At 45.6% G+C, this 63813-nt stretch overlaps 2 protein-coding genes and 2 non-coding genes across 4 annotated transcripts; 1 reads left to right on the forward strand and 3 right to left on the reverse strand.

Annotated features, from left to right (window-relative positions):
- The first annotated feature begins 3512 nt into the window (after nt 1–3512).
- Nucleotides 3513–21333, forward strand: LOC114590937 (L-amino-acid oxidase-like). Its single transcript, XM_028717558.2, has 6 exons — nt 3513–3929; nt 5483–5595; nt 14653–14854; nt 15700–15768; nt 17626–17762; nt 19472–21333. Exons 1-6 carry the CDS (start codon nt 3633–3635, stop codon nt 20277–20279), a joined length of 1626 nt encoding a protein of 541 aa, XP_028573391.2. The 5' UTR covers nt 3513–3632; the 3' UTR covers nt 20280–21333.
- Nucleotides 21334–21778: 445 nt separating this feature from the next.
- TRNAE-CUC (transfer RNA glutamic acid (anticodon CUC)) lies at nt 21779–21850 on the reverse strand. The gene has a single exon. It is a non-coding gene; the product is annotated as a tRNA-Glu (tRNA).
- An 8193-nt stretch (nt 21851–30043) lies between these two features.
- Nucleotides 30044–45531, reverse strand: LOC144325801 (L-amino-acid oxidase-like). Its single transcript, XM_077920254.1, has 7 exons — nt 45412–45531; nt 41014–41231; nt 39798–39910; nt 36823–37024; nt 35509–35577; nt 34277–34413; nt 30044–31168 (listed from the first exon to the last, which is right to left on the reverse strand). Exons 1-7 carry the CDS (start codon nt 45467–45469, stop codon nt 30277–30279), a joined length of 1689 nt encoding a protein of 562 aa, XP_077776380.1. The 5' UTR covers nt 45470–45531; the 3' UTR covers nt 30044–30276.
- A 7508-nt stretch (nt 45532–53039) lies between these two features.
- TRNAL-CAA (transfer RNA leucine (anticodon CAA)) lies at nt 53040–53149 on the reverse strand. Its single transcript has 2 exons — nt 53112–53149; nt 53040–53085 (listed from the first exon to the last, which is right to left on the reverse strand). It is a non-coding gene; the product is annotated as a tRNA-Leu (tRNA).
- Between the last annotated feature and the right edge of the window lie 10664 nt (nt 53150–63813).

Raw genomic sequence — 63813 nt, forward strand, 5'->3', positions numbered from 1 at the left:
CCTTTACGTGATTGGATATCAGGTAACAAATCAGAACACAGGAGCTCAGAATCCTTAGTCCAGACCTTAATCCAGTTTGCTCAGACAAACACAGACCACTGAATACATGGCACTGCCCACCCCTCCATGCAGCTCTGGGCTCTGGCAACCCACGGTACACCCCTGCTACTTCCTCCAGATTTTGCCCATGACAAAGTGACATTCTGAAATCCCTCAAGGCATCTCTTTTGCCACCTGCACCCCGTTTGTATATGCTTAGAGTTAAAAGAGCTCGAGGAAGTTTTTTCTCCCTCTCTCATAATAGCAGAACTTGGGACAATCCAATGAATCTGAAGATTGGAAGTTTCAGGAAAGAGAAATAAAAACACTTCTTTGCATAGAACGTAGTTAAACTGTGGAATTCACTTTTTTTAAAAAATCATTTTTATTAAGTTTCCCATTTTAACAATCCAATCAAACCGCACTGAATGTTCCAGATTATACAAATACATATCAAATAGTCCAAATATTCTGCCTAAATTATATATTTTTTTTGTTGGGACTTCCCATGCTCCAAGTTTGGGAGGGGTGTGTGTGCTCTGATCATCTCATATCTCTGCTGCCTTGAATAGTCTTTCCAATAGTTCCTTTAAATCTTCATGTTGTTAACCTTCCTTCTTTCATGGCCTCTGAGTTGTTTCCACAAGCGAGTTGAAATAAGCAGTGATGGGAATTCACTTCCACAGGACAGAATGGTGGCTTATTAGCCATGATAGAAATGTTGGAGGCAGTATGCTTCTGAATACCTGGTCCTGGGAATCACAAGTGCGGAGAGCACTGTTGCATTCATGTCCTGCTTCTTGGTTTCCCACAGGCCTCTGGTTGGTCGCTGTGAGAATAGGATGCTGGACTAGATGGGGCTTTCACCTGATTCAGCAGCACTCCTGCTGGGCTGGGGTGAAGGTAGCTAATGAGTTTCACACCAGGGTGGAAAGTCCAGACAGTTTATTCAGCTATAGTAGGAGGCACAGAATAGGTTAACACCCAAAACATTTGCACAACTCCTTGAAGGCCCCAAAACATCATTACATGTGACGAATGTGTGATCATGTTACTGTTGGCTACATGATCATAGAAATACTGAAATGATTGGCTGATTTGCATGTGTTGTTGTTGTTGTTTAGTCATTTAGTCGTCTCCGACTCTTCGTGACCCCATGGACCAGAGCACAGCAGGCACTCCTGTCTTCCACTGCCTCCCGCAGTTTGGTCAGACTCATGTTCATAGCTTCGAGAACACTGTCCAACCATCTCGTCCTATGTCGTCCCCTTCTCCTTGTGCCCTCCATCTTTCCCAACATCAGGGTCTTTTCCAGGGAGTCTTCTCTTCTCATGAGGTGGCCAAAGTATTGGAGCCTCAACTTCAGGATCTGTCCTTCCAGTGAGCACTCAGGGCTGATTTCCTTCAGAATGCAGAGGTTTGATCTTCTTGCAGTCCATGGGACTCTCAAGAGTCTCCTCCAGCACCATAATTCAAAACCATCAATTCTTCGGCGATCAGCCTTCTTTCTGGTCCAGCTCTCACTTCCATACATCACTACTGGGAAAACCATAGTTTTAACACCTTGTTGGCAAGGTGATGTCTCTGCTTTTTAAGATGCTGTCTAGGTTGGTCGATTTGCATCTAGTAGTAATTAATAATAATAATACCCCACCCATCTGGCTGGGTTGCCCCAGCCACCCTGGGCAGCTTCCAACACATATAAACACACTGACAGGGGTGGCATGAGATGGGGGTGAGGATGGCAGTGAGGATGCAACGGTGCAGGACCACTAGCAGAAGCAATCTGGTGCTTCCACTGTGCAACACCTTATTACTTAATAGCATCAAGCTCAGTCATGGGTAGCAAAAGGGATAGTTTTGCAATCACTCTTCAGTTAGAGCTTTAGTTCCTTAAAAAGCAGGTTCTAACAGGGTTTGTGGTCAAACTCATCTTCTGCCCCCCCCTCCAGAACAACGTCTTTAGACAATGACAGGAATCTCCCAACCACAAAGTCTGTTGAAAGCGGACAGTTGGAGGATGGATGGTTGTTAATGGATGGAGGTTGAATCCCGACAAAACAGAAGTACTGTTTGTGGATGGCAGGGGGGACAGTGTGGAGGACTCCCTGGTCCTGAATGGGGTAACTGTGCCCCTGAAGGACCAGGTGTGCAGCCTGGGGGCTATTTTGGACTCACAGCTGTCCATGGAGGCGCTGGTCAATTCTGTGTCCAGGGCGGTTGTCTACCAGCTCCATCTGGTACACCGGCTGAGAACCTACCTGCCTGTGCACTGTCTCATCAGAATGGTACATGCCCTGGTTATCTTCCACGTGGACTACTGCAATGCGCTCTACACGGGGCTACGTTTGAAGGTAACTCAGAAACTACAACTAATTCCAAATGTAGCAGCTACACAGGTGACTGGGAGCAGCTACCTAGACCATATAACACCGGTCTTAAAGGATCTACATTGGCTCCCAGTGTTGTCCAAGCACAATTCTGTGCGGACCTTTAAAGCCCTAAATGGCCTTGGCCCAGTATACCTGAAGGAATGTCTCCACCCGCATCACTCAGCCCAGATACTGAGGTCCAGCTCCGAGGGCCTTCTTGCAGTTCCCTCACTGTGAGAAGTTACAGAGAAACAGACAGAGGGCCTTCCTGGTAGTGGCGCCTGCCCTGTGGAACACTCTCCCATCAGATGTCAAGGTGATAAAGAACTAAACAACTTTGAGAAGACATTTGAAGGCAGCCGTGTATGGAGAATTTTTAAATGTTTGATGTTTTGTTATGTAGTTTTATCTGTTGGAAGCCACCCAGATATTATCAATCACCACCACCACAGTTTGGCTATTTTAGCAAACATCAGGTGTGAGCTAAATAGGTAGTGCTAAATATGTCATGTCATTTACAAGCAGAATCTTAACTGGGGAGAAACAACTAGTTGAGGAAAAGCAGTCAGGATTCAAGCACTGCCCCTGTCAGAATTTTGAGGCCACTCCAATTTTGTTTTGAAACCTCCTTCCATGCCATTGCTAAATCTTATCTGACAGCACCAATTCATTTTTCCTGCTTTAATATATAACTGGTAGGCAGTTGGCAGCTAACGCACCCAAGGTTCAACCACTTGACCATTGAATGTGTTTCTTCTGCTATATACACTTCACACTTGGCCAGTCTTGGGAGAGGCTTGTAAACAGCTAAGAACATCAGAAGAGCTTGCTGGATCAGGCCAATGCCCCATCTAGCCTAGCCAGTGTGGTGTAGTGGTTAAGAGCGGTAGACTCGTAATCTGGTGAACCGGGTTCGCGTCTCTGCTCCTCCACATGCAGCTGCTGGGTGACCTTGGGCCAATCAAACTTCTTTGAAGTCTCTCAGCCCCACTCACCTCACAGGGTGTTTGCTGTGGGGGAGGAGGGGAAAGGAGAATGTTAGCCGCTTTGAGACTCCTTAGGGTAGTGATAAAGCAGGATATCAAATCCAAACTCTTCTTCTTCTTCTTCCCCCCAGCAGCCGCCCAGGTGCAAGCATAAGAGCACTCTTCCCTCCTGCCATTTCTACAAACTGCTTTCCAAGAGCATTTGTGCCTCCAACCAAAGGGACATGGATTGAGCATGGATGGCAGAATGTGGACAAACAGGAACATGCAGACAAATATACTTATTCTATCCATTTGTGTCTTTTGCATTCCAGTTCTCTCAGCATTGCTATTCTTTTCTGCCCTGCGAAGTTGCTACACAGATGATCCTAGTCCGCTGGAAAAGTGCTTCCAGGATGCTGAGTATGAGAATTATCTAGAGATAGCCAAGAACGGGCTGGGCAATGCATCGCACCCAAGACATGTGCTGATCGTAGGAGCGGGCATTGCAGGCCTCAGCGCAGCCTACACTCTCACAGAAGCTGGACACCAGGTAAGGGGTCCTTTAGTCTTCACAGATGTTGCAACTGGTTCCCCTAGGGACCTGCGTATTGATTTGTTTGCACAAAGTCTGCAGGGAGGTTAAATCACTGTGGCTCTTTGCTGAGTATTCATTTTTTACTTTGTGGGGAGGTTGGCTGTTGCATCAAAGGAAGTGTTATTCCACCCCTCACCTTTTCTTCTCACACAGAGTCCTATCGGGGAGGTGGGGGTTAAGGTTTGGTATTCGAGGGCCCCAAATCAATTTTAATCATGCAACCTGACTTCGCAATCTGAGTTTGGTGGTATGTGATGGAGTCCCACCCAAAAATACCATGAATCTTTTTGGCCACAGCAGATCTCACAAGGGCAGCCATTTAGCATGGCACAGACCTCAACTGGTAGTTGGGGAAATTAGGCCGGAAAACGTGGGGGAGGCATAAGGAGCTGTCGTAGTTGTGTGCTGCCAACCACAGCAGAGCTCAGGAGAAGGAGAAGCCAGCCAACAAGTCGAATCTCAGGGGGGTACTTGCCTGGAGGCAGAGGCTGTATGCAGGCTTCAGTCCAGTCAGTTCACGTAGTCAAATGATCTGGGGGTCAAGAAACCAGAAGGTCCAAGGTCACGAGAAGCAAGAAGCAGCAAGGTCTGGCCAGGAAGGACAAATGTTGTTTCCAGCAACTGACTGAGGCTGGAAACCCTGCTTAAAAAAGCTGGAGCCAGCTGGTTCTCCTCAGGAGCAAGAAGGTTGATCAGCAGCAGGTGGAGTCACTCTGCCTTCTGCTACTTCACGCTGCTGCTAAGCAGGTGAAGCCGACTCCTGGCCCATGACAGGAGCAACAGGTGAAATCAGAATCATAGAATCATAGAGTTGGAAGGGACCCTGTGGGTCTTCAAGTCCAGCCCCCTGCAATGCAAGAATCTCAGCCAAAACATCCATGACAGAGGGCCATCCAATCTCTGCTTAAAAACCTCCAAGGAAGGTGAATCCACAACCACCGGATGGTTGAAACTGAACATCAATCCCTTGTAAATTAGCCCTGAGAAATGGAGAAACCCGTGTGGCCATGTTGATTTATCAGCTGGATGCTGGGTAAGTCTCTCAACTGCCCTCAAGAATTGTGATGTGGACCATGGAAATTGAGGCAGGCTATTGTAGCGTGGGTGGCGCTGTGGGTTAAACCACAGAGCCCAGGACTTGCCAATCAGAAGGTCTGCGGTTTGAATCCCTGTGACGGGTGAGCTCCCATTGCTCAGTCCCTGCTCCTGCCAACCTAGCAGTTCGAAAGCACATCAAAGTGCAAGTAGATAAATAGGTACCGCTCCGGCGGGAAGGTAAATGGCATTTCCATGCGCTGCTCTGGTTCGCCAGAAGCGGCTTAGTCATGCCGGCCACATGACCCAGAAGCTGTACGCCGGCTCCCTCGGCCTATAGAGCGAGATGAGTGTCGCAACCTCAGAGTCAGCCACGACTGGACCCAATGGTCAGGGGACCCTTTACCTTTACCTAGTGTAGCATGAAGCAGTAGCTGGATTGATACAGCAGTTGCTGTCCTGTTTGCCTTCAGGTGACAGTTCTTGAAGCCAGCGACCGCGTGGGGGGACGAGTGGAGACGTATCGAAATGAGCAAGAAGGCTGGTATGCAGATCTGGGGCCCATGCGTTTGCCTCAGGTACACAGGTGAGACGGGAGGTTACCACATGCCTTTCACTTCATCTGCTGAGCATGCATAAATCCCGCCTTGCTCATCCGTGACGGCTCTTTCCACGGACACGTGTCCCGGTGCGCTTGGCTGTGTGGGAGACAAAAGAGCTGTTGGCCTGTTGCCACAAGGAAGGAAGTGTATGCGGAGTTGAAGACAATGTATGACTTCTTGGATGTGGCCCACTAGCTGGAGAAAATCTTGGCTGCGAGGCCTACGGCAGTTTGTTTTATGTGAACGGGACAGAGCTGATGGGAGGAGGAGGAGGAGGAGGCAGGACCTCTTTTGGGAACACTCATTATTCCTCCCTTTCCCAGGGTGGCAAACATAGCTCACCTCCCTTTTGCCCCACGATGCACCTGTGAAGAAGATAAAGTTGAGAGATAGTGACTATTTGTAAGCGCTGGGCAATGGGAAGCTGCCCAGAGTGGCTGGGGCAACCCAGTCAGATGGGTGTGGTATAATAATAATAATAATAATAATAATAATAATAATAATAATATACTACTACTACTACTACTACAACAACTAGGTTGAGGATTCCCAACTGCACGTTATTAAGTACACGCAGCAACAAACGCTGCAGAGGATTTGATTTGAGACTTCTACTTGACGAACTACTTGCTCTGGTCGTTTGGACGGTCTAGATTGGCCACTGCACAGTGTGTATTTTGTATTGATTTGTGTTCTGTGTACTGATTATCCCCTCCTTTCCCCTCCTTTCCCCTCCTTCCCCCCCCCACAGACCAATTGAAGTGTGCTTTTTCTTTTTTATTGCTCTATAGTGACGCTCACTCCCCCCCCGCTGTCTTTCCTACTTAATCTGTATTGTCAAGCCCCCCGCTCCTGCCCCTCCTTCTTATTAATAGATCCTATCAATCTCCCGAATAAGTGTATGGGTAGATAGATAATTAGCTGAGATTGGGACACTCTGGATACTTGTTATTGATTATTTAATAGCTTATTAAGCCCCTAATTGGGGGGAAAAGAAAGGGAAAAAGACCGAAAAAAAAGACAGAGATCTCCCTGAAGGACTGAATGAGATCGAGAGAGATTGAAGACCCCCCTGAAGGATTGGGAGGAATTGGAAAACTTTGATGCAGCCGGAAAAAGACCCCCAACGCAGTCGGAATTTATAACTGGGACAATTACCTTAATTGGAGTTGAACTATTCACCCCACCTGGATAGGACTGTGATATATCACAACCACCCTGACCCCCTATCGTCGCTCTAACTAAAGGAACTTGTGGATTAAGGGATTACTTAATGTGGTTAGAGAAACCTCCCAGAAAGGATTAACGACCGTTAGAGTGAGAATAAACAGATTGTGAGCCCTTAAGGGGAGAGAATCACTTCAAAACCACAGTGGTTTACCAAGATAAAAATGCAGGGGAAGAACGGGAGGAGGGGAGGAGGGACCCCAGGTGAAAGGAAAGTATCTAGACAGGAAGAAATTAAAGATTTGGATTTTTTGTGGCTAAAAATCAAGGAGGAACTTAAACAGAATGAAAATCATATAGAAAATAAGCTAGAGGAACTACAAGAGAGGATAGATAGGAGAATAGAGGATGCAATAGGGGAACTCTCGAATAAAGTTCAAGAGTTAACAGCCAAAACCAAGACATTTGAGGAAACCAACAAAAAAATTCAAAAAGACATGAGAGAACAGAAAAGGGAGACGGAAAAGGTGAAGGAGGGAATGCAAGAACTGAATAAGACACAGGAACAGATATGGGACAGTATTGCAATGACGGAAATGCGACAAAGGCAAATGCATTTAAAATTTAGAGGTATAGAGGAGGAAATGAATGAGAACATCAGGGAGAGAATAATTAAGGAATTAGCTAAGTGGTTAGAGATGAAGGAGGAGGAGGTCGCATACACGATAGACAACGCCTATAGAATTAAAACAAGAACATACCAGAACAGGACTAAGAAACCCCTCGGGGACTGTTTAGTTGTGTTTAACTCAATAGGAATGAGGAATTTGATACTTAAAACGAGTTACCACAAAAAATTAATAATAGGCGTAAGACCAATAATTGTCCTTAAAGAGATCCCAGTTAGACTATTACGCAAGAGGGAGGGATATAGACACATAACAGGGGTTCTGAGAAGGAACAACATTCAATTCAGGTGGGAATTCCCCGAAGGAATTGCCTTCTTTTTTAAGGACAAGAAGTTCAAACTGACCAACCCATTAGAGGTAGAGAAGTTCCTAAGAAGATACGAGAGAGAGCTTGACAAAAAGGAGGATAGAGTAAAAAACAGAAGAGACATAGGAGGCGGGGGAGCTGAAGAGGGGGGAGGAGCGGGGCCGCGGGGGGGGGGAGGGGGAGGGAGGGGAAGGGGTGGAGGAGGAGGAAGGTGAGGTAGAGGAGGAGGAGAACACAGAAGAAGAGGAAGAAGCAAGGAATTGAAAGTTAGAAATAAACTTGATATTTAATTTCAGTAATGTCTTTAACTTTTCTAACGTGGAATGTTAATGGTCTAAACGAAAAATCAAAAAGGAATAAAATAGAGAAAGTTTTGAGAAATAAAAAATGTGACGTGGTTTGCTGCCAAGAGACGCATGTAGCGAAAAAACATAAACATATATTGGTTAATAAAAAATTAGGAACGGAATTTATAAATTCAGAGGTGAATAAAAAGAGAGGGTTGGTAATCTATGTGAAAGAGAAATTGGAACCCAAACTAATTTGCAAAGATGAGGAAGGGAGGATCCTGGGAGTCCAAATCACACACCAAGGGGAAAGATTTAACGTAGTAACAGTTTATGCCCCCAATACAAACAAAACCGAGTTTTTCAGGAAATTGGAAAAAGTGCTATTGGAATTGGAAAATCACAACCTAATTGTATTAGGTGACCTGAATGGAGTTCCGGAACCCGAGATAGATAGAAGTGAAAAAAGAAAGAAAGGGAAACAGGGGAAACTCCCCAAAACCTTTGATGACCTCCAAGAAAATTTAGATCTGATTGACATCTGGAGGTTTAAAAACCCCACAGAAAAACAGTTTACTTTTTTTTCAGGAGCTCATCAAAGCTGGGGGAGAATAGACCAGATTTGGGTCTCCAGAGAGCTTTCGACAAGGTCACTGAAATGTGAAATAGAGCCCAGAACACTCTCGGATCACAATCCAATATATCTGGAAATAAAGTGTAAGCTACCAGGACCTTATAGATGGAGAATGAATGATTACTTGTTGGAACAAGAGGAGACCACCTCTAAGGCAAAGAATATTTTGAAAGAGTATTTTGATCAAAACCTGAACAAAGAAACCAAAATTGATGTGGTCTGGGATGCAAGTAAAGCAGTACTCAGAGGTTTTCTGATACAACAGAATAAATACAGGAAAAACTTAAGAGAGGCAAAGAAAGATGAAATAGTTAAACAATTAAAAGAGATAGAGATAAAATTAACAAAAAACCCGGGAGATGAGAAGACCAAACAATTGGGTAAATTACTACAAACTCAATATTCATCACTGCTAAATCAGGAAATAGAATGGGGAATAAGAATGATGAAACAAAAATACTTTGAGTCTGCGAACAAAACAGGTAAGCTATTAGCATGGCAATTGAGAAAAAGGAAAAAGCAAAGAGTAATTAATAAAATTAAATTGGAAGAGCAAATAATAGAAGACCCTAATGAGATAAAAGATAAATTCCTCCAATACTACGAAACTCTGTATAAAAAGAGGGAAGAGGAAGATATAAACGAGATTGGAAGATATTTAGAAAGGAGTGGAGGAGAAGAAATAACAGAAGAAGAAAAGGCACTTCTAAATGAACCAATAACGGTGGAAGAAGTTAGGGATGCAATTAAGAAAATGAAACCGGGGAAGGCTCCAGGCCCAGATGGCCTGTCTCAAAAATACTACAAAACTTTAGAGGAACATCTGGCCCCGGTACTGTGCAATGTAATTAATAACATCTTACAAGGGGGAGAAATACCTGATTCTTGGAGGGAGGCCTACATCACGGTAATACCGAAAGCAGACTCAGATATACTTGAGATAAAAAATTATAGACCAATATCGCTGCTTAATAATGACTATAAAATTTTTGCGGGAATAATGGCATGTAGATTAAAGAAATATTTGAATAGAGCGATCCATAAAGACCAAGCCGGATTCCTGCCAGGTAGGCAGATAAAAGACAACGTAAGGCATATAATCAATATAATTGAATACCTGGAATTCAGGAACGATATCCCCGCCGCCCTAATCTTCATAGACGCCGAGAAGGCTTTTGATAACGTATCCTGGCACTTCCTTATAGGATGCATGGAGAATGTAGGAATAAGAGGACCATTTCTGGAAGGCATAAGATCGATCTACTCAACTCAAAGAGCGAAATTAATAGTCAACGGTAACCTGACAAACTCATTCATGATCTCCAAAGGCACAAGACAGGGGTGCCCTCTATCACCCCTGTTATTCATTATGGTCTTGGAAGTTATACTAAATAGAATAAGAGGAACGCCGGAAATTAGAGGGATTAAAATAGGTACAAAAGAATATAAAGTAAAAGCTTACGCCGACGACCTAGTAGTCTCAATAGAAGACCCCACAAAAGGGATAAACACAGTCATCGAGGTAATGGAGGCGTTCGGTAGGCTATCCGGGTTCAAATTAAACAAAATCAAAACAAAGATCCTGATAAAAAATTTAGATGAACAACTAAGAAACAAAATAGAACTGGATTCCGGGATAAAAGTATCGAAAAAGGTTAAATATTTGGGTATTTGGATTACCCCAAAAAGTATAAACCTGGTGGAGGATAACTACAATAAGATCTGGAGAGAATGTAAAAGGGATCTAGACAGTTGGAGTAGACTACAACTCTCATGGGAAGGGAGAATGGCCGCCATTAAAATGAATATCTTGCCAAAAATGATATTCCTATTCCAAAATATCCCAGTAATTAGGGGCACAACGATGTTCAAAGATTGGCAGAGGACCTTGTCCAGATTTATCTGGCAAGGCAAAAGGGCCAGAATTAAATATAAGTTACTCACCGACAGAAGAGAGAGAGGAGGCTTCGCAGTACCGAACCTGCAACTATACTATGAGGCTTCATGCCTCTGTTGGATTAAGGAATGGATAGTCTTAGATAACACCGACCTATTGGATTTAGAGGGGTTCGACGCCAGGTTCGGGTGGCATGCGTACTTATGGCAGGAGAAAGGGAGAGTCCATAAAGGTTTTTCCAACCATATCATAAGAGGAGCACTGCTGGAGGTGTGGAACAGATGTAAAAACTTAGTAGAAAAGGACACCCCATGGTGGCTGTCACCTATTGATATTCTAGTAATTAAAAAATTAAATATGGAAGGCAAAAGGTGGACGTATGCTGATCTCCTGAAAAGAACAGACAAAGGTTGGGAAGTCAGACCTTATGAGGAATTAAAGGATAAACTAACGGGGTGGATGCAATACCACCAAATTAACGCCGTTTGGAGGGAACACAAAAAAGTCGGAATGAGTAAGAATAAATCCAAGTTCCAGCTAGAAATAATAGAGGGGAAATCTAAACTGCTAACTAAAATGTATAACCAACTATTAGACTGGGATACAATGGATGAGGAAATCAAAGAAGTAATGGTTAAGTGGGCCATAGACCTAGGACACCCTATAGAATATGAAAGGTGGACAAAACTCTGGAATAAAGATATGAAATTTTCAGCTTGTGTCAGACTTCGGGAAAACATGGAAAAGATGATGTACCGATGGTACATCACACCAACGAAATTAGCTAAAATGTATAAAACCGGGGAGAAGACTTGCTGGAAATGCAAGAGGAAGGAGGGAGACTTCTTCCATATGTGGTGGTCCTGCGAAGAAGTTAAAAGATTTTGGGGGCTGGTCTACGATGAGTTGAAAAAGATCCTAAAGTATAACTTTCCCAAAAAGCCCGAGGCATTCCTCTTAGGAATGGTGGGGGAAGAAATCAAAAAAGACGACCAAACCCTCTTTCAATATGCAACAGTATCCGCAAGGATACTGTTAGCACAGAATTGGAGAACAGCCAACGTTCCAATGATTAGTGAATGGCAAACTAAACTAATTGAATATATGGATACAGCAATAATGACACAGAAGATCAGGCAACAGAAGAATACCAAATTTATTAACGATTGGAATAAATTTCTCTCATACATGGAACGGACCTTGGGAAATGACAAAATCACAGTAGGCATAATATAAAAATCGCGAGGTGAGAACAATAATTAGATAAAGACACTGCTGAACGTAATATTGAGTTACCGCTCGCTCGAGGTGGTGGGAAGTCAACAATGTTATAGATTTGTACAATGTATAGTCAGTAAGGAATCCAATTGTGTTTTTGTATATTCTGTTTTCCTTTAGGTTTTCATGTTTTTCTTTTTTTCTTTTATGGATGATGTATATATGTTTTTAACTGCTGGAATATAATAAAGGTATTTTTAAAATTAAAAAAAAAAAAAAAAAAAAGCTGGAGCCAGCTGGTTCTCCTCAGGAGCAAGAAGGTTGATCAGCAGCAGGTGGAGTCACTCTGCCTTCTGCTACTTCACGCTGCTGCTAAGCAGGTGAAGCCGACTCCTGGCCCATGACAGGAGCAACAGGTGAAATCAGAATCATAGAATCATAGAGTTGGAAGGGACCCTGTGGGTCTTCAAGTCCAGCCCCCTGCAATGCAAGAATCTCAGCCAAAACATCCATGACAGAGGGCCATCCAATCTCTGCTTAAAAACCTCCAAGGAAGGTGAATCCACAACCACCGGATGGTTGAAACTGAACATCAATCCCTTGTAAATTAGCCCTGAGAAATGGAGAAACCCGTGTGGCCATGTTGATTTATCAGCTGGATGCTGGGTAAGTCTCTCAACTGCCCTCAAGAATTGTGATGTGGACCATGGAAATTGAGGCAGGCTATTGTAGCGTGGGTGGCGCTGTGGGTTAAACCACAGAGCCCAGGACTTGCCAATCAGAAGGTCTGCGGTTTGAATCCCTGTGACGGGTGAGCTCCCATTGCTCAGTCCCTGCTCCTGCCAACCTAGCAGTTCGAAAGCACATCAAAGTGCAAGTAGATAAATAGGTACCGCTCCGGCGGGAAGGTAAATGGCATTTCCATGCGCTGCTCTGGTTCGCCAGAAGCGGCTTAGTCATGCCGGCCACATGACCCAGAAGCTGTACGCCGGCTCCCTCGGCCTATAGAGCGAGATGAGTGTCGCAACCTCAGAGTCAGCCACGACTGGACCCAATGGTCAGGGGACCCTTTACCTTTACCTAGTGTAGCATGAAGCAGTAGCTGGATTGATACAGCAGTTGCTGTCCTGTTTGCCTTCAGGTGACAGTTCTTGAAGCCAGCGACCGCGTGGGGGGACGAGTGGAGACGTATCGAAATGAGCAAGAAGGCTGGTATGCAGATCTGGGGCCCATGCGTTTGCCTCAGGTACACAGGTGAGACGGGAGGTTACCACATGCCTTTCACTTCATCTGCTGAGCATGCATAAATCCCGCCTTGCTCATCCGTGACGGCTCTTTCCACGGACACGTGTCCCGGTGCGCTTGGCTGTGTGGGAGACAAAAGAGCTGTTGGCCTGTTGCCACAAGGAAGGAAGTGTATGCGGAGTTGAAGACAATGTATGACTTCTTGGATGTGGCCCACTAGCTGGAGAAAATCTTGGCTGCGAGGCCTACGGCAGTTTGTTTTATGTGAACGGGACAGAGCTGATGGGAGGAGGAGGAGGAGGAGGCAGGACCTCTTTTGGGAACACTCATTATTCCTCCCTTTCCCAGGGTGGCAAACATAGCTCACCTCCCTTTTGCCCCACGATGCACCTGTGAAGAAGATAAAGTTGAGAGATAGTGACTATTTGTAAGCGCTGGGCAATGGGAAGCTGCCCAGAGTGGCTGGGGCAACCCAGTCAGATGGGTGTGGTATAATAATAATAATAATAATAATAATAATAATAATAATAATATACTACTACTACTACTACTACAACAACTAGGTGTTTAGGAAGTGCTCTGCACAGGGCTTACCAAACCTTTTTTTGCTATCTCTCCCCACCCCCAGTCTGTTTATATATTCATTATACAGTGGTACCTCGGGTTACATACGCTTCAGGTTTACATACGCTTCAGGTTACAGACTCCGCTAACCCAGAAATAGTGCTTCAGGTTAAGAACTTTGCTTCAGGATGAGAACAAAAATCATGCTCCGGTGGTGTGGCGGCAGCAGGAGGCCCCATTAGCTAAAGTGGTGCTTCAGGTTAAAAACAGTTTCAGGTTAAGAACAGACCTCTGGAATGAATTAAGTACTTAACCCGAGGTACCACTGTATCCAGTGCTTTAGCCCTAAACATTTTGTGAATCTAAGTTTGGCCTCATTGAGGGGCAGTATTTCAATACAAGTAGGAAAATGAGAGTACCCCTAAACACTTTTTTTAGGAAAAAAAAGCACTGATTATATATATATATGTATATATGGTGGCAGGTAGATGATTAATATTCTGCAGCCTCTGAAATGTGCTCGTGTGCTCCTGTTTTGACTAATTATATGTGCTTTTATCTTGTGAACCGCCCTGAGATGAAGAGTGGTACAGTCATTCCTTGGATTTCGAATGCCTTGGTTCCCAAATGATCGAAACCCAGAAGTGAGTGTTCTAGTTTTCGAACGATTTTCGGAAGCCTACCGTTTGGCATGGCTTCCGGTTGGCTGCAGGGCCTTCCTGCAGCCAATCAGAAGCCGCACTTTGGTTTCCGAACATTTTGGAAGTCAAACAGACATCCGGAATGGATTCCGTTCGACTTCCAAGGTACGGCTGTATATTAACCTAGTAAATAATGATAACATAATAATCATATCTGCGTCTGACCGTGGAAGCACAGCATATCCATCATGGCCAGTAGCAATTGCTAGCCTTGTCCTCCATGAGTTGATCTAACCCTCTTTTAAAGGCATCCAAGTGGGTGGGCAACGCTGCCTCTTGGAAGAGCAAATTCCACTCTTTTGACTCTGCACTGTCCCCTTCTCATGCCCCAGGATTGTCCGCGAATATGTCAGAAAGTTTGGCCTGAGTCTGACGGAATTCGTTCCGGAGGATGAGAATGCCTGGTATTTGATTGACAACATCAGGAGGCGAGTCGGGGAGGTCAAGAGGAACCCCAGCCTCTTGAATTACACTGTGGATCCCTCGGAAGAAGGCAAAACTGCTGGTCAGCTGTATGAGGAATCCTTTCATCGGGTTGGGATACTTTTGGTGCTTCTTTTAATTCAAAAAACCTTCTGTGTCTGTTCCAAATATTAAGACAGTAGAGGTGGAAAGAACCAAAAGCAAGTCTTGCCAACACACCCTCCTAAAATAAATTGTAGATCCTCTATGAGGGAAGGTTACTATATTGGGGGATTTATTTATTTTTACTAAGTGGAGGCATGAGAATATTTAAGATTATGTGATGCTAAATATTATGCATGGTATACAGAAAGTGGGTGGGGTTTTTTCTCCCTTTTTCATAACACTAGAAGTTGGGGACATCCAGTTAAGCTGAAGCTTAGAGGATTTGGGACGGACAAAAGAAAGCACCTCCTCAGGCAGCATATCACATTGTAGTAATCATCACCATCATCATCTATTACTTATACCCTGCCCATCTGGTCGGGCCTCCCCTGCCACTCTGGGCGGCTCCCAACAGAATATTAAAAACATGATAAAACATCAGCTATTAAAAACTTCCCTGAATGGGGCTGCCTTCAGATGTCTTCTAAAAGTCAGATAGTTGTTGATTTCCTTGACATCTGGTGGGAGGGCGTTCCACAGGGTGGGTGCCACTACTGAGAAGGCCCTCTGCCTGGTTCCCTGTAACTTGGCTTCTCGAAGTGAGGGAACCGCCAGAAGGCCCTCGGCGCTGGATCTCAGTGTCTGGGCTGAACAATGGGGGTGGAGATGCTCCTTCAGGTATACTGGGCCGAGGCCATTTGGGGGCTTTAAAGATCAGCACCAACACTTAGAATTGTGCTCGGAAACGTACTGGGAGCCAATGTAGGTAAACTATGAAATGCATTCTGACTTTTTCTTTATGGTCATCCCAGGTTGAAGAAGAGCTGAAGAGGACAAACTGTAGCTACGTGCTAGATAAATATGACACCTTCTCAACCAAGGTAAAAAAGAACGGTTCTCCCCCCACCCCCCACGCACGCCTTTTCTTTTCGTTCTTTGGATGTTACCATGGCCTTTGGCTAGCGCAATAAAACCCAATAAGTTAACAAACCTAGCTAAAGCAATGCCCCAAACTTGTGAAGTGCAAAGTTTCAGTAAAAACTTAATTGGCGCACTTCTGTTATATTATTAGAATATTACACAAGCCTATAGTAGTTACCCAGCTTCCTAGGTATCCCACCTAGATATCCTGGGGAGCGGGGGCACATGAAGAAGGGCCTCAGGTGTCCAGGTTGCAGGGTCCGGGTTGGTTCATATGGGGAGAGGCAGCCCTCGACCCTTTGCAGTCCTGAGCCATTTAAGGCTTTATAGGTCAGAACCAGCACTTTGAACTGGACCCAGAAACTAATGGGCAGTCAGTGCAGTCAGGCCAGGATAAAGTACACTATGCTCTAACCGTCTCGCCCAGGTAACAACCTGGCTGTCAAATTCTGCACCAGCAAAATTTTCCCAACTGTCTTCAGAGGCAGCCCCATGCATAACGTATTGCAGTAATCTAACCTCGAGGTTACCAGAGTATAGACAGCAGAACTTAGTCTATCCCTGTCCTGATTAGGGGAGCAGCGGGGCCACCAGCCAGAAATGATGGAAGGCACTGCATGCTGCTGAGGCCACCTGAGCCTCAAGCAGCGCTGGATTTAGGTTTGATGAGGCCCTAAGCTCTTGAAGGCAATGGGGCCCTTTATATGTCCAGCTGACCTTTGTCAACAACAAATTTGTGATGAATATATACTATGTGGTAATTTATGGACCTAGTAGGTATCTAAAGCCATTTGCACATAACAAAATATGTATTTTATCAAAGTAACTGTTGAACTGAAATACAATTGAGAAGTATATTAATAGTGAAATACAATTAAGAAAAAGTATATTAATAGTGAAATAATTATTAAGCTCTAACTTAAAGTGATTTTTTATTCATAACAAACTTAATAATGCAAGCACATTGGCATTTGGCAATAACAAAAGTTTTATTTTATTTGTTTTTTATCTTGTAGTACATCCAGGTTTCTTCCCCCCTTTAATTTTTTTGGGGCTCCCAAGAGAGTGGGGCCATACGCTATAGCTTGTTTAGCTTATATGTAAATCCAGCACTGGCCTCAAGCAACAGCAAAGGATCCAGAAGAACTCCCAAGCTACATACCCGCTCCTTCCAAAGAAGTATAATCCCATCAAGAGCAGGCCACCTCCCTCCCATCCACCCAGTCCAGGGAATCACCCACTGCTAGTGCCTTAGTCCTATCTGGACTGAGCTTCAGTCTGTTGGCTCTCATCCAGTTCCATGACCGAGGCAAGACAACAGTCCAGCATATCCACTGCCTCACCTACAGATGTAAAGGAGAAGCAGAAGGGTGGATGAGCCCAAACAGAAGGGTGGATGAGCCCTAAGGTAGGCATAGGCAAACTCGCCCCTCCAGATGTTTTGAGACTACAATTCCCATCATCCCTGATCACTGGTCCTGTTAGCTAGGGGTGATGGGAGTTGTAGTCCCAAAACATCTGGAGGGGCGAGTTTGCCTATGCCTGCCCTAAGACTATACAGATATGTTTACTCACCTGGGACTGAGAGCAAGCCTCACCGAACTCAGTGAGATAGACATATAGAGGACTGCACTGTAACTTTTTGCAGGATCCAATTCCTTGTTTTCCAGAATAAGCAAATCCCAAAGCCTGAGAACCTCAGGATGTCTCGTGTACTAGATTCCAAATTCAGTTGTTGCTTGGTGGTGTGTTTGCTTAAGCGTCTTTGTTGAGTGCCGTCCTTAAAGGTGGTTATTCCCCCCCCCCTCCCATAACAGCAATATTTAATCAAAGTAGCAAAGCTGAGTCATGGAGCTGTCGAAATGATTGGGGACTTGCTCAATGAAGATGCTGGCTATTACCAGTCGTTCATTGAAAGTATGAGAGGTGAAATGATCTTCTCTTCTAGAAAGAGGTAAGCGGAAATATGCATTGCAAGGAAATAGGGAGGGTTTATTCTTGCTGAAGTGAATAATCTGCTCTTCTTCAGATGAGATTGCATTTTGGTTCATTTCCAAAACTAGGACTGTAGGAACATCTTGGGACCGCAATACCTTAGGAATGCCTCTCCCCATACGAACTGACCCCGGACCCTGAGCTTGTAATCCGACACCTTTCTCTATGTCCCCCGTCCCCCCAAGAGGTTTGGAGGATGGCAACACAAGAACAGGCCTTTTCTGTGGTGGCTCCCCGTCTGTGGAATGCTCTCCCCAGAGAGGCTTGCCTGGTGCCATTATCATGGGTGTAGCTAAGGGGGGGGCAGCACCCCACCAATAAATAAAAATCTATAAAAATGGATAGCAAGCTGGGGTTCTGCCTCCCCACGTCAACAAAAGCCCTGCCCCACCCCCAACAAAAATCCTGGCTATGCCTGTGGCCATTATTACATATCTTTAGGCACCAAACAAAAACATTCCTCTTTATTCAGGCCTTTAGCCATTAAATAATCGATGATTTGTTAAAGGGGTGGGTGGGTGGACTGTTATTATGATTATTTTATTATGCAGTCCAGTATTATGCTCTGCATTTTATTATTTTGTTCTTAATGTTGTAAATGTTGTTCTTAATGTTGTACACCGCCCCGGGGTCTTTGAATAATGGTTGGTATATACAGTGGTACCTCGGGTTAAGTACTTAATTCGTTCCAGAGGTCCGTTCTTAACCTGAAACTGTTCTTAACCTGAAGCACCACTTTAGCTAGTGGGGCCTCCTGCTGCCGTTGTGCTGCCAGAGCACGATTTCTGTTCTCATCCTGAAGCAAAGTTCTGAACCCGAGGTACTATTTCTGGGTTAACGGAGTCTGTAACCTGAAGCGTATGTATCCCGAGGTACCACTGTAAATTAAATTGATGATAGATAAATAAACAAATAACATATGCTCCCTCTCCCTACAACGAAGTCAACATAAAGATGTAAGAGTCCAGCTGGCTCTTGCGAAAGTTCCATCTAGACCAGAGGCCTAGGGGAAGCCTGCAAGCAGTGGCGTAGCGTGGGGGGTGCAGGGGGGGCCGGCCGCACCGGGCGCAACATCTGGGGTTAGGGCAAATCCACAGGTTAGGGGGCGCAAATCCACGGGTTAGGGGGCGCAAATCCACGGGTTAGGGGGCGCAAATTACTTGCCTTGCCCCGGGTGCTGACAACCCACGCTACGCCACTGCCTGCAAGCCAGACCTAAGCTCAATAGCCCCTCTCCCCACTTGTGATACCCAGCATGCATAGACTCATAGATTGCAGAGTTGGAAGGGACCCTGAGGAACATCTAGTCCAACCCCCTGCAAAGCAGGAACATGCCGCTGTCCCATGCGGGGATCAAACCTGTAACCTTGGCGTTTTCAGCACCACATTCTAACCAAGTGAGCTATCCCCTTGGATAATATATCCACAATAACTAAAAGCCGTTGATTATCTTCCGTGAACTTGTCTAATCCTCTTTCAAAGTCATCTGAGTTGGTGGCCATCTCCACACCTTCTCGGCGCGAATTCCAGAGTGTTAACTATGTTCTGGGTTCAGAAATGCTTCCTTTTGTGTGTGCTGAACTGAGAAGCAACTGAGCAACACACGACAGCAGGCTCTTCCATCTTCTATCCATTCATCTGCATTTGTTTGTGTGGTTTGTTTTGCAGGTTTGATCAAATCACAGGAGGCTTTGATCAGCTGCCAATAGCCATTTACAGAAGCATTTCAGAAAGGGTGCATTTTGGTACTAGGGTGGTCAGGATGGACCAGGCAGGCGAGAGCGTCACCGCGGTTTATCAAACCGCCAACAAAGCACTGTTCAGCGTGACGGCCGATTACGCTGTGGTCACCTCTACCGCCAAGGCCACGAGGCGCATCCATTTTGAGCCGTCCCTGTCGCGTGACAAAAGCCACGCCTTGCGGTCCATCCACTACAGGAGCGTCACCAAAGTCTTCCTCGCTTGCGCCGAGAAGTTCTGGGAAGCTGACGGGATCCGCGGCGGGAAGTCCACAACTGATCGCCCAGCCCGATTCGTCTACTACATCACTCAAAACTTTTCCGGTGGCGTTGGAGTTGTCTTGGCTAGCTACGTCCACAGTGACGACTCCCGTTTCTTTCAGGCCCTCAGCCATGATGACATCATTAGCATCACCCTGGAGGACCTGTCTGCCATCCACCAGCTGCCCAAGGGGTACATCCAGTCTGTGTGCCAGTCATCTGTAATAAAGAGATGGAGCTTGGATAAATATTCCATGGCTGGCTTTGCTGCCTTCACCCCCTACCAGTTTGTCGATTACAGCGAACCTCTCGAGGAGCCAGAAGGCAGGATCCATTTTGCTGGGGAACACACTACCAAACTCCACGGCTGGCTGGACTCCGCAATCATGTCAGGGCTGAGGGCAGCAAGAGAAATCAACTTGGCATCTGGGAAGCGGTTGCCCAGGAACCAGCCAAATAACAAAGAGGAACTTTAAACAGGCACTCTGCAAAAGGATAAAAGATCATTTGAAGGAATACAGTGGTCCCTCGGGTTACATACGCTTCAGGTTACATACGCTTCAGGTTACACACTCTGCTAACCCAGAAATAGTGCTTCAGGTTAAGAACTTTGCTTCCGGATAAGAACAGAAATCGGGCTCCGGCGGCAGCCGGAGGCCCCATTAGCTAAAGTGGTGCATCAGGTTAAGAACAGTTTCAGGTTAAGAATGGACCTCCAGAACGAACTAAGTACTTAACCCGAGGTACCACTGTATCTTGACATACAGGAGTTTTGAATCGGGACAAGTCAAAATATTGCTATGAGTTTGGGGAGAAGGAAGTAGGCTGGATGCGAGATCCTTCTAACCGCTGGATCCAGGAAGTGTTAAAATATAAACCAGGGTAATGGGTCATTAGGAGAACAAGGGGGGCTCTGAGCAAGACAGAAAATGTGTAGAACAACAACAACAACAACAACAACAACAACAACCAAAGCCAGAGTTTTTCAAGTGATGTGACCTAGAAGTAAGCTGGAGAGTCGGAGCAAGGCTTGAAAGCAAGGTTTGATTTCTGTTTGAACCCAAGGCTACGGCTATGAAAGAAACAAGACCCTCTTTGGGTGTTAATGTTGTGAGCCCCTCCGTAGTATAGATCTGCAAATAAACCATAGATTATGAAGACACCACCGTCTCTGCTGTGCCTCATTCCAAAAGGAAACACAAAGCCTCAAACTCCTGTAATCTCTGTGTTCTTGGGGTGGTGTGCAACAAAATCTAACAGCATTTCTGGATGGCAGACAAAAATGCCAAAGAAAATTAAAAATCATGACCCAATGCCAGTAGTACCATGTTGTTGTTATTCCATTCTGTACCCTATATCTTTTCCTTCCTTTCCCGTTTATACTGTGAAGGGGAAACCTGATGGACAGCAAGGTTGGAATTTATAATACGAGCAGAGTGGGGAAATTAACATTTCTCCACATAGAAGCAACTGAAATGGGAGGAATATGGAATTTTGAAAAGATTTGTTCGTTTATTTTGCCAGCACCATTTTCACTCATTTCGTCTTGTGTAGTTACAGTACAATTTTGGAAGTAATTAATCTTTCAATACATTAAAAAATAAAAAAGGCTTTTTTGCAGACCATAAGCAATTAATGTTATTTCTGGGATATCCCCCCCCCCCATTCCATTTTTAAGTTATTTCCTTATTTTTGAAGGAAGATATTTTTGATGTCTTAAAAAAAAAATCTGGAAAAAAGTGAGACAGATTTCCAGCACTGAACTAATATCAAAATCATGTCAAATCACACAGGAAGTTTCTGCATATATTCCCCCCCACCACATTTAATATGGATTATTTCATTAAACGACTTACAATGGAGCATTCCAACGCAAAGCTTTTGAAAGCAAAAGTAATCTGTTTTCAAGCATATTGCACACCTTGCGAAAGGTTTATCCAGTTGAGTTTGAAGGCAAATCCTTTCAAAAGAAGTGTTCCCTGACCGGGAATCGAACCCGGGCCGCGGCGGTGAGAGCGCCGAATCCTAACCACTAGACCACCAGGGAAGTTGTGGCAGGTTTGCCAGAAAGCTAGCTATTATCAGTACTATTTCCTTCTGCAGTTCGTAATACAAGGAATCCTTCAGTTCTGTGCATAGCGTGCCTCCTTCTCAAGCAAATTAATCTGCATGTCAAAAACCGCAAGCATTGCGCGCGCGCACAGCTCTGCCGACGGTTCTCCATTGAAGTTTCCCTTCTACCTAGAGAAATTGCCTTCTGCAGAAAACCTGAGCACTTTTAAAAAAACTCTTCCGAATAAAGATAACGAAGCGTCGGCGCTTCTCGTGCATGTTCTGCAAACATCTAATTTTACGTCTGCACTGCGGGATGCCTCCTTTGTGGACGGATGCGAAGAACCCGGAACTTTATTTCTTTTACATAGGGTCGGGTGGGGAGAGAAAGTTTTTTCCCACCCTCCTTGGGGAAAATGGTGCTCACCAGCCAATTTTCCTAATTTTGATTCCCCGACAGAGCTAAGGCTGCAATTCTTGCACACTTAGGCGGGAGTCAAGTCCTACTGCACCCCGAGGGGCTTAGCAGGTCTTCTAAGCAGACACGTGGGCACGATGATACTGCTAAAACTCAGCGCGATCCCACGATCAGAGGATCTCCAGAGTCTTCAGGTCTTGCCCAGCGCTGCCTGCAGATGCATCTTGCAAGTGGTCCCTTGCTTCTCGCCATCAGCCCCACGAGGAGGAAATGCGCAGGCGCCGTAGGACTTGCCCCAGCGAAGGAGCGAACCCAGGTGGCGCCTCTGGAATGTAAAGGAAACTTCCGATTGGTCCCGCATTCAGCCAATCGCGGAAGAAGCCTCATGGAGAGCATCCCGCGGTCAGGGTGGCGTTCGAAAATCTTGGTGTGTAAGGAGACTGCAGCCCTACTGAGAGGAGTCTGTAACCTGAGGCGTTTGTAACTCGAGGTCCCACTGTGGTTGTCATTTCTGTGACTGAGGCAGTGAGAGATTTTACTTTCTTGGGCTCCATGATCACTGCAGATGGTGACGGCTGCTTCTTGGGAGAAAAGCAATGACAAACCTAGACAGCATCTTAAAAAGCAGAGCCATCACCTTGCCAACAAAGGTCCGTATAGTTCAAGCTATGGTTTTCCCAGTAGTGATGCATGGAAGTGAGAGCTGGACCATCAAGAAGGCTGATCGCCAAAGAATTGATGCTTTTGAATTACCGCGCTGGAGGAGACACTTGAGAGTCCCATGGACTGCAAGAAGGTCAAACCGATCCACCCTTAAGGAAATCAGCCCTGAGTGCTCACTGGAAGGACAGATCCTGAAGCTGAGACTCCAATATTTTGGCCACCTCATGAGAAGAGAAGACTCCCTGGAAAAGGCCCTGATGTTGGGAAAGATGGAGGGCACAAGGAGAAGGGGATGACAGAGGATGAGATGGTTGGACAGTGTTCTCGAAGCTACAAACATGAGCCTGACCAAACTGCGGGAGGCAGTGGAAGACAGGAGTGCCTGGCATGCTCTGGTCCATGGGGTCACGAAGAGTCGGACACGACTAAACGACTAAACAACAACAACAAATGTAAAGTACCCCAGGCTCCCACGGGAGGTAGGCATAGCTGTCAACTTTTCCCTTTTCTTGCGAGGAATCCTATTTGGAATAAGGGAATTTCCCTTAAAAAAAGGGAAAAGTTGACAGCTATGGAGGGAGGGCGGTCTAGAAACAAGTATTTTATTTTATTATTTCATAAAAGTTATGCACCCCTTGACAGTTTAAAAAACAGCAACCCAAAAACACCTCAAAGTCTTTTACAAAAAAGGATAAAAATAATAATATTATCCTTAGGAAAACTTAGCAAAAATGTAAGACATTTGCAAACAATAGGCTGAAAACAGATTAAGACTCGCTATTTTATTTCATACATATATGAAAAATAAATAAAAATCCAAACCCTGCCCCCCATTTCCACAAAAAATAGAATTTGCCAACCCAACCCTGGAGATTGTAAAATACATTTCAATAACTGTCTCCCAAAATATTGTTCTAGAATTATATTTTATTAGACAACAGCTAGGTTTTATATAGCACTTTCTATGGCTCAGAACAATTAATATACAGTGGTGCCTCGCAAGACGAAATTAATTCGTTCCGCAAGTCTCTTCGTCTTGCGAGTTTTTCGTCTTGCGATGCACGGTTTCCCATAGGAATGCATTGAAAATCAATTAATGCGTTCCTAGGGAAACCGCCTTCAGACCAGGTCCGGGGACAGTCTGAAGGCTGGGGGGGGGGGGACAAGGGCTTTTCTTCCCACCCCCAGCATTTTAAAAAACCCCGGGACAGCGGAGGACTTCTCCGCTGTCCGGGGCGATTTAAAAGCCCCTGGGAAGGCAGGCAGGGGGGACAAAGACTTTTGCCCCCCGCCAGCCTTCAGAAGAGGTCCAGGACCTCCTCTCTCGGGAAGGCAGGCAGGGGGGAGCAAAGGCTTTCGCCCCCCGCCCGCCTTCAGAAGGTGTTCCCTCCCCGCCGCCCGCTTCGGAGCATCGTTCAGAAGCCAGGCGGCGGGGGCAGGTGTTCCCGCCCCGCCGCCCGGCTTCGGAGCATCGTTCCGAAGCCCGGCGGCGGGGGCAGGTGTTCCCTGCCCGCCGCCCGGCTTCGGAGCATCGTTCCGAAGCCCGGCGGCGGGGGCAGGTGTTCCCGCCCCACCGCCCGGCTTCGGAGCATCGTTCCGAAGCCCGGCGGCGGGGGCAGGTGTTCCCGCCCCGCCGCCCGCTTTGGAGCATCGTTCCGAAGCCCGGCGGCGGGGGCAGGTGTTCCCTCCCCGCCGCCCGCTTCGGAGCATCGTTCCGAAGCCGGGCGGCGGCGGGAGGACGTGTTCCCTCCCCGCCGCCAGGCTTCGGAGGAGGTCCGAGGACAGTGGGGAAGACGCGCTGCGCTTCCCCGCTGTCCCGGATATTTCCCTATGGGCTGTCGTCTTGCGAAGCAAGCCCATAGGGAAATTCGTCTTGCGAAGCGCCTCCAAAACGGAAAACCCTTTCGTCTAGCGGGTTTTCCGTCTTGCGAGGCGTTCGTCTTGCGAGGTACCACTGTAGATGATCTCAATAACAAATACAGCTGCCTAAGAAGGTTAGTATGATCTTTCCTGTATTGAAAATGGGGTCCATGATGGAGAAAGTATTTTCTGGATTTTGATACATTAGCTATCTGTATGTTATCATTGCTCTTGAAAGAACATGCTAACCCAGTGCATTTCAGGAAACCAGGAATATACCCCAGGAAATTGTTTCATTCCTATTGTCTCTTCAGACCTAAACATCAGCTGATGTGTCCATCCAGTGCTTTTTTTGGGGGGGGGGTTATGTGTCAGCATTGCCCTTGAGCCGACTGGATTCATCCACTTCAGCCCCGACTGGGCCAGGCGAGCTGGGTAGCACTTCCAGAGACCACCTTCTGCACAGGAACAGGTCAAAGTGCTGTGGACTCACAGCTTAGAGTTGTGAGCACCGGATTCACTCCCACAAGAAGACAGTCGTCGCACAGCAGAGTATAGCAGAGTCCAGCAGAGTATATAAACGACTCGGAGAGCAGCTCTGTAGAATATCTTCTTTTATTCTATCTACAACTATAATACACAACTATGTACAGAGCTAAATGAGGTCTAAACGAAAATGCTGAACTGCACTGAGTGTCTGCAGCTGCTCTTAGCAGCAACCTTATCTATACACATGATCTCTCTCTAACACTCAGTCTCTCTCTCTCTCTCTCTCTCTCTCTGATGTGAGGCTGGAATGGAATAAGTAGAGAGCAGAAACCGCCCCTCCTCTCTGGAGAATCAGCAGAGAACATCAGCAGATTATTGGATATGGGAGGGGTGAAATCTCTTCAAGGACAACCAAAGTAGGTATCTCAAGGAGAACATCTGCCATGACCTGAAGCAGCTCGGGCAGGGAATCCTTGGTGCAGTGGGGAGGTCAGTACACCAAAAGGAATCCTGTACTGCCCCTATTGCCCAACTTCCAGAACATGCACTCAGAGAACTGGGTCTTCCCAGTAGGACACCTGATGCAAGTTAGTGACTTTCTAAAAATCACTGCACCCCCCCCCCCCACATGACCTGGGTTGCTGTGTGTAAGAGAAACCTGGTGGACAAGCAGCAGCTAGGACAGGACTATCTGCTTCATCCAACCAAGTCTCTATTACACATGCCAGGTCAAATCCTCCATCCACGATCAAGTCATGGATGGCAGTGGTCTTATGAATCATTGACCTAGCATTGCACAGCAACACCTTCAGGTCATGTGGGTTTCCCTTGTTGAGCACAAATATAACATTGAATCACAATGGTACAAAATAACTCAGCAAGCTGACATTTATCAAGAGCTAAACAAAGGTTAGGGTACTAAATATTATTTCCAATTCTAGGTAGTTTGCTACTGGAGAAATACCATATATGTTTATAAAAATCTAAAGCAAGAATTATTTTAAAATATGATTTCATTTCTAGATCAGACAGACAAGATTTCTTCTACTATATATTTTTTCTTTATCATATACACACAAAGCTTCTATTTTTAAACAGGAAATATTTGTGTAACTAAGGTCTATTATACAAATCCATGCAGATGTTCATTTTGTTACAGTTCTATTAAGTTGTATACAAATTATAAAGAAGAGTCAATTATTTACTAAATTGGCGAGTTTTGCCATTACTGCATATTCTGATAGTTTCTCTTTCCATGCATCTATTTCAGGACATATGTCAGATTTCCATATGTTGGCCAACACCACTCTGACTGCTGTGGTCATATAACTAAATAGTTCCACTCATGATTTCACAATACAGTAGCTGAAGGAGTCATTCCCAATAGCATAGTTTTGGGGTCCAATGCAAATTTAGGGTGGTTTTTTAACATTTTTTTCACTTCGAAATGAACTTTCCTCCCAAACTTTTTGATCTTTTCACAGGTCCACCATAAATGGAAGAAGATTCCTTAAGGTCTATCACATTTCCAGCAATGTCCATTCATTGCATTATTCATCTTCTGTATATTTTTCAAAGTTATATACCATTGAAAGAACATTTTTGTACATTCTTACCTCATGTTACGGCTGCTTCAGGTTACGTGTTTTTGGGTTGCGGACCGCGGGAAACCTGGAAGTACCGGAACGCCAAATTGCACTGGTGCCTGTGCAGACATGGCGCTTAAGGATGCGAACGCTGTGGGTTGCGGACGTGCCTCAGTCACAGGTTATGTCTGCAACCCGAGGTTACACTGTACCAATTTTCTTTTAGGGCTTAACTTGCAGTGGATTTTATTCTTTTATTCATAATTGTTCTCATTGTTCCACTGTGAACTGCTCTTAAAATTTTTGCATCCATTTTGTCATACAAGGTTTTGCTTGTTCGGGCTCGGTGTCATATTTGAGTAATAGTTTATAAATTTTACCCAGAAGGTAGAACTCTGTTATGATGGACTCAAATTCTGTCTTTTCACCAATTTAAATGTTTGCCATACAGTGTTTCTTGAATCTGGATATTAGTTGACAGTATGTAAGCAGTTTCATATTTTTTCTCCTCTTTAATACTTTGACATGTATTTGATCTCTTCTTGAAGATGAACCATATCTTGGTACAATATATAGTCATATATTCTGCTATCGGCTCTAATAATAATGTTCCAGTGGTGACATTAGCAGTGCAGGTAAGGGCATTTTTGTGATTTTTGTAGTGCAACTCATGATTTTTGTGGTGCAGGCTGTGCCCCTGGCTATGACGTGTGATTTGACAGCGATTTAGGGGTGGCCCAGTGCAAAAGCCGTGAGGATCCATGAGGATCCGAGCTTCGAAACCACATTTTTGGGCCATGGAGTGGCCAGGAAGCCGTGGATCCTAGTTTTTTGTGTTGCAGGCTGTGCCCCTGGCTATGATGTATGATTTGATGGTGATCTAGGGGTGGCCCAATGCAAAAAGCATGAGGATCCGTGCTTCGAAACCACGTTTTTGGGCCACGGTATGGCCAGGAAGCCGTGGCTCCTAATTTTTTTGTGTTGCAAGCTGTGCCCCTGGGCATGATGTGTGATTTGACGGTGACTTTGGGCTGATCTAGTGCAAAAAGCATGAGGATCCATGAGGATCCATGCTTCAAAACCACGTTTTTGGGCCACGGTATGACCAGGAAGCCGTGGATCCGAGCTTTTTGTGGTGCAGGCTGTGCCACTGGACATGATGTGTGATTTGACAGTGAGTTTGGGGTGGCCCAATGCAAAAAGCGTGAGGATCCATGAGGATCCGTGCTTCAAAACCACGTTTTTTGGCCACGGTATGGCCAGGCAGGCGTGGATCCGAGTTTTTTGTGGTGGAAGCTGTGCCCCTGGCTATGATGTGTGATTTGACGGTGATTTAGGGGTGGCCCAATGCAAAAAGTGTGCGGATCCATGAGGATCCGTTCTTCAAAACCACGTTTTTGGGCCACGGTGTCACCAGGAAGCCATGAATCCGTGATTTTTGTGGTGCATGCTATGCCCATGGCCATGATGTTTGATCTGATGTTGACTTTTGGGCTGATCTAGTGCAAAAATCATGAGGATCCATGAGGATCCGTGCTTCAAAAACACGTTTTTGGGCCATGGTGTTGCCAGGAAGCCGTGGATCCATGATTTTTGTGTTGCATGCTGTGCTCCTGGCCATGATATTTGATCTGATTGTGACTTTGGGCTGATCTAGAGTAAAAATCATGAGGATCCATGAGGATCCGTGCTTAGGAACCACGTTTTTGGGCCATGGTATGGCCAGGCAGGAGTGGATCCGTGATTTTTGTGGTGGATGCTGTGCCCCTGGACATGATGTGTAGTTTGACCATGAGTTTGGGCTGATCTAGTGCAAAAATCATGAGGATCCATGTTTTTTAACCATGTTTTTATGCCATTGCAGCACCACGAAACAGTGGATGCGTGATTTTTTTGGTTCTGCCTACAGACTAAGATGTGGTCTACAGTATCATGGTGTTTTTATTTTGCTTCAATATAAAAATCATATGAATTCATGAGGATCCGTGCCTCGGATCCATGTTTTAGTGGTGCTGCAGTGCAGCAAAGTGTTGGATCCACATTTTTTTATAGTCCTGTTTGTAGGTGTGCCTTCCAGGTGTGATTTGACACTGCATTTATTGGAGTTATTTATAAAAAAGTGGAGGATCCATGAGGATCCGTGTAGATCCACCTTTTACCCAGACCCCTGGAAATCTCTCACTTTTTTTCAGATTTTTTTTAAGACATCAAAATATCTTCCTTCAAAAATAAGGAAATAACATAAAAATGAAATGGGGGGAAATATCCCAGAAATAACATTAATTGCTTATGGTCCGGAAAAAAAAAGCTTTTTATTTTTTATTTTATTGAAAGATTAATTACTTCCAATTGTACTGTAACTACACAAGAAAAATGAGTGAAGATGGTGCTGGCAAAATAAATGAAGAAATCTTTTCAAAATTCTATATTCTTCCTATTTCAGTTCCTTCTATGTGGAGAAATGTAAATTTCCCCACTCTGCATCCCTATATTATAAATTCCAGCCTTGCTGTCCATCGGGTTTCCCCTCCACAGTATAACCGGGAAAAGAAGGAAAAGATATAGGGTACAGAATGGAAAAACAACAACATGGTACTACTGGCACTGGGTCATGATTTTTAATTTTCTTTTGCATTTTGTCTGCCATCTAGAAATGCTGTTAGATTTTGTTGCACACCACCCCAAGAACACAGAGATTCCAGGAGTTTGAGGCTTTGTGTTTCCTTTTGGAATGAGGCACAGCAGAGACGGTGGCGTCTTCATAATCTATGGTTTATTTGCAGATCTATACTACGGAGGGGCTCACAACATTAACACCCAAAGAGGGTCTTGTTTCTTTCATAGCCGTAGCCTTGGATTCAAACAGAAATCAAACCTTGCTTTCAAGCCTTGCTCCGACTCTCCAGCTTACTTCTAGGTCACATCACTTGAAAAACTCTGGCTTTGGTGGTGGTGGTGGTTGTTCTACACATTTTCTGTCTTGCTCAGAGCCTCCTTTTCCTTCATTCTCTTAATGGCCCATTACCCTGGCGCATGTATAAATATGTATATATCTTTTTATTCAAAATTAAAACAAAAAATATTATCCAGAAACATATCATCCTTATTCCCCCCCATTTTTCCTTCTCCCCTTCCTCCCCCCCACAGAACCCACCCACCCCCACCCCTCGACTTCCCTCAGTTCCAGTCTTTGATTTCTCTAGAAATGCTGTTTTCTGCATGTTACACAGTTGTATAGATCCTCAAACTATTTAGCTGATTATTATCAATAAAAAGTTTGTGAATGTTTATTCAAAACCAGCCAAGGAGCCCAGTTTGCTTTGTTGTGTCTTCAAATACTTTGTAAAGGGTTCCCATTCATCTTTAAGGTCACAGTTATCCTTGTCCTGTAGCTTGTTTGTCAGATTAGTCGGTTCTGCATAATCCATCAACTTCCTGGATCCAGCGGTTAGAAGGATCTTGCATACAGCCTACTTCCTTCTCCCCAAACTCATAGCAATATTTTGATTTGTCCCGATTCAAGAAATGCTGCTTCTCAAATGCGAGGTTGATTTTTCTTGCTGCCCTCAACCCTGACATGATTGCGGAGTCCAGCCAGCCGTGGACTTGGGTAGTGTGTTCCCCAGCAAAATGGATCCTGCCTTCTGGCTCCTTGAGAGGTTCGCTGTAATCGACAAACTGGTAAGGGGTGAAGGCAGCAAAGCCAGCCATGGAATATTTATCCAAGCTCCATCTCTTTATTACAGATGACTGGCACGCAGCCTGGATGTAATCCTTGGGCAGCCGGTGGATAGCGGACAGGTCCTCCAGGATGATGCTAATGATGTCAGCCTCGCTGAGGGCATGAAAGAAACTGGAGTCGTCACTGTAGACATAGCTAGCCAAGACAACCCCAACATCGCCGGAAAAGTTTTGACTGATGTAGTAGATGAATCGGGCCGGGCGATCAGTTGTGGACTTCCCACCGCGGATCCCGTCAGCTTCCCAGAACTTCTCAGTGCAAGCGAGGAAGACTTTGGTGGTGCTCCTGTAGTGGATGGACCGCAAGGCGTGGCTTTTGTCACGCGACAGGGGCGGCTCAAAATGGATGCGCCTCGTGGCCTTGGCGGTGGAGGTGACCACGGCGTAATCGGCTGTCACGCTGCGCAGTGCTTTGTTGGCGGTTTGATAAAAAGCGGTGACGCTCTCGCCTGCCTGCTCCATCCTGACCACTTTGCTACATAATTGCACCCTTTTTGAAATGTTTCTGTAAATGGCTGTTGGCAGCTGATCAAAGCCTCCTATGATTTGATCAAACCTGCAAAACAAACAAACAAACAAACAAAAAACCGAATGCAGATGAATGGATAGGACAAGCTTCCTCAAACTCGGCCCTCCAGGTGTTTTAGGCCTACAACTCCCATGATCCCTAGCTAGCAGGACCCAGTGGTCAGGGATGATGGGAATTATAGTCTCAAAACTTCTGGAGGGCCGAGTTTGAGGAAGCCTGGGATAGGAGATGGAAGAGCCCTCTTCAGCTGCACTGGGAACTGCTGTCGTGCATTGCTCAGTTGTTGCTCAGTTCAACACAGACAAAAGAAAGCATTTCTGAACACAGCACAGAGTTAATGTGGAGATGGCCACCAAGTCAGATGACTTTGAAAGAGGATTAGATAAGTTTATGGAAGGTATTCAATGGCTTTTATTAATTGTGGAAACAATGGTACCTTAGTTCTCAGACTTAATCCATTCTGGAAGTAAGTCCGTTCCAAAACCAAAACGTTCCAAAACCAGGGCACACTTTGCCAGAGAAAGTAATGAAAAATGGATTAATCCATTCCAGACTTTTAAAAACAACCCCTAAAAGAGCAATTTGACATGAATTTTACTATCTAACGAGACCACTGATCCATAAAATGAAACAATAATCAATGTACTGCCGTTACACAATCAATTAATGAATCAGCATTGAACTGGGTTCCACACAGTCACAAAAACAAAAGAAGAACCACAAAAACGCAAAATAAATAGTAAAAACAGACAGACCTCAGCATGGCACTCAAAACGGAAGCATAACACTCAAAACGGAAGCGTAACACTCAAAACGGAAGCGTAACACTCAAAACGGAGCACATTTGGTTTCTGAAAAAAGTTCGCAAACGGGAACACTTACTTCCAGGTTTGCAGTGTTTTGGTTCCAAGTTGTTTGAGTACTAAGGCGTTTGAGAACCAAGGTACCACTGCATATTATCCAAGGGGATAGCTCAGCTGGTTAGTGTGTGGTGCTGATAATTCTAAGGTTGCAGGTTCAATCCCCTTAAGGGACGGCTGCGCATTCCTGCATTGCAGGGGGTTGGACTAGATGATCCTCAGGGTCCCTTCCAACTCTGCAATCTATGATTCAATGCATGCTGAGTATCTCAAATGGGGAGAGTGGCTATTGAGCTTAGGTCCAGCTTGCAGGCTTCCCATAGGCATCTGGTCTAGATGGAACTTTCGCAAGAGCCAGCTGGACTCTTACATCTTTATGTTGACTTTGTTGTAGGGAGAGGGAACACATGTTATCTATCAGCCATCTATCTATCTATCTATCTATCTATCTATCTATCTATCATCTATATCTATCTATCTATCATCTATCTATCTATCATCTATCTATCTATCTATCTATCTATCTATCTATCTATCATCTATCTATCTATCTATCTATCTATCTATCTATATCTATCTATCTATCATCTATCTATATCTATCTATCTATCTATCTATCTATCTATCTATCTATCTATCTATCTATCTATCTATCTATCTAATCTATCTATCTATCTATCTATCTTTCTATCTATCATCTATCTATCATCTATCTATCTATATCTATCTATCTATCATCTATCTATCTATCTATCTATCTATCTATCTATCTATCTATCTATCATCTATCTATCTCTATCTATCTATCTGTCATCTATATCATCTATCTAATCTATCTATATCTATCTATCATCTATCTGTCATCTATCTATCTATCTATCTATCTATCTATCTATCTATCTATCTATCATCATCTATCTATCATCTATCTATCTATCTATCTATCTATCTATCTATCTATCTATCTATCTATCTATCTATCATCAATTTGATTTATATACCAACCATTATTCAAAGATCCCAGGGTGGTGTACAACATTAAGAACAAAATAATAAAATGCAGAGCATAATACGGGACTGCATGATAAAATAATCATAATAACAGTCCGCCCACCCCTTTAACAGGTCATCGATTTAATGGCTGAAGGCCTGAATAAAGAGGAATGTTTTTGCTTGGTGCCTAAAGATATGTAATAATGGCCACGGGCGTAGCCAGGATTTTTGTTGGGGGTGGGGCAGGCCTTTTGTTGAGGAGGTAGCCCTTTTGTTGGCGAGGCCTATTGTTGGGGAGGCAGAACCTCGGCTTGCTATCCATTTTTATAGATTTTTATTTATGGGGAGGGTGCTGGCCCCCTGCCCCCCTTAGCTACACCCATGATAATGGCACCAGGAGAGCATTCCACAGACGGGGAGCCAACACAGAAAAGGCCTGTTCTTGTGTTGCCATCCTCCGAACCTCTTGGGGGGACGGGGGACATAGAGAAAGGTCTCGGATTACAAGCTCAGGGTCCGGGTCAGTTCGTATGGGGAGAGGCATTCCTAAGGTATTGAGGTCCCGAGACGTTCCTACAGTCCTAGTTTTAGAAATGAACCAAAAGGCTACCTAGTCTGAAGAAGAGCAGATTACAGTGGTACCTCGGGTTACATACGCTTCAGGTTACAGACTCCGCTAACCCAGAAATAGTGCTTCAGGTTAAGAATTTTGCTTCAGGATGAGAACAGAAATCATGCTCCGGCGGCGTGGTGGCAGCAGGAGGCCCCATTAGCTAAAGTGGTCTTCAGGTTAAGAACAGTTTCAGGTTAGGAACAGACCTCCAGAACGAATAAGTACTTAACCCGAGGTACCACTGTATTTACTTCAGCAAGAATAGGTAAAGGGTAAAGGGACCCCTGACCATTAGGTCCAGTCGTGACCGACTCTGGGGTTGCAGCGCTCATCTCGCTTTATTGGCTGAGGGAGCCGATGTACAGCTTCCGGGTCATGTGGCTAACATGATTAAGCCGCTTCTGGCGAACCAGAGCAGCGCACGAAAACGCCGTTTACCTTCCCACCAGAGTGGTACCTATTTATCTACTTGCACTGCATGCTTTCGAACTGCTAGGTTGGCAGGAGCAGGGACCGAGCAACGGGAGCTCACCCCGTCGCGGGGATTCGAACCGCCGACCTTCTGATCGGCAAGTCCTAGGCTCTGTGGTTTAACCCACAGCACCACCCATGTCCCTTTCAGCAAGAATAAATCCTCCCTATTTCCTTGCAATGTGTATTTCCGCTTACCTCCTTCCAGAAGAGAAGATCATTTCACCTCTCATACTTTCAATGAATGACTCGAAATAGCCAGCATCTTCACTGAGCAAGTCCCCAATCATTTCGACAGCTCCATGACTCAGATTTGCTATTTCAGTTAAATATTGCTGTTATGGGAAGGGGAGGGGGGAATAACCACCTTTAAGGACGGCACTCAACAAAGACACTTAAGCAAACACACCACCAAGCAACAACTGGATTTGGAATCTAGTACACGAGACATCCTGAGGTTCTCAGGCTTTGGGATTTGACTCTTCTGGAAAGCAAGGAATTGGATCCTGCAAAAAGTAGCAGTGCAGTCCTCTATATATCTATCTCACTGAGTTCAATGAGGCTTACTTTCAGTCCCAGGTAAGTAAACATAGCCTTAGGGCAGCCATAGGCAAACTCGCCCCTCCAGATGTTTTGGGACTACAACTCACATCATCCCTAGCTAACAGGACCAGTGTTCAGGAATGATGGGAATTGTAGTCTCAAAACATCTGGAGGGGCGAGTTTGCCTATGCCTGCCTTAGGGCTCATCCACCCTTCTGTTTGTCCTGAAATTCCTAGGCACAGTTCTGAGAGGTCTGCTTCTTTCCCCGGGGGAAACCTATTCTTTAGCACAGTGGTTTTCAGCCAGTGTGCCACGGGCAACACTGGCCTCCATCCAGGACAGGGATAGACTAACTTCTGCTGTCTATACTCTGGTAACCTCGAGGTTAGATTACTGCAACACGTTGTGCATGGGGCTGCCTCTGAAGACAGTTGGGAAAATTTTGCTGGTGCAGAATTTGACAGCCAGGTTGTTACCTGGGCGAGACGGTTAGAGCAAAGTGCTGGTTCTGACCTATAAAACCTTAAATGGCTCAGGACTGCAAAGGGTCGAGGGCTGCCTCTCCCTCTAGGAACCAACCTGGACCCTGCAATGATCACCTGAGGCCCTTCTTCATGTGCCCCCGCTCCCCAGGATATCTAGGTGGGATACCTAGGAAGCTGGGTAACTACTATAGGCTTGTGTAATATTCTAATAATATAACAGAAGTGCGCCAATTAAGTTTTTACTGAAACTTTGCACTTCGCAAGTTTGGGGCATTGCTTTAGCTAGTTTTGTTAACTTATTGGGTTTTATTGCGCTAGCCAAAGGCCATGGTAACATCCAAAGAATGAAAAGAAAAGAAAAGGCGCGCGTGGGGGGTGGGGGGAGAACCGTTCTTTTTTACCTTGGTTGAGAAGGTGTCATATTTATCTAGCACGTAGCTACAGTTTGTCCTCTTCAGCTCTTCTTCAACCTGGGATGACCATAAAGAAAAAGTCAGAATGCATTTCATAGTTTACCTACATTGGTTCCCAGTACGTTTCTGCGCACAATTCGAAGTGTTGGTGCTGACCTTTAAAGCCCCTAAATGGCCTCGGCCCAGTATACCTGGAGGAGCATCTCCACCCCCATCGTTCTGCCCGGACACTGAGGTTCAGTGCAAAGGGCCTTCTGGCGATTCCCTCACTGCGAGAAGTGAAGTTACAGGTAACCAGGCAGAGGGCCTTCTCAGTAGTGGCGCCCGCCCTGTCGAACGCCCTCCAACCAGATGTCAAGGAAATACACTCACTATCTGACTTTTAGAAGACATCTGAAAGCAGCCCCGTTCAGGGAAGTTTTTAATATCTGATGTTTTATCATGTTTTTAATATTCTGTTGGGAGCCGCCCAGAGTGTCTGGGGAGGCCTGGCCAGATGGGCAGGATATAAGTAACAGATGATGACGACGATTACTACAATGTGATATGCTGCCTGAAGAGGTGCTTTCTTTTATCCGTCCCAAATTCTCTAACCTTCAGCTTAAATGGATGCCCCCAAGTTCTAGTGTTATGAAAAAGGGAGAAAAAACCCCATCCACTTTCTGTATACCATGCATAATATTTAGCATCACATAATCTTAAATGGGACGCGGGTGGCGCTGTGGGTTAAACCACAGATCCTAGGACTTGCCGATCAGAAGGTCAGCGGTTCGAATCCCCACGACGGGGTGAGCTCCCATTGCTCGGTCCTGCTCCTGCCAACCTATCAGTTCGAAAGCACGTCCAAGTGCAAGTAGATAAATAGTAGATAAATACCTTCCAGCAAGAAGGTAAACGGCGTTTCCGTGCGCTGCTCTGGTTGGCCAGAAGCAGCTTAGTCATGCTGGCCACATGACCCGGAAGCTGTACGCCGGCTTCCTCGGCCAATAAAGCGAGATGAGCGCCGCAACCCCAGAGTCGGCCACGACTGGACCTAATGGTCAGGGGTCCCTTTACCTTTTAATCTTAAATATCCTTATGCCTCCACTTTGTAAAAATATGTATCCCCCAATATAGTAACCTTCCCTCATAGAGGAGTTGCTCCAGTCGCTTGGTCGTTTTACCTTTCCCAACTCTACAATATATTTTAGGAGGGTGTGTCGGCTAGACTGGCTTTTGGTTCTTTCCACTTTACGGTCTTAATGTTTGGAACAGGACACAGAAGGTTTTCCCAATTAAAAGAAGCAGAAAAAGCATCCCAACCTGACGGAGGGACTCCGCATACAGCTGACCAGCGGTTTTGCCTTCTTCCGAGGGATCCACAGTGTAATTCAAGAGGCTGGGGTTCCTCTTGACCTCCCCGACTCGCCTCCTGATGTTGTCAATCAAATACCAGGCATTCTCATCCTCCGGAAAGAATTCCGCCAGACTCAGGCCAAACTTTCTGACATATTCGTGGACGATCCTGGGGCATGAGAAGGGGACAGTGCATAGTCAAAAGAGTGGAATTTGCTCTTCCGAGAGGCAGTTTTGCCCACCCACTTGGAGGCCTTTAAAACAGTGTTTCCCAACCTATTTTGGGCAAAGGCACACTTGTTTCATGAAAAAAATCTTGAGGCACACCACCATTAGAAAATGTTTAAAAAATTAACTCTGTGCCTATATTGACTATATATAAAGTAACTCTCTTTAATAGGAATCAAATAAACACAAAGAAAGTATTTTATAATTACTTTATTATGAAATAGTAAGTAAACAGAAATATGAAAAATTATAAAATACTTTATTCAGTGCGCAACCTGGGCCTGTTTGGCTGAACACAAAGCTGATATTCTGGCTGGAATCGAAGAAAGACACACACGTAGCTCTTCGTCAACAGCTCTCAGTCTCTCTCTGTATTTAGTTTTTATAGCAAATGAAGGAAGAGTAAGCAGGCTGGGGTGGGTTAAGTAAGGGCTGAAAGTGCCTAGATGAAGTGGGGGAAGCTAGAGAGGAGGTACATTCTGACGTTTGAGGATAGACTAGGTTCTTTATGTGAATGATAGGTGAGTTATTTGACAGATCGAACTGAGAGCAAGGTGTGGCTTGTGTAGCTGGGGTGGACATGAATGTTTGGGGTGCAAATCCCAGGCCGGCCAGGTCCGAGGGGGGGCAGGGAGAGACGGGCCTGCCTGCCTCTGCCTGCGCTGTGGTGTGTTTTGCCCCGACCGACGGACGGACCGACCTGCCAGCTGTCTCCGCAGTAGCAGCGCGGACTGGAGCTCCGTCATTCTCCCCGCCGGTGCCCGGGGAGGGGAGTGTGGGGCGGCCGCTGTGGAAGTGACGCCGTGCTCCTCCTCCTCCTCCTCCTCTTGCCGGGCTAGAGCCAGCCGGCTAGCGCTCGCCCCTCCTTGCTCGAGCCGACCCCGCCGCCGGGGGCCTTCCCGTCCTCTCAGCGGCGCCGCCTCGCGTCCCTCGTCCGGGGGTTGGGAGGGGGCTGGGGGGGAGGAAGGGGGCGAGGGGGAGCAGCCGCCGCCGCTCCTGAGGAGATTCTGAGGCGGTGGCGGGCGACGCGTGGCGGAAGAGGAGGGGTCCCGCCAGCCCCGCGTTTCTCTCTCTCTCCCCCTCACGGAAACCTTCCCCTCAGCTTCTGCCGCTTTTTCTCTTCTTTCCCTGTTCCTTTTTTTTTTTTAAAAAAAAATGAAAAATCTTTCCTTTCTCTCTTTTCCAGCCCCCCCCTCCCCTCTTCACGGAATTTCACTGCACTTGGGCGCCGCGGCGCGCAGGCGCACTGCTCGCTCCTCTTTCCGCGCAGGCGCCTTCTCTCGCTCTTTCGCCTCCTTTTCTTTCTCTCTCGATGGTCCGCCTACAAAGGAGCGAGGGAGGCGCCCGCCATGTTTGGATTTGCATCCAGCAGGAGATGCCGCCGCCGCCCCGCCTCTCGCCGCCCGACTCGCCCGCCTCCCTCCCACGGCACACCAGGCAACGTCTCGCGGCACACAAGTGTGCCGCGGAACACCGGTTGGGAAACACTGCTTTAAAAGAGGGTTAGATCAACACATGGAGAACAAGGCTAGCAATTGCTACTGGCCATGATGGATATGCTGTGCTTCCACGGTCAGACGCAGATATGATTATTATGTTATCATTATTTACTAGGTTAATATACAGCCGTACCTTGGAAGTCGAACGGAATCCATTCCGGATGTCTGTTTGACTTCCAAAATGTTCGGAAACCAAAGTGCGGCTTCTGATTGGCTGCAGGAAGGCCCTGCAGCCAACCGGAAGCCGTGCCAAACGGTAGGCTTCCGAAAATCGTTCGAAAACTAGAACACTCACTTCCGGGTTTCGATCGTTTGGGAGCCAAGGCGTTCGAAATCCAAGGAATGACTGTACCGCTCTTCATCTCAGGGCGGTTCACAAGATAAAAGCACATATAATTAGTCAAAACAGGAGCACACAAGCACATTTCAATATTAATCACCTACCCGCCACCATATATATATATATATATATGATCACATATAAAAAAATGTTTAGGGTTACTCTCATTTTCCTACTCGTATTGAAATACTGCCTCTCAGTGAGGCCAAACTTTGATTCACAAAATGTTTAGGGCTAAAGCACTGTATATAATGAATATATAAACAGACTGGGGGTGGGGAGAGATAGCAAAAAAGGTTTGGTAAGCCCTGTGCAGAGCACTTCCTAAACACCTAGTTGTAGTAGTAGTAGTAGTAGTAATTATTATTATTAATTATTATTATTATTATTATTATTATTATTATTATTATTATTATACCACACCCATCTGACTGGGTTGCCCCAGCAGCTTCCCATTGCCCAGCGCTTACAAATAGTCACTATCTCTCGACTTTATCTTTTTCACAGGTGCATCGTGAGGCAAAAGGGAGGTGAGCTATGTTTGCCACCCTGGGGAAGGGAGGAATAATGAGTGTTGCCAGAAGAGGTCCTGCTGCCTCCTCCTCCCATCAGCTCTGTCCCATTCACAGAAAACAAACTGCCATAGGCCTCGCAACCAAGATTTTCTCCAACTAGTGGGCCACATCCAAGAAGTCATACATTGTCTTCAACTCCGCATACACTTCCTTCCTCGTGGCAACAGGCCAACAGCTCTTTTGTCTCCCACACAGCCAAGCGCACCGGGACACGTGTCCGTGGAAAGAGCCGTAATGGATGCACAATTTATGTGTGCTCAGCAGATGAAGTGAAAGGCATGTGGTAACCTCCCGTCTCACCTGTGTAGCTCAGGCAAACGCATGGGCCCCAGATCTGCATACCAGCCTTCTTGCTCTTTTCGATACGTCTCCACTCGTCCCCCCACACGGTCGCTGGCTTCAAGAACTGTCACCTGAAGGCAAACAGGACAGCTACTGCTGTATCACTCCAGCTACTGCTTCATGCTACAATAGCCTGCCTCAATTTCCAATTCTTGAGGGCAGTTGAGAGACTTACCCAGCATCCAGCTGATAAATCAGCATGACCACATGGGTTTCTCCATTTCTCCATTTCTCAGGGCTAATTTACAAGGGACTGATGTTCAATTTCAACCCTCTGGTGGTTGTGGATTCACCTTCCTTGAAGGTTTTTAAGCAGAGATGGGATGGCCCTCTGTCATGGATGTTTTGGCTGAGATTCTTGCATTGCAGGGGGCTGGACTTGAAGACCCACAGTGTCCCTTCCAACTCTATGATTCTGATTTCACCTGTTGCTCCTGTCATGGGCCAGGAGTCGGCTTCACCTGCTGAGCAGCAGCCTGAAGGAGCAGAAGGCAGAGTGACTCCACCTGCTGCTGATCAACCTTCTTGCTCCTGAGGAGAACCAGATGGCTCCAGCTTTTTTAAGCAGGGTTTTCAGCCTCAGTCAGTTGCTGGAAACAACATTTGTCCTTCCTGGCCAGACCTTGCTGCTTCTTGCTTCTCGTGACCTTGGACCTTCTGCTTTCTTGACCCCCAGATCATTTGACTACGTGAACCGAGATACTCCTGACTGGACTGAACCTTGAATACAGCCTCTGCCTCCAGGCAAGTACCCCCCTGAGACTCGACTGGTTGGCTGGCTTCTCCTTCTACTGAGCTCTGCTGTGGTTGGCAGCACACAACTACGACAGCTCCTTACGCCTCCCCACCTATTTTGGCCTAGTTTCCCCAACTACCAGTTGAGGTCTGCGCCATGCTAAATGGCTGCCCTTGTGAGATCTGCTGCGGCCAAAATACCAAACCTTAACCCCCACCTCCCCGATTGTGAGAAGAAAAGGGGAATGCTGTGTGAAGTGTGGAATAACACTTCCTTTGATGCAACACCTAACCTCCCTGCAAAGTAAAAAATGAATGCTCAGCAAAGAGCCACAGTGGTTTAACCTTTGCACAGAATTTGTGCAAACAAATCAATACACAGGTCCCTAGGGGGCAACCTCGGAAGCAGAGAACCAGTGAGGACTAAAGGACCCCTTACCTGGTGTCCAGCTTCTGTGAGAGCGTAGGCTGAGCTGAGGCCTGCCATGCCTGCTCCCACGATCAGCACATGTCTTGGGTGCAATGCTTTGCCCAGCCCGTTCTTGGCTATCTCTAGATAATTCTCATACTCGGCATCCTGGAAGCACCTTTTCAGCAGACTAGAATCATCTGTGTAGCAGCTTCGCAGGGTGGAAAAGAATAGCAATGCCGAAAGAACTGGAATGCAAAATACACAAATGGATAGAATAAATATATTTGTCTGCATGTTCCTGTTTGACACATTCTGCCACCCACGCTCAATCCATGTCCCTTTGGTTAGAGGCACAAGTGCTCTTGGAAAGCAGTTTGTAGAAATGGCAGGAGGGAAGAGTGCTCTTATGCTTTCACCTAGGTGGCTGCTGGGGGGAACAGGATGCTGGGCTAGATGGGCCATTGGCCTGATCCAGCAAGCTCCCCTGATGTTCTTAGCTGCTTACAAGCCTCTCCCAAGACTGGCCAAGTGTGAAGTGTACATAGCAGAAGAAACACATTCAACGGTCAAGTGGTTGAACCTTGGGTGCGTTAGCTGCAAACTGCCTACCAGTTATATATTACAGCAGGAAAAATGAATTGGTGCTGTCAGCTAAGATTTAGCAATGGCATGGAAGCAGGTTTCAAAACAAAATTGGAGTGGCCTCAAAATTCTGACAGGGGCAGTGCTTGAATCCTGACTGCTTTTCCCCAACTAGTTGTTTCTCCCCAGTTAGGATTCTGCTTGTAAATGACATGACATATTTAGCACTACCTATTTAGCTCACACCTGATGTTTGTTAAAACAAAAGCCAAACTGTGGTGGTGGTGGTGGTGGTGGTGGTGGTGGTGGTGGTGATGATGATAATAATAATAATAATAATAATAATAATAATAATAATAATAATAATATAATATCTGGGTGGCTTCCAACAGATAAAACAACATAACAAAACACAAAAGTTTAAAAATTCTCCATACAGGGCTGCCTTCAAATGTCTTCTCAAAGTTGTTTAGTTCTTTATCACCTTGACATCTGATGGTGGAGTGTTCCACAGGGCAGGTGCCACTACCAGGAAGGCCCTCTGTCTGGCTCCCTGCAGTGAGGGAACCGCCAGAAGGCCCTTGAAGCTGGACCTCAGTATCTGGGCTGAGTGATGGGGGTGGAGACACTCCTTCAGGTATACTGGGGCGAGGCCATTTAGGGCTTAAAGGTCCGCACAGAATTGTGCTTGGACAACACTGGGAGCCAATGTAGATCCTTTAGGACCAGTGTTATATGGTCCAGGTGGCTGCTCCCAGTCACCTGTGTAGCTGCTACATTTGGGATTAGTTGTAGTTTCTGAGTCGCCTTCAAACGTAGCCCCATGTAGAGCACATTGCAGTAGTCCACGTGGAAGATAACCAGGGCATGTACCATTCTGATGAGACAGTGCACAGGCAGGTAGGGTCTCAGTCTGCGTACCAGATGGAGCTGGTAGTTAACCGCCCTGGACACAGAATTGACCTGTGCCTCCATGGACTGCAGTGAGTCCAAAATGGCCCCCAGGCTGCGCACCTGGTCCTTCAGGGGCACAGTTACCCCATTCAGGACCAGGGAGTCCTCCACACTGCCCCCCCCCTGCCATCCAGAAACAGTACTTCTGTTTTGTCGGGATTCAACCTCAATTCATTAACAACCATCCATCCTCCAACTGTCCCATTTCAATAGACTTTGTGGTTGGGAGATTCCTGTCATTGTCTAAAGAAATTGTTCTGGAGGGAGTGGGGGGGAGGCAGAAGATGAGTTTGACCACAAACCCTGTTAGAACCTGCTTTTTAAGGAACTAAAGCTCTAACTGATGAGTGATTGCAAAACTTTCCCCTTTGCTACCCATGACTGAGCTTGATGCTATTAAGCAACAAGGTACAGTACTGCACAGTGGAAACACCAGATTGCTTCTGCTAGTGGTTCTGCACCGTTGCGTCCTCACTGCCATCCTCACCCCCATCCCATGCCACCCCTGTCAGTGAGTTTATATGTGTTGGAAGCTGCCCAGAGTGGCTGGGGTATTATTATTATTAATTACTACTGCATTCAAATCAGCCAATCATTTCAGTATTTCTATGATCATGTGCGTATGTAGCCAACAGTTAACATGATCAAGCGTTTGTCACATGTAATGATGTATAAGGCCTTATAAGTGTTGACCCCATCCGAGGAGTTGTGCAAATGTTTTGGGTGTTGACCTATTCTGTGCCTCCTGCTATAGCTGAATAAACTGTCTGGACTTTCCACCCTGGTGTGAAACTCATTAGCTACCTTTACCCCAGCCCAGCCGGAGTGCTGCTGAATCAGGTGAAAGCCACATCTAGTCCAGCATCCTATTCTCACAGCGACCAGCCAGAGGTCCGTGGGAAACTGGCAAGCCGGACCTGAATGCAACAGTGCTCTCCGCACTTGTGATTCCCAGGACCTGGTATTCAGAAGCATACTGCTGTTAAATAGTGGGTAGACATAGCAGACGACGCAGCGATTTCTCCAAAGCAGCTCTTTATTTGTAAGCTGGAACAGAACTGAACAGCAAACAGCTCAGCTGGCCTGCTTTTACAGGCAGCCGGCTGTCAACATTGTAGCAACAACAACCCAGGGTTTCCCGCCTAAAGTAACTGACGTGGACCTGAGTGAAAACTATATACACGATACTCCTGGTGGCCAGGGTGAGAACTTCAATACATAACACCTGCCTCCGACATTTCTATAATAGAGACAGAACATTCCCCTTTGAAAAATGGGAATATGTGGGCCTGTTTTGGCTTAAAGACTTTTACAAAGAAAACACCCCTTTGTCTGGATTAATACTACAAGAAATGGTTCAAAACTTTCCCCACAATTGGATGGTAATCCATCAAGTCATCCATTTTATAAGTAGCACAGAAATCTGCAAACAAGGGACGAAGTCACTAACTGCATTTGAAAATATTTTATACACCACAGACCCTAAAGGTAAAGGTCTAATTGCTTTAATTTATAAAGCGATTGTAAATTTCTTAACCTCAAAGCCCTGCATGTTGAAGACTAGATGGGAAAGAGGCTTGGGAGAAGGGATTGATGATGGTTTGTGGGAAGGAATGTGGCAAAAAGCCCCCTTTCGAGCTTTTTTCTGCCCGAATAAAAGAAAACACCTTAAAGCTAACCCACAGAAGGTACTTGCATCCCACATTGCTAAGCAAAATAGACAAAAATATTTTTCCACAATGTTGGAGAAATTGTGGGAATGAAGGAACATTTATACACATGTGGTGGAAATGCCCATTGATTAAAAACTTCTGGTTAAAAATATTTCAGGCAATGGAACAAATTACATCTCAATCAATCAATTTAGATCCCAAAATAGCATTGCTTTCTATATTTGCAGATGAAGCACAAAATATCAGAGACAAAGACTTAATTGTGCATCTTATAACTGCAGCACGTCTTGCTGTTGCTAGACACTGGAGGACATTAAACGTGAACCTATATGAAGTTTGGTATGCTTATGTCTTGGAATTAATTTTGATGGAAAAGTTAACAGAAAGGATATGTTAAAGAAAACAACATGAGAAACTACATAACTTTTACATAACGTGGTCCTCCTTTATTACATATGCATCAAAGAAAGAACATGCATTTAAACCACCTGAGACACATGGGAGCATGTGGAATGATATGTTTTAAACAGCAACTGAGAAATAATATGTTGTTTGATTATATTACTAATGTAATTACCTGGACGTAGTTGGGGCTGGTTTTTTTGAGGGGTGTGTGTGTAGGGGAAAATTGTATTTGATTGCTTGTATTTGATTATGTTGTTTTCATATTTGATTATATGTTGTTTTTATATTCAACTAATAAAATATTTTTTAAAAAATGCAGAGAGGTTTTGTTTTTTTTAGACTGTTTGCTTATGGGCTGGGCTTTTGTACAGTACCCAGTCTCCTTTATGTACTTTTACAAATTAGAACAATAATAATAAATTTAAAGCATTTTTGTTTAAAGCATTTTTACATCTCCCCTTCTCTAAATCCAGTACCATCAACAACGAGGTATGCTGGTGAACAAATACTGAATTAGTCAAATCCACCAAATAGTTGATCAGTCATCTGTTAGATTAAAAGACATTTTTATCTAACATATGTTTCTCTTGTTGGAAATGTATAATATCAAACAGTATTTTCTCTCTGTCGCTTGTTATTCTGTGCTCTCTGCTCCTCTAGTAATAATACTAAGAAAACTTCCCACATATTTTCTAAATAGCATCAAATTCTGAAAGTTGAGTGTAGTGAAATTGACATCAGAAATGTCATTAATAAGATTAAAATCAGACATTTACCTCAGCGATGTAATCTTACCCAGGATTATACTTACAGAAGATGCTCATACCTTTTGCCTTGGGAACTTGGAGGGCAAAACTTGTTGGGGCCATTTCTTTTGCTAAGTGAGGCGCTCCAAATACTTTTTCAAATAAACACTCATACGCGAACAGAACAGGAGAGTGAGTGAAGAATGATTTAAGCATTTGGCAGGCTCCTCCCCTACTTTCTCTTCCTCCTCCCACTCTAATTATGCATCAAGCCATTATCAAAGAACTGGAATTTTCTCGATATCTGGTTCTTTGGTTTGCATTTATGTCTCTAGGAAGCCCCACAAGCAAAGCATGAAGGTAACAGCCCCTGTCTCCCCAGTGATGACGGATGCCATAGGGGTTGGTAGGGAGAAAACTGGGAGGCCAACAGTAGGGGGAGCCAGAAGCAATGACACACAAAATCAACTCATTCTCCTTTTGTCGTCGTCCTCTGCCCTGGTGGGTCCAACATGGGCGACATGGAGACTAAGGGCTTATCCATACCTACTTTTCAGATGAAATGGGTTTTCTGCAGATTGCTGTTTGCTCCAACTGAGCTTTAAAGAGTGGGTTTTTGTGGAGAAAGCTCCGGAGCAAGACAAAGAACACTTGGACAGGGAGCTTTGAAGTGCAAACCAAATACAACCACAAAACCTAACAATCTTCTTCTTCGGCGTTCACTCGTAGCCGAGTAAGATTGTCTTCCATAAACACCTTCTTAACTGTGAGTCCGTAAGTGACTCTGGAGGTCAGTTCTGGATCCACATGTCCTTCCACAGTGGGGACATAGGTTTCCAGGTGGGAGTTGATCATGGTGAGGGTTTGCCAAGCGTGCCTTCCTTTTAGCATGTTTCTCCCTTGTGTCCTGAGTTCGAGTGGCTTCAAAGCCCATGACACCTTTGGTAAAGGCTGTTCTCCAACTGGAGCTCTCAAAAGCCAGTGTTTCCCAGTTGTCAGTGTTTATACTACTCCCCCCCCCCTGAGAAAGTCTTTAAATCTCTTTTGTTGACTACCAGCATTATGCCTTCCAATTTTAAGTTTGGAATAGAGTAGTTGCTTTGGAAGATGATAATCAGGCATCTGCACAACATGACCGGTCCAGTGAAGTTGATGTTGAAGAATCATTGCTTTGACACTGGTGATCTTTGCTTCTTCCAGTACACTGCCATTAGTTCCCATCTTCCCAAGTGATGTGTAAAAATTTTGGGAGACACCATTGATGGAATCTTTCGAGGAGTTGGAGATGGCATTTATAAGAGGTCTGTGTTTCAGAAGTATACAGTAAAGTTGGTAGTACAATAGCTTTGTTAACAAGCATTTTGGTTTCCCTGCGAATGTCCCGGTCCTCAAACACTCTGTACTTCAACTGGGAGAAAGCTGCACTCGCAGAGCTCAGGCGATGCTGGATTTTGGCATCAAATGTTGGCCCTTGTGGAAAGATAACTGCCCGGGTAGGAGAAGTGATCAACACTTTAACCCATTTTAAGCACACAAGGCCAAAATTATTCTGTTTTTACTTGAATCCCTCTCATAAAACACTGACAGTCTGGAGGTGTCCAGGGTGACCAGAGCCCCCCGGAATAATTTCTGAAGGGTGGAGTTGCTTTTGAGCAGAGCTACAGCCATCACTCTCACATATGCAGCATACACTGAGATTCCACACATTCACCTCCTCTCTTAATGCCTTTAAAAAAAATATGAAATAGGCATATTCAGGAGCTGGACTTGAGTCACAGCTGCGTCTGCTAGATGGGATGGGCAAAAGGTAAATCAGGATCTCATGACAGATCTCTGGGTAATTTTAGTAGATTGGCAAGGATTATAACAACAACAACGTGGTTCTCCCGGAGTCCTGGCTCCCACTATACTGCTGACATAAAGAAAGGACGGTGTGTGTGTGGATTTTGCATAGAAGGATTGGGAGCTTGCTTCAATTCTGGCACTCAGAACAAATACCTGGGCTCAAAAATATTCAACTATAAGCTTGCGCACCTGGCTCCAGCTGGTGGATCACTGATAAGTAATAAAAAGAGCAACAGATCCCGCAAGCTTGGAGAATCTTAGAACTGCTGCCATCCCCTGTTGGTGAATGGCGGTGAGGAAAGAAAATTGTGAAGGGAGGTATCTTTTACATGTGGTGGACTTTTAAAGAGGTAAAGGCTTTCTGGGAAATGGTATATAATGAGTTAAAGAAAATGTTTAAAAATACTTTTGTTAAAAAACCAGAAGCCTTTCTATTGGGGATAGTTGCTGAAGAGACGCCAACGGGAGATAAAGTACTGTTTATGTATGCAACAACTGCGGCAAGAATTCTTTTAGCCCAAAAATGGAAACAAAAGTACCAACGAAGAGTGGCAGATGAAGATGATGGACTTTGCAGAACTGACGAAGCTGACTGGAAAAATCTGAAATCAGCATGATCAAGTATTCCAAAAGGACTGGAGTAAATTTATATGATCTCTGAAAGTTTATTGTAAGCAATTAACCTCACTAGCAAGGTTGTGTGAAGACTTGTAATGAGAAATATCCTACCTTTCTATATTTATTTAAATTTTGAGCCATTTTGTTGAAATATACTCGGAGTTGAGTGTGGATTTCATGCTCTTTATTCAGCTCATAGTGCGAGGAATGGAAACTCAGTACATAACTGAGGTACATAACTGCCCAGGAGGACCCTCCTGTGTGAGTGTCTGAGGGCCCTGCTCCTTCCTGCCACTCACCATCTGGCCCGGGGCGGGGCCTGAAGCCTCTCCATAAGGACTGCTGCGCTCTGCTCTGCGCTCTGCTGCCCAGGAGGACCCTCCTGTGTGAGTGTCTGAGGGCCCTGCTCCTTCCTGCCACTCACCATCTGGCCCGGGGCGGGGCCTGAAGCCTCTCCATAAGGACTGCTGCGCTCTGCTCTGCGCTCTGCTGCCCAGGAGGACCCTCCTGCGTGAGTGTCTGAGGGCCCTGCTCCTTCCTGCCACTCACCATCTGGCCCGGGGCGGGGCCTGAAGCCTCTCCATAAGGACTGCTGTGCTCTGCTGCCCAGGAGGACTCTCCTGAGAGTGTCTGAGGGCCCTGCTCCTTCCTGCCACTCACCATCTGGCCCGGGGCGGGGCCTGAAGCCTCTCCATAAGGACTGCTGTGCTCTGCTGCCCAGGAGGACTCTCCTGTGAGTGTCTGAGGGCCCTGCTCCTTCCTGCCACTCACCATCTGGCCCGGGGCGGGGCCTGAAGCCTCTCCATAAGGACTGCTGCGCTCTGCTCTGCGCTCTGCTGCCCAGGAGGACTCTCCTGAGAGTGTCTGAGGGCCCTGCTCCTTCCTGCCACTCACCATCTGGCCCGGGGCGGGGCCTGAAGCCTCTCCATAAGGACTGCTGCGCTCTGCTCTGCGCTCTGCTGCCCAGGAGGACCCTCCTGTGTGAGTGTCTGAGGGCCCTGCTCCTTCCTGCCACTCACCATCTGGCCCGGGGCGGGGCCTGAAGCCTCTCCATAAGGACTGCTGCGCTCTGCTCTGCGCTCTGCTGCCCAGGAGGACCCTCCTGCGTGAGTGTCTGAGGGCCCTGCTCCTTCCTGCCTCTCACCATCTGGCCCGGGGCGGGGCCTGAAGCCTCCTCATAAGGACTGCTGCGCTCTGCTGCAGAGGGCCTGACGGGCATCACTAGAACAGTTGCTGTTACTGCTGGAGGGGTGCAGAGTGCTTTTAAAATGTTTTGTTTTGGTTTTGTTTTGTTGTTGTTTTTAAATTCCTTTGAATTTTTTGTAAGTGGGGGGGTGGGGGTGGGATGGATGTTTACTGGGCCTGGGAATCTGTTTGATTTTATGTTTTTGTAATTTTTACTGTTTTTTGTTTGTATTGTTTTATTGGTTGTTTTTTTTTAAGGTGTTATCTTGTTCTTAAGGGGAGGGGTCAGGGCTGCCGGGGAGTGGGTCCCAGCCAACAAAATGGCTGGGGCATGTTCCACAGGGGAGGATGCACTGGAACAACCGATCTCAGTGATCACGGGTAGGAGGAGGAGTTACGCTAAGACCAGACCATGTCATTACAGAGGAGGCAGGTTTAGTCGTTGTCTGAGGACTATCCCTGCCTCCGGGTCTGGTCCTGACCGGACGGATACTAGAATCAGCAAGGGATACCCACATGACCTGAAGGTGCTGCTGTGCAATGCCAGGTCAATGATTCATAAGACCACTGCCATCCATGACTTGATCATGGATGGAGGACTTGACCTGGCATGTGTGACAGAGACTTGGTTGGATGAAGCAGATGGGCCTGTCCTTGCCGCTGCTTGTCCACCAGGTTTCTCTTACGCACAGCAACCCAGGTCATGTGGGCGGGGAGGGGGGGTTGCAGTGATTTTTAGGAAGTCATTAGTTTGCACCAGGCGTCCTATTGGGAAGACCCAGTTTTCCGAGTGCATGTTCTGGAAGTTGGGCAATAGGGGCAGTACAGGATTCCTACTGGTGTACCGACCTCCCCGCTGCACCAAGGATTCCCTGCCCGAGCTGCTTCAGGTCGTGGCGGATGTCCTCCTGGAGACACCTAGCTTGGTTGTCCTAGGGGATTTTAACATCCATGCCGACACGACCTTACAAGGGGCTGCTCGGGACTTCGTGGAAAGCATGGCCTCCATGGGGCTGTCCCTGAATAAGTCTGGCCCAACCCATAGCCGCGGACATGCCTTGGACCTGGTGTTTACCTCTATGGATGTTGGTGATCTGACACTAAGTAAAAGCGAAACGAAAGAAGTGCCATGGTCAGATCACTTCCTGGTGCAACTGGACTTCTCTGCGACCCATCCCCTCTGCAGGGAGGTGGGACCAATTCGGATGGTCCGCCCCCGCCACTTAATGGATCCAAATGGTTTCCAGAGAGTGGTAGGGGATGCTTTATCCCATGTTGATGGCCTTTCAGCCGATTCCCTGGTGGCCCGCTGGAATGCGGAGTTAACCAGGGCTATTGACTGTTTGGCTCCAAAGCGCCCTCTCCGATTGCATGGAGCCCGGAGAGCCCCGTGGTTCTCCACGGATCTGAGGGCAATGAAACAATCGTTGAGACGGCTAGAGCGCCGGTGGCGGATAACCCATTCCGAATCTGACCGGACACAGGTTAGAGCTCAACGTCGAGCCTACCAAGTGGCGATAGCGACGGCGAAGAAGACCTTCTTCGCCGCCTCTATTGCATCTGCAGAAAACAGCAGCAGGAGACTTTTTCAGGTGGTTCACAATTTAGCGGAACCACCTGCGACATCTGGGCCCAGTATGGGCCACATGATCTCCTGCAATGATTTTGCAAAGTTTTTTGCAGATAAAATCGCTCAGATTTGGGAAGAAGTAGACTCCACCGTGGGAGCAGAGCCAGGGCGGGAGAGTGCTAGAGTCCTGTCTAGTCAAGTTGTGTGGGATCAATTCCAACCTGTTACCTCCGAGGATGTGGACAGGCTGCTTGGACGAGTGAAGCCAACCACCTGCCTCCTGGATCCTTGCCCATCCTGGCTTATAAAAGCTAGCCGGGAAGGACTGGGCGATGGGCTTCGTGGAGTGGTGAATGCTTCCCTCCGTGAGGGAGCCTTCCCAGACCCGCTGAAAGAGGCGGTTATTAAACCGCTTCTTAAAAAACCATCTTTAGATGCGGCCACGATGGCCAATTATCGCCCAGTCTCAAATCTTCCATTCTTGGGCAAGGTGATTGAGCGAGTGGTTGCTGAACAACTCCAGGCACGCCTGGAAGAAGCGGACCATTTGGATCCCTTCCAGTCGGGATTCAGGCCTCATCATGGGACTGAAACTGCCTTGGTCGCACTGGTTGATGATCTCCGGCGGGCTAGGGACAAAGGTGAGAGCTGTTTCCTAGTTCTGCTGGATCTCTCAGCGGCGTTTGATACCATCGACCATAACATCCTTCTGAACCGTCTTGAGGGGCTGGGAGCTGGGGGCACTGTCATACAGTGGTTCCGCTCCTTCCTCCTGGGCCGTGTTCAGAAAGTGGTGGTGGGGGATGAGTGTTCAGACCCCTGGGCCCTCACTTGTGGGGTGCCTCAGGGCTCTGTCCTCTCCCCCATGCTTTTCAACATTTACATGCAGCCACTGGGAGAGATCATCAGGAGGTTTGGGCTGGGTGTTCATCAGTATGCGGATGATACCCAGCTCTACCTCTCTTTTAAATCAGAACCAGTGAAGGCAGTGAAGGTCCTGTGTGAGTGCCTGGAGGCGGTTGGAGGATGGATGGCGGCTAACAGATTGAGGTTGAATCCCGACAAGACAGAAGTACTGTTTTTGGGGGACAGGAGGCGGGCAGGTGTGGAGGATTCCCTGGTCCTGAATGGGGTAACTGTGCCCCTGAAGGACCAGGTGCGCAGCCTGGGAGTCATTTTGGACTCACAGCTGTCCATGGAGGCACAGGTCAAATCTGTATCCAGGGCAGCTGTTTACCAGCTCCACCTGGTACGTAGGCTGAGACCCTATCTGCCTGCGGACTGTCTCGTCAGAGTGGTACATGCTCTGGTTATCTCCCGCTTGGACTACTGCAATGCGCTCTACGTGGGGCTACCTTTGAAGGTGACCCGGAAACTACAACTAATCCAGAATGCGGCAGCTAGACTGGTGACTGGGTGCGGCCGCCGAGACCATATAACACCGGTCTTGAAAGACCTACATTGGCTCCCAGTAAGTTTCCGAGCACAATTCAAAGTGTTGGTGTTGACCTTTAAAGCCCTAAACGGCCTTGGTCCAGTATACCTGAAGGAGCGTCTCCACCCCCATCGTTCTGCCCGGACACTGAGGTCCAGCTCCGAGGGCCTTCTGGCGGTTCCCTCACTACGAGAGGTCAAGTTACAGGGAACCAGGCAGAGGGCCTTCTCGGTAGTGGCGCCCGTCCTGTGGAACGCCCTCCCATCAGATGTCAAAGTGATAAACAACTACCTGACATTCAGAAGACATCTGAAGGCAGCCCTGTTCAGGGAAGTTTTTAATATGTGACATTTTAGTGTATTTTTTATCTTTGTTGGAAGCCGCCCAGAGTGGCTGGGGAAACCCAGCCAGATGGGCGGGGTACAAATAATAAATTATTATTATTATTATTATTATAACATTGTAATGAGTGTAATTGGAAAAAGTACAAAATGCAATGATATAAAGGTGAATTTAGCCACTCGTTTTATAATGGATAGCCACTCGTTTTATAATGGAGACTTTTCTGCAAGCTCAGAAAGGTACAAGAAAACTCATTTCCTAACATCGGTCGTCTGTCTGTCTGTCTGTCTGTCTGTGCCTCTTTTTGCAAAGCAAGGCAGTTCTCTGCTGCAGGCACCCAGGAAGAAGCTTGCATGGTTTTTCCCAGGGACCTCTGTCCATGATCGGACACTCTTCCACTGGCGAAAGAAATCGCAGCCGATCGACCGACAGCCCCATTCCTCACACCCTTTCCCCTAACCCGCCTCGCCAAAGTGCGAGCCAGCAGGGGACACGAGGACGGAAATGACTCGCAGGCAGGCGCGTGTGAACTCGGAAGTAAGTTCAGAGTCTGCTCAGTGGGATCGCTGTTAAGATCCTGTGCCAAAAAGGACAGGGATAAATGTTTCAGGCTTCACAGAGGATTTTCCACCATTACGGAGAGAGAGAGGGATGAGGGAGAACAAAAAAAAATTATTCTTTTTTTAAGAAAAGGGATGTGTCAGAAGTGGGATTTGAACCCACGCCTCCTATTGGAGACCAGAACACCCAAGCGATGGGAAGGAATCAACCTTGAGTCTGGCGCCTTAGACCACTCGGCCATCCTGACAGTGACACTTATGCTCTCCCTAGCTGAATCCTAATTAGCAGTACAGTGGTGCCTCGCAAGACGAAATTAATCCGTTCCGTGAGTCTCTTCGTCTTGCGGTTTTTCGTCTTGCGAAGCATGGCTATTAGCGGCTTAGCGTCTTAGCGGCTATTAATGGCTTAGCGGCTATTAACGGCTTAGCGGCTTTAAGAAAAAGGAAACAAACTCGCAAGAACTCGCAAGACGTTTCGTCTTGCGAAGCAAGCCCATAGGGAAATTCGTCTTGCGGAACGACTCAAAAAACGGAAAACCCTTCCGTCTAGCGAGTTTTTCATCTTGCGAGGCATTCGTCTTGCGGGGCACCACTGTATGCTAATTCACGGGTCTACGTACCTCCATCCGCATTTCCTTTGCGTTTTATGCCGATCTTTTGCCAGAGGCAAAAAATTAAGGTTCAGTTAGAAAAGCGGAAATTTGCCTCCCATGAATGCTTGGACAAAGTTTTACTTTATTTTTCTGTGATTTCCCCTTTTGATATTTCTGTCCATTCCTCTCCATATCACCTGGTGGTGAGGTGTAGCTAATGTGGCAGAAGATAGAATTCAAGATGACCTTAACAGGCTAGAGAACTGGACCAAAACTAACAAAATGAATTTCACCAGCGACAAATGTATGGCTCTGCACTTAGGCAGGAATAATCAGATGCACAAATATAGGATGGGGGACATCTGAAAAGGATCTATGGGTCTCCGCTTAACACAAGTAAACAGTGTGGTACAGGAGCAAAAAATGCTATTGTAATTCTAGGTTCCATCATCATAAGTATAATGCCCACTTTCAGCTTTTTAATATCTGTTTGAAAAGCCTGGTGTGTACTATGGTTGATACAAAAACATAGAGAAACTTCAAAGGAGGTCTAAGACTTCACACTAAATTCCTTTGCCAGCATTCTTTTTAAAGCACACAGGATTAATTCAGCAAGCAATTTGTACAGAAGCAAGATGGCGTTAGTTATGCCATATACAAACAGAATAAAGAAACGTTTCTGAGACCCCACACTATTAGACAGCATAAGGAAATCTTTGGGGTAATTCATAACTCACTTGACTACAAATTGGTAATGTTTGCAGATGATATTCTTCTGTTTATCACAAAACCTCACAGTACTGTTCCAATCTTAATGCAATATACAGATGTTTTTGGCAGTATCTCTGTATATACTATAAAGGTAAAGGTAAAGGGACCCCTGACCTTTAGGTCCAGTCGTGGCTGACTCTGGGGTTGCGGTGCTCATCTTGCTTTATTGGCCGAGGGAGCCGGCGTACAGCTTCCAGGTCATGTGGCCAGCATGAGTAAGCCACTTCTGGCAAACCAGAGTAGCGCATGGAAACGCTGTTTACCTTCCCGCCGGGGAAGGTATTTATCTACTTGCACTTTGAAATGCTTTCAAACTGCTAGGTGGGCAGGAACAGGGACCGAGCAACGGGAGCTCACCCTGTCACGGGGATTCGAACCACCGACCTTCTGATCGGCAAGTCCTAGGCTCTGTGGTTTAGACCACAGCGCCACCCGTGTCCCTTATCACTCCTAACTTTTACTCAAATAAGGCGGTGTGTTCCTATGCTTTCACACATCTACTCAAGCGATAAAGGCACATCCCAACCACCCCTTAGGCACGCATGAGATATACCCTGCCCAAGCTTGCTGAGGTGTCCCGATAAACCATCGCCTAACAGCAATCCGCCCTGTTTTCGGGCATTCTAACCACAAGCCAGTAAAGATAAGCCTCTAAGTGAGTCTGTGGTTTCTGATCAGCAAGTCCTAGGCTCTGTGGTTTAACCCACAGCACCACCCGCGCTGGTCCAAATTGGAGTTGATTTTAATAGGAAATAACTTGTTGGTTTAACCGTTTAAACAATACCAATTTCATATTTGCATAAAGGTAACGGGACCCCTGACTGTTAAGTCCAGTCGCGGACGACTCTGGGGTTGATCTCAATTTCGACCACACAGTGGGAAACTGTTTTAAGTACTATAACAAGGGCATCTCTGGACCTTAAATTGAGGCTCATAAAACAAAAAATAATATTTAGAATATACTGGACCCCATTACATTTGTTTAAAAAAAGGGCTGTCTAAGGTATCTAACTGCTGAAGATACAATAGGGATAATGCTTCGCTAAAACACATGTTTTTTCATTGTCCTATATTGAAAGATTTTTGGCAGAAGGTAACCGAAACTATCAATAGAACCGTACAGAACAACCTTACATTTACAGAGCAAAATATCCTTTTGAATTATATGCCCAGCACATGGAACCTTCCAAAAGGACAATATGAGTGGACTCTCCATGCCCTTACTACGGCACAAAGACTGATACTGAGGATTTGGAAAAATAAAAATGTGGCTCCCTTCTTCGATTGGATTGAAGACTTATACAAACTCGCAACATATGAGCAACTTGCATATAAATGCAGACTTGCCATAGACAAATTGAATGATATTTGGAATCCATTCTTACAAATACATTAATAGGTTAAGATCTAGTGAAGTACAAGAGCAACTTTGTAAAGTACAGTGGTACCTCGGGTTACATATGCTTCAGGTTACATACGCTTCAGGTTACAGACTCCGCTAACCCAGAAATAGTGTTTCAGGTTAAGAACTTTGCTTCAGGATGAGAACAGAAATTGTGCTCCGGCGGCGCGGCAGCAGCAGGAGGCCTCATTAGCTAAAGTGGTGCTTCAGGTTAAGAACAGTTTCAGGTTAAGTACGGACCTCTGGAATGAATTAAGTACTTAACCTGAGGTACCACTGTATAAAGTTTTGGGGTTCTCCCCTCCCCCTCTTTACTTTCCCTTTTACATGGGTGCTGTTTCTCTTTTTCTTTCTCTCTCTTTTATTTACGACTCACCACGTTTAGTGCACATATAATTATGTACTTTTCAATAAAGATGTCTGGGGAAAAAGAAGTATAGTGTCCAGATCGAGGGAAGTAAAAGTCCCACTCTATTCTCCAGACCACACCTGGAGTCCTGTGTCCTTTTCTGACCACCACAATTTAAGAAGGATTTCAACAAATGTGGAAAGGGTTCAGAGGAGGCCGACCAAGATGATCAAAGGGTCTGGAAACTAAGCCTTATGATGAATGGTTGAGGGAGTTGGGTATGTTTAGCTTGGAGCAGAGAGATTGAGAGGTGGTATATGTCACATGGAAGATGGAGCAAGCTTGTTTTCTGCTGCTCCAGCGGGCAGGACCCAAACCAATGGATTTGAATTACAAGAAAGGAGAACTTTCTGACAGTAAGAGCTGTTTAACAGTGGAATGGACTACATTAGAAGGTAGTGGAGCCTCCTTCACTGGAGGTTTTTAAGCAGAGGTTGGATGGCCATCTGCCAGGAATTCTTAACTGTGACTTCTGCATTGCAGGGGTTGGACTCGGTGATCCTAGGGGTACTTTCCAAGTCTACAATTCTGTGATTCTAGGTGGGTGAGAAAGAAAAATAAGTGCATATGTTAATGACAGAAGTTCAGAAATGCCACCCAGAGTGGCTGGGGCAACTCAGTCAGATGGGCAGGGTACAAATATTAAATTATTATAATAATATAGAAATGGGCAAGTGTGGGGGGAGAGCTCCTTGTTTGGGGTTCACTTTATGGCAGTTTCCTGTATTCATACGTAAAACTCATTTTCTAATGTAGGGAGGACTGAGTAAATCCAAAACTTCTACGCTTAGTTACAAATTTCTACGTTATGTCTAAAACATATCATGGATATATCATTATTGAAAGGTTCAGCAATTAAGGGTTAACTTTTTATTTACTTTTTCAACTTACAGCCTTGGAGAATTACTTAAGTTCACACCGCAGAGAATTAAAGTCGGAACAAACTCAACAAGTGATGCAATTAGATTTGTTTACTGACTTGAGTTTGGGCCATGTTCTTTCACAGATGTGTAAGTCTTACTAATTGGACGTAAAGTATCCTGAGTATTATTTATCCATTTCTGCCTAGGGAGAGATATTTGTAATTAAGACCTCAGAAACGTTTCTCTTAGTAATAGCAATGCCCTGGATACAGAAGTGATAGAATCAATACAAAGTTGTTATTGACGAAAACTGAATTTTGTGATGGAGATCCCGGAAATAGTGGGGTCTCCATTGGAATTTAGTAGCAAATAGACTTTAGATTTTTTCTTACCATCAGTTCCAGAGAAAGCTCAGCCTCCAACATCTTAATATGCCTGGAAGTATTCTACACCTTTGCACAATTTTGTCTCTTAGGCCTGCATCCTGTGTCCTTTAGGTAAAAGGTAAAGGACCCCTGGATGATTAAGTCCAGTCAAAGGCAACTACGGGTTTCGAGTTTTCATCTTGCTTTCAAGCCAAGGGAGCCAGCATTTGTCCACAGACAGCTTTCTGGGTCACATGGCCAGCATGATTAAACCACTTCTGGCGCATTGGAACACCTTGACGGAAACCAGAGCGCACAGAAACACCGTTTACCTTTCCGTGCAGTGGTAGCTATTTTTCTACTTGCACTGGCGTGCTTTCGAACTGCTAGGTTGGCAGGAGCTGGGACAGAGCAATGGGAGCTCATCCCATTGTGGGGATTTGAACTGCCGACCTTCTGACTGGCAAGCCCAAGAGGCTCAGTGGTTTAGACCACAGCGCCACCCGCAGCAAGTGATACCCATATGCAAAAGCAGAGAAGCACTAAGTTGCCAAGCACCTGCTAATGAAAAATTATTCAAGTACATTTTGCTTGTGCTGTAATTCATATTAATTAAAGTCTTGGGACAGTCTTCCCTTGGGTGATGCAGGCAGAGTTTCACTTTTTAAACCAGCTTAAAGTGCCCCTCACAGCAAAGCAATGAACAGAAGAGTTCAACCATCTTACCAGAGCAGGGCTGTAGATCGTTTTGAAGTTACACCGATGCAAAGATCAGAGACCACTTTTTGAGGAGCTGTGGTGATACTGGGTCATCTCAGTGCAATACTCAGGATTCACAGTGATACGGGTAAATATTTGATCCAACACTCCAGAACACAGCAGCAAAAAAGATCACTTAGACCACGGGTAGGCAAACTAAGGCCCGGGGGCCGGATCCGTCCCAATCACCTTCTAAATCTGACCCGCAGATAATCCGGGAATCAGCGTGTTTTTACATGAGTAGAATGTGTCCTTTTATTTAAAATGCATCTCTGGGTTATTTGTGGGGCATAGGAATTTGTTCATTTTTTCTCTCTTCAAAATATAGTCCAGCCCCCCACAAGGTCTGAGGGACAGTGGACCGGCTCCCTGCTGAAAAAGTTTGCTGACCCCTGACTTAGACAAGTGTTTACTTCTGTTTCCTCTAAATGGGTTTCTTCCCTAAACCTTCCTTGGAAATATTTTCATCTTGCACTTATTCTGTCAACATTATTGGGATAATAAACCTTTTGTGATGTTACAAATGCAACATTCAGTGTATTATTTCAATTCATTGACAATTATTGGGACATTCCAATGCATATCAGAATCTTATTTACTTGATGTAAACCCTTTCATTCATGCATCAGCGTTTTGAGAACTTGGAAGCAAGAATGAGTTGGGCAGTGATGACAGTGAAGTCCTAGACATGTTTACTCAGAGGTGGGCCCCACTAGGTTCAATGGAGCTTACTCCCAGGTAGGAAAGGGCAAATCTGTTGCTTTTGGATCTCAAAGTTTCTCGTTTTCCCAGTTTTAAATTGTAATTTAAATTTAAATTGTAGCAATTTGTTACAATACCTCCTCCTGAAATTTCATCAGCATTTTAGCACAAATTTCTCCAGACAGATCTTTGCATGGTTTTGACCAGTGCTCCTCCCCCCAAAAAATGTTTAGGGGTACTCTCATTTTCCTACTCGTATTGAAATACTGCCCCTCAATGACTCCAAATTTAATTCACAAGATGTTTAGGGGTATGTGTACCCCTGCGTACCCTCAGAAAAAAGCATTGATTTTGACTAATATGCACATTTATGCAAACAATCCCCCCTAATATAATGCTTTTTCTATACTATTTAAACCAATGTGCATTTCAAGGCAATTTCCCTTTAAAATATGCCATTTGAGATATGATTCGGGTGTGTGTGGGGGGGGGATGCTCTGCAAAATTCGAAGATGTGAATTTTGACAGATAGGTGTGCTTTGGTTCACATATTGTTTCAGAAAGTCTGAATTAGGTAGTTTAAAATGCAAACGAAATCAAATTCCTCCTCTATCCCTACTCTCGGGTAAATGTGCATGGGATTATAGCTCAAATGCTGTGTTTATAACTTTCTTTTGCGAACATTCACATTTATTAGGCAATTAAAGATGTTTTCCTTCTGCCATTCACCTTGTGCAGGAGAAGAAAGTATGTGATGCCAAGGGAATACAAGACTACTGTTTGCAGAAGTTGTTCAAGATCTCTTTCTCTCTAAAAATAGCAGCTAGTTACTAACATGTCTACCCAGAAGTAAGTTTGATTGAATTTAAAGTTAAGTGTTAGGATAGCAAGCCAGCTTTATATCTTCTTCAAAAGAAGAATGTATGAATGAGCTTTTCCTTTTTTAAAATTTGCCAATTATTTTTTGTTGATTTTTATAAAAACAACAAATTAACAACAAATTAATTCAAATTTAAAACAAATTCAAATGTTGGCTCCCCCCCCCCCAATTCCTGGTGTTTCTTTTCTCTCCTTCCTTAGCTGCTCACAATAACATAGGTAAAGGTAAAGGGACCCCTGACCATTAGGTCCAGTTGTGACCGACTCTGTGGTTGTGGCGCTCATCTCGCTTTATTGGCCAAGGGAGCCGGCGTACAGTCATGTGGCCAGCATGACTAAGCCACTTCTGGCGAATGAGAGCAGCACACGGAAACACCGTTTACCTTCCCGCTGGAGCGGTACCTATTTATCTACTTGCACTTTTGATGTGCTTTCGAACTGCTAGGTTGGCAGGAGCAGGGCTGAGCAATGGGAGCTCACCCCGTCGTGGGGATTCAAACCGTGTCCTTCTGTTCGGCAAGCCCTAGGCTCTGTGGTTAAACCCACAGTGCCACCCGCCTCCCACAATAACATACTTTCCCCTAATTTCTATTCATTCCTCATCTTTCTGAATTTTCACTATCTGTGCCTGTTTTAATTCCAGCTTAGACTTTTGTTTAACTATAGCAGGTCCCCAGTTATTCAAGTATTCTTCCTTTATCTACCCATATAAATCGTGAAGAAGCTTTTCCTTTGAGTTTCGTACCAGGAGATAAAACTGAGCTGACTGTGAAATGTGGAACAAGCAAGCAGCCTCCTGATGGTTTTGGTCAAGGCAAAGCTGGTGTTGAAGGTTAACTGGGTTGGGTCAAGGCCCCTCATCCCAGCAGAAGGGGCTATTGACGCCTCCTGTTCATGTCTGCAAACTGCTTGCTCGCTTTCCTCTTGCTCTGCCACCCCAGAAGGAATGACTACCCAAACTACAACAGAGGTGAGGAGGGGGAGAAGCTGTCACTGCCTGCTTACTCATTGGCTGCTTCTGACAAGCAAGCAGGGGGTGCCAGCTGCAAGGCAAAGGAGCAAGACCACCTGCCAATCATTGTGGTGAGTGGGTCAGCTTCCCATAATAGACACATTTTTGTGTGCGTCTTGGTTGGCTGAGGAACAACAGCCCCAAATTTGGAGAAGTTTGCATTTTGAAAGGTAACTCAGTTTGTATATTGGTTCAACGAAATCTGACTTGGGTAATATCTCCTTGAAATGGCATTCTTATTCCAGACTTTTGCCAGCACAAGACTTCCTCTCTGCATGCCCTCCCAAATCTATTCCAGAAGGTCGGGTAGGGAACCCAGAACAGAACACAATGAGGGGAGAGGGAGAAGAAATCCTGTTGCACAGGTGGAACTCCTTGCACAATCAGGATGATAATAATAATAATAATAATTTATTTGTACTCCGCCCATCTGGCTGGGTTTCCCCAGCCACTCTGGGCAGCTTCCACAAAGACCAAAAATACACTAATATGTCATACATTAAAAACTTCCCTGAACAGGGCTGCCTTCAGATGTCTTCTGAATGTCAGGTAGTTGTTTATTTCTTTGACATCTGGTGGGAGGGCGTTCCACAGGGCGGGTGCCACTACCAAGACGGCCCTCTGCCTGGTTCCCTGTAGCTTTGCTTCTCGCAATGAGGGAACCACCAGAAGGCCCTCGGCGCTGGACCTCAGCGTCTGGGCAGAACAATGGGGGTGAAGACGCTCTTTCAGGTACAACCTCATTGGCTACAATCCTCTGAAATCAATGGCCCTTAAGTGGGCCTTCTTTGAGTATATACTTTTTCTATAAAGGTGACCGCAATTAGCAAATATATTTCCTACATAAATTTCATTCAATTATGTTTAAAAAATAATAATTCAGTTGGGGTTTTATTGTGTGTGTGTGTGTGTGTGTGTGTGTGTGTGTGTGTGTGTGTGTGTAGAAGCTGTCCATTTGTTGATGCTTGGTGAATTAGCCATTCGATAAAAGAAAAGAATGTGTAGAAACGTCTAGCATTTTGTGGTTTTGTTTCTCTTCCAATTGTCTCCTTGCATTTTCAGATCTCAGGAGGTCAGATGAAACGAGAAATGGGACATGGAAATGGAACATCACAGACAGAGTTTGTTCTCCTGGGCATTCTAAGCCAAACAAAGCTATCAACTATTTCGTTTGCTGTCTTCCTATCGATGTCCATGGTTGCTTTGCTAGGAAATAGTCTCCTCCTGGCTGTGATCCAGGTGGACTCAAGTCTTCAGACTCCAATGTATTTTTTCCTCAGTCAGTTGTCCTTCATGGATATGTGCCAAGTCCTCGTCATTGTTCCCAGAACAGCAATGGCTTTTGTAACAGAGTCCAAAACAATTTCTCTTGTTGGATGTGTGGCCCAGATTTTCCTTGTTCTGAACATAGGAGGAGCAGAGTCCCTCCTGTTGGCTGTCATGTCATATGACAGGTATGTGGCCATTTGCCGCCCTCTGCAATATGCAGTTCTCATGAGAAGAAAATTATGCTTGGTCATGGCAGCCAGTGTGTGGATTTCATCTTTCCAATATGCATTGATGAAAGCGATTTATTTACTAACTCTTTCATACTGTGGATCAAACGTGATAAACCATTTTTTCTGTGAGTTCCACGTCATGATAAAGTTGTCCTGTTCAGATACATCCATCTTTGAAACAGTGTCGTTATTAATTGGTAGCCATTTATTGCTTCTGTTCCCCTTCTCCATCATTGTGGCCTCCTACGTATCCATCCTTCTGCAGATTCTGAGGGCTAAGCGTGCAGCGGAAAGAAGCCACAAAGCACTGGGCACCTGTTCGTCACACTTGTGTGTGGTAGCCATCTTCTATGGGTCGGCCATCTTGCGGCACCTAAGGCCATCCACCTCCTATTCAGCAGAGAGGAACCAGATTTTTGCTGCATTGTGCACAATTGTCACCTCGACTGTCAATCCTTTTATATACAGCCTGAGAAATCGGGATGTACTAGCAGCATTAGGGAAACTGTTCAGGAAACTGAAGGTACTTCCGTAAAAATATTGGAAGAGCCCTTCTGGATCATGTTGATATTTGGAGTTTTGGTGAAGGGACAGGATACCCAAATCCTGTCTGTGAAATCACCCCAGGCCTCAATAATCACCCCAGGCCTCAAAACTGTCCAAAATTCCGTTTCTCTCTTCTAAAAATCCACAGCTAAAGCTTTCCTCTGCTTTTCTCACAAGATGCTGTGCATAGGCAAAATGTTACTTTTACCAGTACAAGAGAGCTTCAAAAAGGCTAATGAATAGACTCTTGTCAGTGCCAAGCATAAGCAGGCCTGGGAACTGAATCTTATCTCATTCGGTTGTAACATCTTGAACATGCTGAACGCAAGGCTTCTCATCCCCCTTTCCTGGGAAGGGTGCCAAGAGTCCAAAAAGAGTCCCAAGACAAGAGCTTTCTGTTCATGCTCAACATGGGGCAGGACTCCTGAAGAGGAGGAGAAAGGGGAGGGAACTGGAAGGGGAATATATGCTCTGTGCAAATGACTGTGAACCCGTGCTTGTTTGTGAGTTATCACACTTGCTCCTTCTACCAGTTCATGGATGGTAGAAATAAAGCTTTTTCTCCGAAACTATTCCTTGAGTGTCTGTTGACTCCCATTTCCCTCTCCCGGGTGCAATACTTTTCCCCACCCGAGGGCAAAGCCTCATAAGGCTACATTGGAAATTGCAAGACAATAAGAATAATTAGCTATGCACCTATGTTTTCTATCAGTAAACACAATTAAAAACACAGCAATCATAATCGTAGATGACTTGCTGTAAATACAGGGACTAAAACTTTATTAGCATTTATGGGTATATATTTCCATGATGATTGTTCCTAGTGCAACCCCACACCCCAGCTATCTAGAAAGAAAGTCGTAGTATTATCATTACCCTTTCAAGTTTTAATGGCAGTACTCCAGATAAGTTCTATATCGTGTCATTGTCCTATCTACAGTGGAACTTTTCACACACTGCCTGAAAAGTGTTTAGGAAGCTGAGGCCATATTTCATGGTGTGGCATTTGTACGGAGCCCCCGGTCGGCTCACGGACTATTGACCCGTACACCACTAATCCGCTGCCACCAACCAGGTCCTCCCCAGTAAATCACTTAGTCTCAGTCAGTTCT

Source organism: Podarcis muralis, chromosome 2 (assembly GCF_964188315.1).
Source record: "Podarcis muralis chromosome 2, rPodMur119.hap1.1, whole genome shotgun sequence".
In the NCBI taxonomy this organism is placed as follows: domain Eukaryota; kingdom Metazoa; phylum Chordata; class Lepidosauria; order Squamata; family Lacertidae; genus Podarcis; species Podarcis muralis.

Bases quoted from the DNA above. Each gene is read 5' to 3' on its own strand.
- LOC114590937 (XM_028717558.2), top strand. From the start codon at position 3,633: ATGGATGGCAGAATGTGGACAAACAGGAACATGCAGACAAATATACTT. The intron at 5,596-14,652 runs GTGAGACGGGAG...CTCATGCCCCAG, and splicing joins CGTTTGCCTCAGGTACACAG to GATTGTCCGCGAATATGTCA. The intron at 17,763-19,471 runs GTAAGCGGAAAT...TTTGTTTTGCAG, and splicing joins ATCTTCTCTTCTAGAAAGAG to GTTTGATCAAATCACAGGAG.
- LOC144325801 (XM_077920254.1), bottom strand. From the start codon at position 45,469: ATGGCCCCAACAAGTTTTGCCCTCCAAGTTCCCAAGGCAAAAGGTATG. The intron at 39,911-41,013 runs GTAAGGGGTCCT...GTTTGCCTTCAG, and splicing joins TCACAGAAGCTGGACACCAG to GTGACAGTTCTTGAAGCCAG. The intron at 31,169-34,276 runs GTAAGCGGAAAT...TTTGTTTTGCAG, and splicing joins ATCTTCTCTTCTGGAAGGAG to GTTTGATCAAATCATAGGAG.